Source organism: Dama dama, unplaced genomic scaffold, assembly GCF_033118175.1.
Source record: "Dama dama isolate Ldn47 unplaced genomic scaffold, ASM3311817v1 ptg000082l, whole genome shotgun sequence".
Lineage (NCBI taxonomy): Eukaryota > Metazoa > Chordata > Mammalia > Artiodactyla > Cervidae > Dama > Dama dama.
In genome coordinates, this window is record NW_026870900.1 from 2,413,388 (window position 1) to 2,481,239 (window position 67,852).

The window sequence follows — 67,852 nt, forward strand, 5'->3', positions numbered from 1 at the left end:
TGTTCCCGCCATCCGCGCAAATGTTCCAAGCCCGGGAGAAAAGCGCTTCTGGGTGGTGCTCTCTCCTGGCCCTTGGAAGACCTCCCCGGCTGCCTGCAAAGGCCGGTTTGCAAGCACTCCCGCCCGCTGTTCCCACCAGCCACGCACAATGCTCCCAAGCCCGTGAGAAAAGCATTTTGGGGTGGTGCTCACACCGGGCCCTGGAAGACGTCCCCGGCTGCCTTCAAAGGACGGTTTTCAAGCACTCCTTCCTGCTGTTCCCGCCACCCGCGCACAATGCTCCCAAGCCGGGAGAAAAGCTCTTCGGGGTGGTGCTCTCTACAGGCCCTTGGAAGACCTCCCCGGCTGCCTCCAAAGCCGGTTTCCAAGGACTCCTTCCTGCTGTTCCCGCCAGCCACGCACAATGCTCCCAAGCCCGGGAGAAAAGCATTTTGGGGTGGTGCTCACTCCGGGCCCTTGGAAGACCTCCCCGGCTGCCTCCAAAGGCCAGTTTGCAATCACTCCTGCCTGCTGTTCCCGCCAGCCGCGCACAATGCTCCCAAGCCCGGGAGAAAAGCGCTTCAGGGTGGTGCTCTCTCCTGGCACTTTCAAGACCTCCCCGGCTGCCTCCAAAGGCAGGTTTGTAAGTACTCATTCCCGCTGCTTCCGCCAGCCACGCACAATGCTCCCAAGCCCGGGAGAAAAGCATTTTGGGGTGGTGATCAGTCCGGGCCCTTGGAAGACCTCCCCGGCTGCCCCCAAAGGCCGGTTTATAAGCACTCCCACTCGCTGTTCCCGCCAGCCGCGCACAATGCTCCAAAACCCGAGAGAAAAGCGCTTCGAGGTGGTGTTCTCTCCGGGCCCTTGGAAGACCTCCACGGCTGCCTCCAAAGGCCGGTTTGCAAGCACTCCTGCCTGCTTTTCCCGCCACACGCGCACAATGCACCCAAACCCGGGAGAAAAGCGCTTCGGGGTGGTGCTCTCTCCGGGCCTTTGGAAGACCTCCCCGGCTGCCTCCAAAGGCCGGTTTGCAAGGACTCCTTCCTGCTGTTCCCGCCAGCCACGCACAATGCTCCCAATCCCGGGAGAAAAGTGCTTCGGGATGGTGCTCTCTCCGGGCCCTTGGAATACCTCCCCGGCTACCTCCAAAGGCGGGTTTGCAAGTACTCATTCTCGCTGTTCCCGCCAGCTGCGCACTATGCTCCCAAGCCCGGGAGAAAAGCGCATCGGGGTGGTGTTCTCTCCGTGCCCATGGAGGACCTCCCCGGCTGCCCCCAAAGGCCAGTTTGCAATCACTCCCACTCACTGTTCCTGCCAGCCACGCACATGCTCCAAAACACGGGAGAGATGCGCTTTGGGGTGGTGCTCTCTCCCGGCCCTTGGAAGACTTCCCCGGCTGCCTCCAAAGGCCGGTTTGCAAGAACTCCCTCCCGCTGTCCCGCCAGACGCACACAATGCTCCCAATCACGGGAGAAAAGCGCTTCGGGGTGGTGCTCTCTCACGGCCCTTTGAAGACCTCCCCGGCTGCCTCCAATGGCCGGTATGCAAGCACTCATGCCCGCTGTTCCCACCCGCCGTGTACAATGCTCCCAAGCACGGGAGAAAAGCATTTTGGGGTGGTGCTCACTCCTTGCCCTTGGAAGACCTCCGCGCCTGCCTCCAAAGGCCGGTTTGCAAGCACTCCTGCCTGCTGTTCCCGCCACCCGCGCACACTGCTCCCAAGCCCGGGAGAAAAGCGCATCGGGGTGGTGTTCTCTCCGGGCCCATGGAGGACCTCCCCGGCTGCCCCCAAAGGCCGGTTTGCAAGCATTCCCACTAGCTGTTCCCGCCAGCCATGCAAATGCTCCCAAGCCGGGGGGAAAAGCATTTTGAGGTGGTGCTCTCTCCGGGCCCTTGCCCCTGTGCCTGGGGGCCAGGCAGGGGGTCCACACTCCCAGGCCAAGTCAGAACCACATGCACACGTTTGTTCCTGCCCCCTGCACCGGCAGAGAGCTCGGGGGAGCCAGAGTCTGCCAGGCAGCTGCTGGGCTGGCTGACTGTGTGGGAAGGGGCAGAGCCGACCTAGGGGCAAGTTGGGCCTCTTGCTCTCCCTGCTGCCCTGAGGCTGCTGGGCCAAAGAGGTCTTGGGCATCCAGCCCCTTGCTGGTCCCTTCGCTCTGACGAGGCCCTCTGAGCTCCAGCATCTCGCAGTGTGGAGACAGCCCCTGCCAGCAACCTCCTCTCCAAGGAGGCCTAAACCGAGGCCTAGGCCCAGGGGAAAGGCACCAGCGGGGATGAGCCTGGGGAGGCGCCCGGGCATGTCTGGACCCAGTCCCCGCAGCCTGCCCCTTGGTGGGGCAGTACCCCCGGAGGCCAGGAAGGTCTGGGCAAGGCTGGCCAGGGGCAGGGGCCCTGCTGGGTCCTGCCCCTGGCCTGTGGGGCCTCTGAGCACGACCGGCCCTCTCCCACTGGAAGACCTCCCCGGCTGCATCCAAAGGCTGGTTTGCAAGCACTCCCGCCCACTGTTCCCACCAGGCGCGCACAATGCTCCCAAGCCCGGGAGAAAAGCGCTTCGGGGTGGTGCTCTCTCCGGGCCCTTGCCCCTGAGCCTGGGGGCCAGGCAGGGGGTCCACACTCCCAGGCCAAGGCAGAACCACAGGCACACGTCTGTTCCTGCCCCCTGCACCGGCACAGAGCTCGGGGGAGCCAGAATCTGTCAGGCAGCTGCTGGGTTGGCCGCCTGTGTGGGAAGGGGCAGAGCCGACCTAGGGGCAAGTTGGGCCTCTTGCTCTCCCTGCTGCCCTGAGGCTGCTGGGCCAAAGAGGTCTTGGGTATCCAGCCCCTTGCTGGTCCCTTCCCTCTGACGAGGCCCTCTGAGCTCCAGCACCTTGCAGTGTGGAGACAGCCCCTGCCAGCAACTTCCTCTCCAAGGAGGCCACAACCGAGGCCTAGGCCCAGGGAAAAGGCACCAGCGGGTATGAGACAGGGGAGGCGCCCGGGCATGTCTGGACCCAGTCCCCGCAGCCTGCCCCTTGGTGGGGCAGTACCCCCGGAGGCCAGGAAGGTCTGGGCAAGGCTGGCCAGGGGCAGGGGCCCTGCTGGGTCCTGCCCCTGGCCTGTGGGGCCTCTGAGCATGACCGGCCCTCTCCCGCTGGAGACCTCCCCGACTGCCTCCAAAGGCCGGTGTGCCAACACTCGCGCCCGCTGTTCCCGCCAGGCACGCACAATGCTCCCAAGCCCGGGAGAAAAGCGCTTCGGGGTGGTGCTCTCTCCGGGCCCTTGCCCCTGAGCCTGGGGGCAATGCAGGGGGAACACACTCCCAGCCAAGGCAGAACCACATGCACACTTCTGTTCCTGCCCCCTGCACCGGCAGAGAGCTCGGGGGAGCCAGAGTCTGCCAGGCAGCTGCTGGGCTGGCGGCCTGTGTGGGAAGGGGCAGAGCCGACCTAGGGGCAAGTTTGGCCTCTTGCTCTCCCTGCTGCCCTGAGGCTGCTGGGCCAAAGAGGTCTTGGGCATCCAGCCCCTTGCTGGTCCCTTCCCTCTGATGAGGCCCTCTGAGCCCCAGCACCTTGCAGTGTGGAGACAGCCCCTGCCAGCAACCTCCTCTCCAAGGAGGCCTCAACCGAGGCCTAGGCCTAGGGGAAAGGCACCAGCGGGGATGAGCCTGGGGAGGCGCCCGGCCATGTCTGGACCCAGTCCCCGCAGCCTGCCCCTTGGTGGGGCAGTACCCCCGGAGGCCAGGGAGGTCTGGGCAAGGCTGCCAGTGGCAGGGACACTGCTGGGTCCTGCCCCTGGCCTGTGGGGCGTCTGAGCACAACCGGCACTCTCCCGCTGGAAGACCTCCCCGGCTGCCTCCAAAGGCCGGTTTGCAAGCGCTCTCGCCCACCGTTCCCGCCAGGCGCGCACAATGCTCCCAAGCCCGGGAGAAAAGCACTTCGGGGTGGTGCTCTCTCCGGGCCCTTGCCCCTGAGCCTGGGGGCCAGGCAGGGGTCCAGACTCCCAGGCCAAGGCAGAACCACATGCACACGTCTGTTCCTGCCCCCTGCACCGACAGAGAGCTCGGGGGAACCAGAGTCTGCCAGGGAGCTGCTGAGCTGGCCGCCTGTGTGGGAAGGGGCAGAGCCGACCTAGGGGCAAGTTGGGCCTCTTGCTCTCCCTGCTGCCCTGAGGCTGCTGGGCCAAAGATGTCTTTGGCATCCAGCCACTTGCTGGTCCCTTCCCTCTGACGAGGCCCTCTGAGCTCCCGCACCTTGCAGTGTGGAGAAAGCCCCTGCCAGCAACCTCCTCTCCAAGGAGGCCTAAACCGAGGCCTAGGCCCAGGGGAAAGGCACCAGCGGGGAAGAGCCTGGGGAAGCGCCCGGGCATGTCTGGACCCAGTCCCCGCAGCCTGACCCTTGGTGGGGCAGTACCCCCGGAGGACAAGAAAGTCTGGGCAAGGCTGGCCAGGGGCAGGGGCCCTTCTGGGTCCTGCCCCTGGCCTGTGGGGCCTCTGAGCACAACCGGCCCTCTCCCGATTGAAGACCTCCCCGCCTGCCTCCAAAGGCCAGTTTGCAAGGACTCCTTCCTGCTGTTCCCGCCAGCCACGCACAATGCTCCCAATCCCGGGAGAAAAGTGCTTCGGGATGGTGCTCTCTCCGGACCCCTGGAAGACCTCCCCGGCTACCTCCAAAGGCCGGTTTGCAAGTACTCATTCCCGCTGTTCCCGCCAGCTGCGCACAATTCTCCCAAGCCCGGGAGAAAAGCATTTTGGGGTGGTGCTCTCTCCGGGCCCTTGGAAGACCACCCCGGCTGCCTCAAAAGGCCGGTTTGCAAGCACTCATGCCCGCTGTTCCCGCCAGCCGCGGACAATGCTCCCTAGCCCGGGAGAAAAGCATTTTGGGGTGGTGTTCACTCCGGGCCCTTGAAAGACCTGCCCGGCTGCCTCCAAAGTCCGGTTTGCAAGAACTCATGCCCGCTGTTCCCGCCAGCCGCGCACAATGCTCCCAAGACCGGGAGAAATGCGCTTCGGGGTGGTGTTCTCTCCGTGCCCATGGAGGACCTCCCCGGCTGCCCCCAAAGGCCAGTTTGCAATCACTCCCACTCACTGTTCGGGCCAGCCACGCACATGCTCCAAAACACGGGAGAGAAGCGCTTCTGGGTGGTGCTCTCTCCCGGCCCTTGGAAGACTTCCCCGGCTGCCTCCAAAGGCCGGTTTGCAAGAACTCCCTCCCGCTGTCCCGCCAGCCGCACACAATGCTCCCAATCACGGGAGAAAAGCGCTTCGGAGTGGTGCTCTCTCAGGGCCCTTTGAAGACATCCCCGGCTGCCTCCAATGGCCGGTATGCAAGCACTCATGCCCGCTGTTCCCACCAGCTGTGTACAATGCTCCCAAGCACGGGAGAAAAGCATTTTGGGGTGGTGCTCACTCCTTGCCCTTGGAAGACCTCCGCGCCTGCCTCCAAAGGCCGGTTTGCAAGCACTCCTGCCTGCTGTTCCCGCCACCCGCGCACACTGCTCCCAAGCCCGGGAGAAAAGCGCATCGGGGTGGTGTTCTCTCCGGGCCCATGGAGGACCTCCCCGGCTGCCCCAAAAGGCCGGATTGCAAGCATTCCCACTAGCTGTTCCCGCCAGGCATGCAAATGCTCCCAAGCCCATGAGAAAAGCGCTTCGGGGTGGTGCTCTCTACGGGCCCTTGCCCCTGAGCCTGGGGGCCAGGCATGGGGTCCACACTCCCAGGCGAAGGCAGAACCACATGCACACGTCTGTTCCTGCCCCTTGCACCGGTAGAGAGCTCAGGGGAGCCCGAGTCTGTCAGGCAGCTGCTGGGCGGGCCGCTTGTGTGGGAAGGGGCAGAGCCGACCTAGGGGCAAGTTGGGCCTCTTGCTCTCCCTGCTGCCCTGAGGCTGCTAGGCCAAAGAGGTCTTGGGCAACCAGCCCCTTGCTTGTCCCTTCCCTCTGACGAGGCCCTCTGAGCTCCAGCACCTTGCAGTGTGGAGACAGCCCCTGCCAGCAACCTCCTCTCCAAGGAGGCCTCAACCGAGACCTAGGCCCAGGGGAAAGGCACCAGCGGGGATGAGCCAGGGGAGGCGCGCGGGCATGTCTGGACTCAGTCCCCGCAGCCTGCCCCTTGGTGGCGCAGTACCCCTGGAGGCCAGGAAGGTCTGGGCAAGGCTGGCCAGGGGCAGGGGCCCTGCTGGGTCCTGTCCCTGACCTACGGGGCCTCTGAGCACAACCGTCCCTCTCCCACTGGAAGACCTCCCCGGCTGCCTCCAAAGGACGGTTTGCAAGCACTCCCGCCCACTGTTCCACCAGGCTCGCACAATGCTCCCAAGCCCGGGAGAAAAGCGCTTCCGTGTGGTGCTCTCTCCGGGCCCTTGCCCCTGAGCCTGGGGCCAGGCAGGGGATCCACACTCGCAGGCCAATCAGAACCACATGCACACGTCTGTCCCAGCCCCCTGCACCGGCAGAGAGCTCGGGGGAGCCAGAGTCTGTCAGGCAGCTGCTGGGCTGGCAGCCTGTGTGGGAAGGGGCAGAGCCGACCTAGGGGCAAGTTGGGCCTCTTGCTCTCCCTGCTGCCCTGAGGCTGCTGGGCCAAAGAGGTCTTGGGCATCCAGCCCCTTGCTGGTCCCTTCCCTCTGACGAGGCCCTCTGAGCTCCAGCACCTTGAAGTGTGGAGACAGCCCCTGCCAGCAACCTCCTCTCCAAGGAGGCCTCAACCGATGCCTAGGCCCAGGGGAAAGGCACCAGCGGGGATGAGCCTGGAGAGGCGCCCGGGCATGTCTGGACCCAGTCCCCGCAGCCTGCCCCTTGGGGGGGCAGTACTCCCGGAGGCCAGGAAGATCTGGAAAAGGCTGGCCAGGGGCAGGGGCTCTGCTGGGTCCTGCCCCTGGCCTGTAGGGCCTCTGAGCACAACCGGCCCTCTCCCACTGGAAGACCTCCCCGGCTGCCTCCAAAGGCCGGTTTGCCAACACTTCCGCCCGCTGTTCCCGCCAGGCACGCACAATGATCCCAAGCCCGGGAGACAAGCGCTTCGGGGTGGTGCTCTCACCGGCCCCTTGCCCCTGAGCCTGGGGGCAATGCAGGGGGAACACACTCCCAGGCCAAGGCAGAACCACATGAACAAGTCTGTTCCTGCCCCCTGCACCGGCAGAGAGCTCGGGGGAGCCAGAGTCTGTCAGGCAGCTGCTTGTCTGGCGGCCTGTGTGGGAAGGGGCAGAGCCGACCTAGGGGCAAGTTGGGCCTCTTGCTCTCCCTGCTGCCCTGAGGCTGCTGGGCCAAAGAGGTCTTGGGCATCCAGCCCCTTGCTGGTCCCTTCCCTCTGACGAGGCCCTCTGAGCTCCAGCACCTTGCAGTGTGGAGACAGCCCCTGCCAGCAACCTCCTCTCCAAGGAGGCCTCAACCGAGGCCTAGGCCCAGGGGAAAGGCACCAGCGGGGATGAGCCTGGGGAGGCGCCCGGGCATGTCTGGACCCACTCCCCGCAGCCTGCCCCTTGGTGATGCAGTACCCCCGGAGGCCAGGAAGGTCTGGGCAAGGCTGGCCAAGGGCAGGGGCCTTGCTGGATTCTGCCCCTGGCCTGTGGGGCGTCTGAGCACATCCGGCCCTCTCCACTGGAAGACCTCCCCGGCTGCCTCCAATGGCCGGTTTGCAAGCGCTCCCGCCCACTGTTCCCAGCAGGCGCGCACAATGCTCCCAAGCCCGGGAGAAAAGCGCTTCAGGGTGGTGCTCTCTCCGGGCCCTTGCCCCTGAGCCTGGGGGCAAGGCAGGGTGTCCACACTCCCAGGCCAAGGCAGAACCACATGCACACGTCTGATCTGCCCCCTGCACCGGCAGAGAGCTCGGCAGAGCCAGAATCTGTCAGGCAGCTGCTGGGCTGGCCGCCTGTGTGGGAAGGGGCAGAGCCGACCTAGGGGCAAGTTGGGCCTCTTGCTCTCCCTGCTGCCCTGAGGCTGCTGGGCCAAAGAGGTCTTGGGCATCCAGCCCCTTGCTGGTCCCTTCCCTCTTACGAGGCCCTCTGAACTCCAGCACCTTGCAGTGTGGAGACAGCCCCTGCCAGCAACCTCCTCTCCAAGGAGGCCTCAACCGAGGCCTAGGCCCAGGGGAAAGGCACCAGCGGGGATGAGCCTGGGGAGGCGCCCGGGCATGTCTGGACCCAGTCCCCGCAGCCTGCCCCTTGGTGGGGCAGTACCCCCGGAGGCCAGGAAGGACTGGGAAAGGCTGGCCAGGGGCAGGGGACCTGCTGGGTCCTGCCCCTGGCCTGTGGGGCCTCTGAGCACATCCGGCCCTCTCCCGCTGGAAGACCTCCCCGGCTGCCTCCAAAGGCCGGTTTGCCAACACTCACGCCCACTGTTCCCACCAGGTTCGCACAATGCTCCCAAGCCCGGGAGAAAAGCGCTTCGGGGTGGTGCTCTCACCGGCCCCTTGCCCCTGAGCCTGGGGGCAATGCAGGGGGAACACACTCCCAGGCCAAGGCAGAACCACATGCACACGTCTGTTCCTGCCCCCTGCACCGGCAGAGAGCTCAGGGGAGCCAGAGTCTGTCAGGCAGCTGCTGGGCTGGCCGCCTGTGTGGGAAGGGGCAGAGCCGACCTAGGGGCAAGTTGGGCCTCTTGCTCTCCCTGCTGCCCTGAGGCTGCTGGGCCAAAGAGGTCTTGGGCATCCAGCCCCTTGCTGGTCCCTTCCCTCTGACGAGGCCCTCTGAGCTCCAGCACCTTGCAGTGTGGAGACAGCCCCTGCCAGCAACCTCCTCTGCAACGAGGCCTCAACCGAGGCCTAGGCCCAGGGGAAAGGCACCAGCGGGGAATAGCCTGGGGAGGCGCCCGGGCATGTCTGGACCCAGTCCCCGCAGCCTGCCCCTTGGTGGGGCTGTACCCCCGGAGGCAGGAAGGTCTGGGCAAGGCTGGCCAGGGGCAGGGGCCCTGCTGGGTCCTGCCCCTTGCCTGTGGGGCCTCTGAGCACAACCGGCCCTCTCTCGCTGGAAGACCTCCCCGGCTGCCTCCAATGGCCGGTTTTCAACCCCTCATGCCCGCTGTTCACACCAGCCGCGCACAATGCTCCCAAGCCCGGGAGAAAAGCGTTTCGGGGTGGTGTTCTCTCTGGGCCCAAGAAAGACCTCCCGGGCTGCCCCCAAAGGCCGGTTTGCAAGCACTCCCACTCGCTGTTCCCGCCATCCGTGCAAATGCTCCAAGCCCATGAGAAAAGCACTTCGGGGTGGTGCTCTCTCCGGGCAATTTCAAGACCTCCCCGGCTGCCTGCAAAGGCCGGTTTGTAAGTACTCATTCCCGCTGCTTCCGCCAGCCACGCACAATGCTCCCAATCCTGGGAGAAAAGCATTTTGGGGTGGTGCTCTCTCCGGACCCTTGGAAGACCTCCCGGGCTGCCTCCAAAGGCCGGTTTGTAAGCACTCATGTCCGCTGTTCCGGACAGCCGCACACAATGCTCCCAAGCCCGGGAGAAAAGCATTTTGGGGTGGTGATCAGTCCGGGCCCTTGGAAGACCTCCCCGGCTGCCTCCAAAGGACAGTTTGCAAGCACTCATGCCCGCTGTTCCCGCCAGCCGTGCACAATGCTCCCAAGACCGTGAGAAAAGCGCTTCGGGGTGGTGTTCTCTCCGGGACCATGGAGGACGTCCCCGGCTGCCCCCAAAGGCCGCTTTGCAAGCACTTCCACTCGCTGTTCCCGCCAGCCACACACAATGTTCCAAAACCCCGGAGAAAAGCGCTTCGGGGTGGTGCTCTCTCCCGGCCCTTGGAAGACCTCCCCGGCTGCCTCCAAAGGCTGGTTTGCAAGCACTCAATCCCGCTGTTCCCGCCAGCCGCGCACAATGCTCCCAAGCCCGGGAGAAAAGCGCTTCGGGGTGGTGCTCTCTCCCGGCCCTTGGAAGACCTCCCCGGCTGCCTCCAAAGGCCGGTTTGCAAGCACTCCCGCCCGCTGTTCCCGCCAGCCTCGCACAATGCTCCCAAGACCGGGAGAAAAGTGCTTCGGGGTGGTGCTCTCTCCTGGCCCTTGGAAGACCTCCCCGGCTGCCCCCAAAGGCCGGTTTGCAAGCACTCCCACTCGCTGTTCCCGCCAGCCGCGCACAATGCTCCCAATCACGGGAGAAAAGCGCTTCCGGGTGGTGCTCTCTCCGGGCCCTTGGAATATCTCCCCGTCTGCCTCCAATGGCCAGTTTGCAAGCACTCATGCCCGCTGTTCCCACCAGCCGCGCACAATGCTCCCAAGCCCGGGAGAAAAGCTTTTTGGGGTGGTGCTCACACCGGGCCCTGGAAGACCTCCCCGGCTGCCTCAAAAGGCCGGTTTGCAACACTCCCGCCCGCTGTTCCCGCCAGGCACGCACAATGCTCCCAAACCCGGGAGAAAAGCACTTCGGGGTGGTGCTGTCTCCGGGCACTTGCCCCTGAGCCTATGGGCAAGGCAGGGGGAACACACTCCCAGACCAAGGCAGAACCACATGCACACGTCTGTTCCTGCCCCCTGCACCGGCAGAGAGCTCGGGGGAGCCAGAGTCTGTCAGGCAGCTGCTGGGCTGGCGGCCTGTGTGGGATGGGGCAGAGCCGACCTAGGGGCAAGTTGGGCCTCTTGCTCTCCCTGCTGCCCTGAGGCTGCTGGGCCAAAGAGGTCTTGGGCATCCAGCCCCTTGCTGGTCCCTTCCCTCTGACGAGGCCCTCTGAGCTCCAGCACCTTGCAGTGTGGAGACAGCCCCTGCCAGCAACCTCCTCTCCAAGGAGGCCTCAACCGAGCCCTAGGCCCAGGGGAAAGGCACCAGCGGGGATGAGCCTGGGAAGGCGCCCGGGCATGTCTGGACCCAGTCCCCGCAGCCTGACCCTTGGTGGGGCAGTACCCCCGGAGGCCAGGAAGGTCTGGGCAAGGCTGGCCCGGGGCAGGGGCCCTGCTGGGTCCTGCCCCTGGCCTGTGGGGACTCTGAGCACAACCGGCCCTCTCCTGCTGGAAGACCTCCCCGGCTGCCTCCAAAGGCCGGTTTGCAAGCACTCCCGCCCGCTGTTCCCGCCAGGCACGCACAATGTTCCCAAGCCCGGGAGAAAAGCGCTTCGGGGTGGTGCTCTCTCCGGGCCCTTGCCCCTGAGCCTGGGGGCCAGGCAGGGGTTCCACACTCCCAGGCCAATGCAGAACGACATGCACACGTCTGCTCCTTCCCCCTACACAGGCAGAGAGCTCGGGGAAGCCAGAGACTGCCAGGCTGCTGCTGGGCTGGCCGCCTGTGTGGGAAGGGGCAGAGCCGACCTAGGGGCAAGTTGGGCCTCTTGCTCTCCCTGCTGCCCTGAGGCTGCTGGGCCAAAGAGGTCTTGGGCATCCAGCCCCTTGCTGGTCCCTTCACTCTGACGAGGCCCTCTGATCTCCAGCACCTCGCAGTGTGGAGACAGACCCTGCCAGCAACCTCCTCTCCAAGGAGGCCTCAACCGAGGCCTAGGCCCAGGGGAAAGGCACCAGCGTGGATGAGCCTGGGGAGGCGGCCGGGAATGTCTGGACCCAGTCCCCGCAGCCTGCCCCTTGGTGGGGCAGTACCCCCGGAGGCCAGGAAGGTCTGGGCAAGGCTGGCCAGGGGCAGGGGCCCTGCTGGGTCCTGCCCCTGGCCTGTGGGGCGTCTGAGCACAACCGGCCCTCTCCCACTGGAAGACCTCCCCGGCTGCCTCCAAAGGCCGGTTTGCAAACACTCCCGCCCACCGTTCACGCCAGGAACGCACAATGCTCCCAAGCCCGGGAGAAAAGCGCTTCAGGGTGGTGCTCTCTCCGGGCCCTTGCCCCTGAGCCTGGGGGACAGGCAGGGGGAACACACTCCCAGGCCAAGGCAGAACCACATGCACACGTCTGTTCCTGCCCCCTGCACCGGCAGAGAGCTCGGGGGAGCCAGAGTCTGTCAGGCAGCTGCTGGGCTGGCGGCCTGTGTGGGAAGGGGCAGAGCCGACCTAGGGGCAAGTTGGGCCTCTTGTTCTCCCTGTTGCCCTGAGGCTGCTGGGCCAAAGAGGTCTTGCACATCCAGCGCCTTGCTGGTCCCTTCCCTCTGACGAGGCCCTCTGAGCTCCAGCACCTTGCAGTGTGGACACAGCCCCTGCCAGCAACCTCCTCTCCAAGGAGGCCTCAATCGAGGCCTAGGCCCAGGGGAAAGGCACCAGCGGGGATGAGCCTGGGGAGGCGCCCGGGCATGTCTGGACCCAGTCCCCGCAGCCTGCCCCTTGGTGGGGCAGCACCCCCGGAGGCCAGGAAGGTCTGGGCAAGGCTCGCCAGGGAGAGTGGCCCTGATGGCTTCTGCCCCTGGCCTCTGGGGCCTCTGAGCACAAGCTACCCTCTCCCACTGGAAACCTCCCCGGCTGCCTCCAAAGGCCGGTTTGCAAGCACTTCTGCCTGCTGTTCCCGCCACACGCGCACAATGCTCCCAAGCCCGGGAGAAAAGCATTTTTGTGTGGTGCTCACTCCGGGCCCTTGGAAGACCTCCCTGGCTGCCTCCAAGGCCGGTTTGCAAGCACTTCTGCCTGCTGTTCCCACCAGCCGGGCACAATGCTCCCTAGCCCGGGAGAAAAGCATTTTTGGGTGGTGCTCACTCCGGGCCCTTGGAAGACCTCCCTGGCTGCCTCCAAGGCAGGTTTGCAAGCACTTCTGCCTGCTGTTCCCGCCACACGCGCACAATGCTCCCAAGCCCGGGAGAAAAGCGTTTCGGGGTGGTGTTCTCTCTGGGCCCAAGAAAGACCTCCCGGGCTGCCCCCAAAGACCGGTTTGCAAGCACTCCCACTCGCTGTTCCCGCCATCCGTGCAAATGCTCCAAGCCCAGGAGAAAAGCGCTTCGGGGTGGTGCTCTCTCCCGGCCCTTGGAAGACCTCCCCGGCTGCCTCCAAAGGCTGGTTTTCAAGGACTCCCCCCGCTGTCCCGCCAGCCGCACACAATGCTCCCAATCACGGGAGAAAAGCGCTTCGGGGTGGTGATCTCTCCGGGCCCTTGGAAGACCTCCCCAGCTGCCTCCAAAGGCCGGTTTGCAAGGACTCCCGCCCGCTGTTCCCGCCAGCCTCGCACAATGCTTCCAAGACCGGGAGAAAAGTGCTTCGGGGTGGTGCTCTCTCCGGGCCCTTGGAAGACCTCCCCGGCTGCCTCCAAAGGCCGGTTTGCAAGCACTCCCGCCCGCTGTTCCCGCCAGCCTCGCACAATGCTTCCAAGACCGGGAGAAAAGTGCTTCGGGGTGGTGCTCTCTCCCGGCCCTTGGAAGACCTCCCCGGCTGCCTCCAAAGGCCGGTTTGCAAGCACTCAATCCCGCTGTTCCCGCCAGCCGCGCACAATGCTCCCAAGCCCGGGAGAAAAGCGCTTCGGGGTGGTGTTCTCTCCGTGCCCATGTAAGACCTCCCGGGGTGCCCCCAAAGGCCGGTGTGGAAGCACTCCCACTCGCTGTTCCCGCCATCCGCGCAAATGTTCCAAGCCCGGGAGAAAAGCGCTTCTGGGTGGTGCTCTCTCCTGGCCCTTGGAAGACCTCCCCGGCTGCCTGCAAAGGCCGGTTTGCAAGCACTCCCGCCCGCTGTTCCCACCAGCCACGCACAATGCTCCCAAGCCCGTGAGAAAAGCATTTTGGGGTGGTGCTCACACCGGGCCCTGGAAGACGTCCCCGGCTGCCTTCAAAGGACGGTTTTCAAGCACTCCTTCCTGCTGTTCCCGCCACCCGCGCACAATGCTCCCAAGCCGGGAGAAAAGCTCTTCGGGGTGGTGCTCTCTACAGGCCCTTGGAAGACCTCCCCGGCTGCCTCCAAAGCCGGTTTCCAAGGACTCCTTCCTGCTGTTCCCGCCAGCCACGCACAATGCTCCCAAGCCCGGGAGAAAAGCATTTTGGGGTGGTGCTCACTCCGGGCCCTTGGAAGACCTCCCCGGCTGCCTCCAAAGGCCAGTTTGCAATCACTCCTGCCTGCTGTTCCCGCCAGCCGCGCACAATGCTCCCAAGCCCGGGAGAAAAGCGCTTCAGGGTGGTGCTCTCTCCTGGCACTTTCAAGACCTCCCCGGCTGCCTCCAAAGGCAGGTTTGTAAGTACTCATTCCCGCTGCTTCCGCCAGCCACGCACAATGCTCCCAAGCCCGGGAGAAAAGCATTTTGGGGTGGTGATCAGTCCGGGCCCTTGGAAGACCTCCCCGGCTGCCCCCAAAGGCCGGTTTATAAGCACTCCCACTCGCTGTTCCCGCCAGCCGCGCACAATGCTCCAAAACCCGAGAGAAAAGCGCTTCGAGGTGGTGTTCTCTCCGGGCCCTTGGAAGACCTCCACGGCTGCCTCCAAAGGCCGGTTTGCAAGCACTCCTGCCTGCTTTTCCCGCCACACGCGCACAATGCACCCAAACCCGGGAGAAAAGCGCTTCGGGGTGGTGCTCTCTCCGGGCCTTTGGAAGACCTCCCCGGCTGCCTCCAAAGGCCGGTTTGCAAGGACTCCTTCCTGCTGTTCCCGCCAGCCACGCACAATGCTCCCAATCCCGGGAGAAAAGTGCTTCGGGATGGTGCTCTCTCCGGGCCCTTGGAATACCTCCCCGGCTACCTCCAAAGGCGGGTTTGCAAGTACTCATTCTCGCTGTTCCCGCCAGCTGCGCACTATGCTCCCAAGCCCGGGAGAAAAGCGAATCGGGGTGGTGTTCTCTCCGTGCCCATGGAGGACCTCCCCGGCTGCCCCCAAAGGCCAGTTTGCAATCACTCCCACTCACTGTTCCTGCCAGCCACGCACATGCTCCAAAACACGGGAGAGATGCGCTTTGGGGTGGTGCTCTCTCCCGGCCCTTGGAAGACTTCCCCGGCTGCCTCCAAAGGCCGGTTTGCAAGAACTCCCTCCCGCTGTCCCGCCAGACGCACACAATGCTCCCAATCACGGGAGAAAAGCGCTTCGGGGTGGTGCTCTCTCAGGGCCCTTTGAAGACCTCCCCGGCTGCCTCCAATGGCCGGTATGCAAGCACTCATGCCCGCTGTTCCCACCCGCCGTGTACAATGCTCCCAAGCACGGGAGAAAAGCATTTTGGGGTGGTGCTCACTCCTTGCCCTTGGAAGACCTCCGCGCCTGCCTCCAAAGGCCGGTTTGCAAGCACTCCTGCCTGCTGTTCCCGCCACCCGCGCACACTGCTCCCAAGCCCGGGAGAAAAGCGCATCGGGGTGGTGTTCTCTCCGGGCCCATGGAGGACCTCCCCGGCTGCCCCCAAAGGCCGGTTTGCAAGCATTCCCACTAGCTGTTCCCGCCAGCCATGCAAATGCTCCCAAGCCGGGGGGAAAAGCATTTTGAGGTGGTGCTCTCTCCGGGCCCTTGCCCCTGTGCCTGGGGGCCAGGCAGGGGGTCCACACTCCCAGGCCAAGTCAGAACCACATGCACACGTTTGTTCCTGCCCCCTGCACCGGCAGAGAGCTCGGGGGAGCCAGAGTCTGCCAGGCAGCTGCTGGGCTGGCTGACTGTGTGGGAAGGGGCAGAGCCGACCTAGGGGCAAGTTGGGCCTCTTGCTCTCCCTGCTGCCCTGAGGCTGCTGGGCCAAAGAGGTCTTGGGCATCCAGCCCCTTGCTGGTCCCTTCGCTCTGACGAGGCCCTCTGAGCTCCAGCATCTCGCAGTGTGGAGACAGCCCCTGCCAGCAACCTCCTCTCCAAGGAGGCCTAAACCGAGGCCTAGGCCCAGGGGAAAGGCACCAGCGGGGATGAGCCTGGGGAGGCGCCCGGGCATGTCTGGACCCAGTCCCCGCAGCCTGCCCCTTGGTGGGGCAGTACCCCCGGAGGCCAGGAAGGTCTGGGCAAGGCTGGCCAGGGGCAGGGGCCCTGCTGGGTCCTGCCCCTGGCCTGTGGGGCCTCTGAGCACGACCGGCCCTCTCCCACTGGAAGACCTCCCCGGCTGCCTCCAAAGGCTGGTTTGCAAGCACTCCCGCCCACTGTTCCCACCAGGCGCGCACAATGCTCCCAAGCCCGGGAGAAAAGCGCTTCGGGGTGGTGCTCTCTCCGGGCCCTTGCCCCTGAGCCTGGGGGCCAGGCAGGGGGTCCACACTCCCAGGCCAAGGCAGAACCACAGGCACACGTCTGTTCCTGCCCCCTGCACCGGCACAGAGCTCGGGGGAGCCAGAATCTGTCAGGCAGCTGCTGGGTTGGCCGCCTGTGTGGGAAGGGGCAGAGCCGACCTAGGGGCAATTTGGGCCTCTTGCTCTCCCTGCTGCCCTGAGGCTGCTGGGCCAAAGAGGTCTTGGGTATCCAGCCCCTTGCTGGTCCCTTCCCTCTGACGAGGCCCTCTGAGCTCCAGCACCTTGCAGTGTGGAGACAGCCCCTGCCAGCAACTTCCTCTCCAAGGAGGCCACAACCGAGGCCTAGGCCCAGGGAAAAGGCACCAGCGGGTATGAGACAGGGGAGGCGCCCGGGCATGTCTGGACCCAGTCCCCGCAGCCTGCCCCTTGGTGGGGCAGTACCCCCGGAGGCCAGGAAGGTCTGGGCAAGGCTGGCCAGGGGCAGGGGCCCTGCTGGGTCCTGCCCCTGGCCTGTGGGGCCTCTGAGCATGACCGGCCCTCTCCCGCTGGAGACCTCCCCGACTGCCTCCAAAGGCCGGTGTGCCAACACTCGCGCCCGCTGTTCCCGCCAGGCACGCACAATGCTCCCAAGCCCGGGAGAAAAGCGCTTCGGGGTGGTGCTCTCTCCGGGCCCTTGCCCCTGAGCCTGGGGGCAATGCAGGGGGAACACACTCCCAGCCAAGGCAGAACCACATGCACACTTCTGTTCCTGCCCCCTGCACCGGCAGAGAGCTCGGGGGAGCCAGAGTCTGCCAGGCAGCTGCTGGGCTGGCGGCCTGTGTGGGAAGGGGCAGAGCCGACCTAGGGGCAAGTTTGGCCTCTTGCTCTCCCTGCTGCCCTGAGGCTGCTGGGCCAAAGAGGTCTTGGGCATCCAGCCCCTTGCTGGTCCCTTCCCTCTGATGAGGCCCTCTGAGCCCCAGCACCTTGCAGTGTGGAGACAGCCCCTGCCAGCAACCTCCTCTCCAAGGAGGCCTCAACCGAGGCCTAGGCCTAGGGGAAAGGCACCAGCGGGGATGAGCCTGGGGAGGCGCCCGGCCATGTCTGGACCCAGTCCCCGCAGCCTGCCCCTTGGTGGGGCAGTACCCCCGGAGGCCAGGGAGGTTTGGGCAAGGCTGCCAGTGGCAGGGACACTGCTGGGTCCTGCCCCTGGCCTGTGGGGCGGCTGAGCACAACCGGCACTCTCCCGCTGGAAGACCTCCCCGGCTGCCTCCAAAGGCCGGTTTGCAAGCGCTCTCGCCCACCGTTCCCGCCAGGCGCGCACAATGCTCCCAAGCCCGGGAGAAAAGCACTTCGGGGTGGTGCTCTCTCCGGGCCCTTGCCCCTGAGCCTGGGGGCCAGGCAGGGGTCCAGACTCCCAGGCCAAGGCAGAACCACATGCACACGTCTGTTCCTGCCCCCTGCACCGACAGAGAGCTCGGGGGAACCAGAGTCTGCCAGGGAGCTGCTGAGCTGGCCGCCTGTGTGGGAAGGGGCAGAGCCGACCTAGGGGCAAGTTGGGCCTCTTGCTCTCCCTGCTGCCCTGAGGCTGCTGGGCCAAAGATGTCTTTGGCATCCAGCCACTTGCTGGTCCCTTCCCTCTGACGAGGCCCTCTGAGCTCCCGCACCTTGCAGTGTGGAGAAAGCCCCTGCCAGCAACCTCCTCTCCAAGGAGGCCTAAACCGAGGCCTAGGCCCAGGGGAAAGGCACCAGCGGGGATGAGCCTGGGGAAGCGCCCGGGCATGTCTGGACCCAGTCCCCGCAGCCTGACCCTTGGTGGGGCAGTACCCCCGGAGGACAAGAAAGTCTGGGCAAGGCTGGCCAGGGGCAGGGGCCCTTCTGGGTCCTGCCCCTGGCCTGTGGGGCCTCTGAGCACAACCGGCCCTCTCCCGATGGAAGACCTCCCCGCCTGCCTCCAAAGGCCAGTTTGCAAGGACTCCTTCCTGCTGTTCCCGCCAGCCACGCACAATGCTCCCAATCCCGGGAGAAAAGTGCTTCGGGATGGTGCTCTCTCCGGACCCCTGGAAGACCTCCCCGGCTACCTCCAAAGGCCGGTTTGCAAGTACTCATTCCCGCTGTTCCCGCCAGCTGCGCACAATTCTCCCAAGCCCGGGAGAAAAGCATTTTGGGGTGGTGCTCTCTCCGGGCCCTTGGAAGACCACCCCGGCTGCCTCAAAAGGCCGGTTTGCAAGCACTCATGCCCGCTGTTCCCGCCAGCCGCGGACAATGCTCCCTAGCCCGGGAGAAAAGCATTTTGGGGTGGTGTTCACTCCGGGCCCTTGAAAGACCTGCCCGGCTGCCTCCAAAGTCCGGTTTGCAAGAACTCATGCCCGCTGTTCCCGCCAGCCGCGCACAATGCTCCCAAGACCGGGAGAAATGCGCTTCGGGGTGGTGTTCTCTCCGTGCCCATGGAGGACCTCCCCGGCTGCCCCCAAAGGCCAGTTTGCAATCACTCCCACTCACTGTTCGGGCCAGCCACGCACATGCTCCAAAACACGGGAGAGAAGCGCTTCTGGGTGGTGCTCTCTCCCGGCCCTTGGAAGACTTCCCCGGCTGCCTCCAAAGGCCGGTTTGCAAGAACTCCCTCCCGCTGTCCCGCCAGCCGCACACAATGCTCCCAATCACGGGAGAAAAGCGCTTCGGAGTGGTGCTCTCTCAGGGCCCTTTGAAGACATCCCCGGCTGCCTCCAATGGCCGGTATGCAAGCACTCATGCCCGCTGTTCCCACCAGCTGTGTACAATGCTCCCAAGCACGGGAGAAAAGCATTTTGGGGTGGTGCTCACTCCTTGCCCTTGGAAGACCTCCGCGCCTGCCTCCAAAGGCCGGTTTGCAAGCACTCCTGCCTGCTGTTCCCGCCACCCGCGCACACTGCTCCCAAGCCCGGGAGAAAAGCGCATCGGGGTGGTGTTCTCTCCGGGCCCATGGAGGACCTCCCCGGCTGCCCCAAAAGGCCGGATTGCAAGCATTCCCACTAGCTGTTCCCGCCAGGCATGCAAATGCTCCCAAGCCCATGAGAAAAGCGCTTCGGGGTGGTGCTCTCTACGGGCCCTTGCCCCTGAGCCTGGGGGCCAGGCATGGGGTCCACACTCCCAGGCGAAGGCAGAACCACATGCACACGTCTGTTCCTGCCCCTTGCACCGGTAGAGAGCTCAGGGGAGCCCGAGTCTGTCAGGCAGCTGCTGGGCGGGCCGCTTGTGTGGGAAGGGGCAGAGCCGACCTAGGGGCAAGTTGGGCCTCTTGCTCTCCCTGCTGCCCTGAGGCTGCTAGGCCAAAGAGGTCTTGGGCAACCAGCCCCTTGCTTGTCCCTTCCCTCTGACGAGGCCCTCTGAGCTCCAGCACCTTGCAGTGTGGAGACAGCCCCTGCCAGCAACCTCCTCTCCAAGGAGGCCTCAACCGAGACCTAGGCCCAGGGGAAAGGCACCAGCGGGGATGAGCCAGGGGAGGCGCGCGGGCATGTCTGGACCCAGTCCCCGCAGCCTGCCCCTTGGTGGCGCAGTACCCCTGGAGGCCAGGAAGGTCTGGGCAAGGCTGGCCAGGGGCAGGGGCCCTGCTGGGTCCTGTCCCTGACCTACGGGGCCTCTGAGCACAACCGTCCCTCTCCCACTGGAAGACCTCCCCGGCTGCCTCCAAAGGACGGTTTGCAAGCACTCCCGCCCACTGTTCCACCAGGCTCGCACAATGCTCCCAAGCCCGGGAGAAAAGCGCTTCCGTGTGGTGCTCTCTCCGGGCCCTTGCCCCTGAGCCTGGGGCCAGGCAGGGGATCCACACTCGCAGGCCAATCAGAACCACATGCACACGTCTGTCCCAGCCCCCTGCACCGGCAGAGAGCTCGGGGGAGCCAGAGTCTGTCAGGCAGCTGCTGGGCTGGCAGCCTGTGTGGGAAGGGGCAGAGCCGACCTAGGGGCAAGTTGGGCCTCTTGCTCTCCCTGCTGCCCTGAGGCTGCTGGGCCAAAGAGGTCTTGGGCATCCAGCCCCTTGCTGGTCCCTTCCCTCTGACGAGGCCCTCTGAGCTCCAGCACCTTGAAGTGTGGAGACAGCCCCTGCCAGCAACCTCCTCTCCAAGGAGGCCTCAACCGATGCCTAGGCCCAGGGGAAAGGCACCAGCGGGGATGAGCCTGGAGAGGCGCCCGGGCATGTCTGGACCCAGTCCCCGCAGCCTGCCCCTTGGGGGGGCAGTACTCCCGGAGGCCAGGAAGATCTGGAAAAGGCTGGCCAGGGGCAGGGGCTCTGCTGGGTCCTGCCCCTGGCCTGTAGGGCCTCTGAGCACAACCGGCCCTCTCCCACTGGAAGACCTCCCCGGCTGCCTCCAAAGGCCGGTTTGCCAACACTTCCGCCCGCTGTTCCCGCCAGGCACGCACAATGATCCCAAGCCCGGGAGACAAGCGCTTCGGGGTGGTGCTCTGACCGGCCCCTTGCCCCTGAGCCTGGGGGCAATGCAGGGGGAACACACTCCCAGGCCAAGGCAGAACCACATGAACAAGTCTGTTCCTGCCCCCTGCACCGGCAGAGAGCTCGGGGGAGCCAGAGTCTGTCAGGCAGCTGCTTGTCTGGCGGCCTGTGTGGGAAGGGGCAGAGCCGACCTAGGGGCAAGTTGGGCCTCTTGCTCTCCCTGCTGCCCTGAGGCTGCTGGGCCAAAGAGGTCTTGGGCATCCAGCCCCTTGCTGGTCCCTTCCCTCTGACGAGGCCCTCTGAGCTCCAGCACCTTGCAGTGTGGAGACAGCCCCTGCCAGCAACCTCCTCTCCAAGGAGGCCTCAACCGAGGCCTAGGCCCAGGGGAAAGGCACCAGCGGGGATGAGCCTGGGGAGGCGCCCGGGCATGTCTGGACCCACTCCCCGCAGCCTGCCCCTTGGTGATGCAGTACCCCCGGAGGCCAGGAAGGTCTGGGCAAGGCTGGCCAAGGGCAGGGGCCTTGCTGGATTCTGCCCCTGGCCTGTGGGGCGTCTGAGCACATCCGGCCCTCTCCACTGGAAGACCTCCCCGGCTGCCTCCAATGGCCGGTTTGCAAGCGCTCCCGCCCACTGTTCCCAGCAGGCGCGCACAATGCTCCCAAGCCCGGGAGAAAAGCGCTTCAGGGTGGTGCTCTCTCCGGGCCCTTGCCCCTGAGCCTGGGGGCAAGGCAGGGTGTCCACACTCCCAGGCCAAGGCAGAACCACATGCACACGTCTGATCTGCCCCCTGCACCGGCAGAGAGCTCGGCAGAGCCAGAATCTGTCAGGCAGCTGCTGGGCTGGCCGCCTGTGTGGGAAGGGGCAGAGCCGACCTAGGGGCAAGTTGGGCCTCTTGCTCTCCCTGCTGCCCTGAGGCTGCTGGGCCAAAGAGGTCTTGGGCATCCAGCCCCTTGCTGGTCCCTTCCCTCTTACGAGGCCCTCTGAACTCCAGCACCTTGCAGTGTGGAGACAGCCCCTGCCAGCAACCTCCTCTCCAAGGAGGCCTCAACCGAGGCCTAGGCCCAGGGGAAAGGCACCAGCGGGGATGAGCCTGGGGAGGCGCCCGGGCATGTCTGGACCCAGTCCCCGCAGCCTGCCCCTTGGTGGGGCAGTACCCCCGGAGGCCAGGAAGGACTGGGAAAGGCTGGCCAGGGGCAGGGGACCTGCTGGGTCCTGCCCCTGGCCTGTGGGGCCTCTGAGCACATCCGGCCCTCTCCCGCTGGAAGACCTCCCCGGCTGCCTCCAAAGGCCGGTTTGCCAACCCTCACGCCCACTGTTCCCACCAGGTTCGCACAATGCTCCCAAGCCCGGGAGAAAAGCGCTTCGGGGTGGTGCTCTCACCGGCCCCTTGCCCCTGAGCCTGGGGGCAATGCAGGGGGAACACACTCCCAGGCCAAGGCAGAACCACATGCACACGTCTGTTCCTGCCCCCTGCACCGGCAGAGAGCTCAGGGGAGCCAGAGTCTGTCAGGCAGCTGCTGGGCTGGCCGCCTGTGTGGGAAGGGGCAGAGCCGACCTAGGGGCAAGTTGGGCCTCTTGCTCTCCCTGCTGCCCTGAGGCTGCTGGGCCAAAGAGGTCTTGGGCATCCAGCCCCTTGCTGGTCCCTTCCCTCTGACGAGGCCCTCTGAGCTCCAGCACCTTGCAGTGTGGAGACAGCCCCTGCCAGCAACCTCCTCTGCAACGAGGCCTCAACCGAGGCCTAGGCCCAGGGGAAAGGCACCAGCGGGGAATAGCCTGGGGAGGCGCCCGGGCATGTCTGGACCCAGTCCCCGCAGCCTGCCCCTTGGTGGGGCTGTACCCCCGGAGGCAGGAAGGTCTGGGCAAGGCTGGCCAGGGGCAGGGGCCCTGCTGGGTCCTGCCCCTTGCCTGTGGGGCCTCTGAGCACAACCGGCCCTCTCTCGCTGGAAGACCTCCCCGGCTGCCTCCAATGGCCGGTTTTCAACCCCTCATGCCCGCTGTTCACACCAGCCGCGCACAATGCTCCCAAGCCCGGGAGAAAAGCGTTTCTGGGTGGTGTTCTCTCTGGGCCCAAGAAAGACCTCCCGGGCTGCCCCCAAAGGCCGGTTTGCAAGCACTCCCACTCGCTGTTCCCGCCATCCGTGCAAATGCTCCAAGCCCATGAGAAAAGCACTTCGGGGTGGTGCTCTCTCCGGGCAATTTCAAGACCTCCCCGGCTGCCTGCAAAGGCCGGTTTGTAAGTACTCATTCCCGCTGCTTCCGCCAGCCACGCACAATGCTCCCAATCCTGGGAGAAAAGCATTTTGGGGTGGTGCTCTCTCCGGACCCTTGGAAGACCTCCCGGGCTGCCTCCAAAGGCCGGTTTGTAAGCACTCATGTCCGCTGTTCCGGACAGCCGCACACAATGCTCCCAAGCCCGGGAGAAAAGCATTTTGGGGTGGTGATCAGTCCGGGCCCTTGGAAGACCTCCCCGGCTGCCTCCAAAGGACAGTTTGCAAGCACTCATGCCCGCTGTTCCCGCCAGCCGTGCACAATGCTCCCAAGACCGTGAGAAAAGCGCTTCGGGGTGGTGTTCTCTCCGGGACCATGGAGGACGTCCCCGGCTGCCCCCAAAGGCCGCTTTGCAAGCACTTCCACTCGCTGTTCCCGCCAGCCACACACAATGTTCCAAAACCCCGGAGAAAAGCGCTTCGGGGTGGTGCTCTCTCCCGGCCCTTGGAAGACCTCCCCGGCTGCCTCCAAAGGCCGGTTTGCAAGCACTCAATCCCGCTGTTCCCGCCAGCCGCGCACAATGCTCCCAAGCCCGGGAGAAAAGCGCTTCGGGGTGGTGCTCTCTCCCGGCCCTTGGAAGACCTCCCCGGCTGCCTCCAAAGGCCGGTTTGCAAGCACTCCCGCCCGCTGTTCCCGCCAGCCTCGCACAATGCTCCCAAGACCGGGAGAAAAGTGCTTCGGGGTGGTGCTCTCTCCTGGCCCTTGGAAGACCTCCCCGGCTGCCCCCAAAGGCCGGTTTGCAAGCACTCCCACTCGCTGTTCCCGCCAGCCGCGCACAATGCTCCCAATCACGGGAGAAAAGCGCTTCCGGGTGGTGCTCTCTCCGGGCCCTTGGAATATCTCCCCGTCTGCCTCCAATGGCCAGTTTGCAAGCACTCATGCCCGCTGTTCCCACCAGCCGCGCACAATGCTCCCAAGCCCGGGAGAAAAGCTTTTTGGGGTGGTGCTCACACCGGGCCCTGGAAGACCTCCCCGGCTGCCTCAAAAGGCCGGTTTGCAACACTCCCGCCCGCTGTTCCCGCCAGGCACGCACAATGCTCCCAAGCCTGGGAGAAAAGCGCTTCAGGGTGGTGCTCTCTCCGGGCCCTTGCCCCTGAGCCTGGGGGCAAGGCAGGGTGTCCACAATCCCAGGCCAAGGCAGAACCACATGCACACGTCTGATCTACCCATTGCACCGGCAGAGAGCTCGGCAGAGCCAGAGTCTGTCAGGCAGCTGCTGGGCTGGCCGCCTGTGTGGGAAGGGGCAGAGCCGACCTAGGGGCAAGTTGGGCCTCTTGCTCTCCCTGCTGCCCTGAGGATGCTGGGCCAAAGAGGTCTTGGGCATCCAGCCCCTTGCTGGTCCCTTCCCTCTGACGAGGCCCTCTGAGCTCCAGCACCTTGCAGTGTGGAGACAGCCCCTGCCAGCAACCTCCTCTCCAAGGAGGCCTCAACCGAGGCCTAGGTCCAGGGGAAAGGCACCAGCGGGGATGAGCCTGGGGAGGCGCCTGGGCATGTCTGGACCCAGTCCCCGCAGCCTGCCCCTTGGTGGGGCAGTACCCCCGGAGGCCAGGAAGGACTGGGAAAGGCTGGCCAGGGGCAGGGGACCTGCTGGGTCCTGCCCCTGGCCTGTGGGGCCTCTGAGCACATCCGGCCCTCTCCCGCTGGAAGACCTCCCCGGCTGCCTCCAAAGGCCGCTTTGCAAGCACTCCCGCCCACTGTTCCCACAAAGCACGCAAAATGTTCCCAAGCCCGGGAGAAAAGCGCTTCGGGGTGGTGCTCTCTCCGGGCCCTTGCCCCTGAGCCTGGGGGCCAGGCAGGGGGAACACACTCCCAGGCCAAGGCAGAGCGACATGCACACGTCTGTTCCTGCCCCCTACACCGGCAGAGAGCTCGGGGGAGCCAGAGACTGCCAGGCTGCTGCTGGGCTGGCTGCCTGTGTGGGACGGGGCAGAGCCGACCTAGGGGCAAGTTGGGCCTCTTGCTCTCCCTGCTGCCCTGAGGCTGCTGGGTCAAAGAGGTCTTGGGCATCCAGCCCTTTGCTGGACCCTTCCCTCTGACGAGGCCCTCTGAGCTCCAGCACCTTGCAGTGTGGAGACAGCCCCTGCCAGCAACCTCCTCTCCAAGGAGGCCTAAACCGAGGCCTAGGCCCAGGGGAAAGGCACCAGCGGGGATGAGCCTGGGGAGGCGCCCGGGCATCTCTGGACCCAGTCCTTGCAGCCTGCCCCTTGGTGGGGCAGTACCCCCGGAGGCCAGGAACGTCTGGGAAAGGCTGGCCAGGCGCAGGGGACCTGCTGGGTCCTGCCCCTGGCCTGAGGGGCCTCTGAGCACATCCGGCCCTCTCCCGCTGGAAGAACTCCCCGGCTGCCTCCAAAGGCCGGTTTGCCAACACTCACGCCCACTGTTCCCACCAGGCGCGCACAATGCTCCCAAGTCCGGGAGAAAAGCGCTTCGGGGTGGTGCTCTCACCGGGCCCTTGCCCCTGAGCCTGGGGGCAATGCAGGGGGAACACACTCCCAGGCCAAGGCAGAACCACATGCACACGTCTGTTCCTGCCCCCTGTACCGGCAGAGAGCTAGGGGAGCCAGAGTCTGTCAGGCAGCTGCTGGGCTGGCCGCCTGTGTGGGAAGGGACTGAGCCGACCTAGGGGCAAGTTGGGCCTCTTGCTCTCCCTGCTGCCCTGAGGCTGCTGGGCCAAAGAGGTCTTGGGCATCCAGCCCCTTGCTGGGCCCTTCCCTCTGACGAGGCCCTCTGAGCTCCAGCACCTCGCAGTGTGGAGACAGCCCCTGCCAGCAACCTCCTCTGCAACGAGGCCTCAACCGAGGCCTAGGCCCAGGGGAAAGTCACCAGCAGGGATGAGCCTGGGGAGGCGCCCGGGCATGTCTGGACCCAGTCCCCGCAGCCTGCCCCTAGGTGGGGCTGTACCCCCGGAGGCAGGAAAGTCTGGGCAAGGCTCGCCAGGGGCAGGGGCCCTGCTGGGTCCTGCCCCTCGCCTGTGGGGCCTCTGAGCACAACTGGCCCTCTCCCACTGGAAGACCTCCCCGGCTGCCTCCAAAGGCCGGTTTGGAAGCACTCCCGCCCACTGTTCCCACCAGGGGCGCACAATGCTCCCAAGCCCGGGAGAAAAGCGCTTCGGGGTGGTGCTCTCTCCGGGCCCTTGCCCCTGAGCCTGGGGGCCAGGCAGGGGATCCACACTCCCAGGCCAAGGCAGAACCACATGCACACGTCAGTTCCTGTTCCCTCCACCGGCAGAGAGCTGGGGGGAGCCAGAGTCTGTCAGGCAGCTGCTGGGCTGGCCGCCTGTGTGGGAAGGGGCAGAGCCGACCTAGGGGCAAGTTGGGCCTCTTCCTCTACCTGCTGCCCTGAGGCTGCTGGGCCAAAGAGGTCTTGGGCATCCAGCCCCTTGCTGGTCCCTTCCCTCTGACGAGGCCCTCTGAGCTCCACCACCTTGCAGTGTGGAGACAGCCCCTGCCAGCAACCTCCTCTCCAAGGAGGCCTCAACCGAGGCCTAGGCCCAGGGTAAAGGCACCAGCGGGGATTAGCCAGGGGAGGCGCCCGGGCATGTCTGGACCCAGTCCCCGCAGCCTGCCCCTTGGTGTGGCAGTACCCCCGGAGGCCAGGAAGGTTTGGGCAAGGCTGGCCAGGGGCAGGGGACCTGCTTGGTCCTGACCCTGGCCTGTGGGGCCTCTGAACACAACCGGCCCTCTCCCACTGGCAGACCTCCCCGGCTGCCTCCAATGGCCGGTTTGCAAGCCCTCATGCCCGCTGTTCCCACCAGCTGCGCACAATGCTCCCTAGCCCGGGAGAAAAGCATTTTTGGGTGGTGCTCACTCCAGGCCCTTGGAAGACCTCCCTGGCTGCCTCCAAGGCCGGTTTGCAAGCACTTCTGCCTGCTGTTCCCGCCACACGCGCACAATGCTCCCAAGCCCGGGAGAAAAGCGTTTCGGGGTGGTGTTCTCTCTGGGCCCAAGAAAGACCTCCCGGGCTGCCCCCAAAGGCCGGTTTGCAAGCACTCCCACTCGCTGTTCCCGCCATCCGTGCAAATGCTCCAAGCCCAGGAGAAAAGCGCTTCGGGGTGGTGCTCTCTCCCGGCCCTTGGAAGACCTCCCCAGCTGCCTCCAAAGGCTGGTTTTCAAGAACTCCCCCCGCTGTCCCGCCAGCCGCACACAATGCTCCCAATCACGGGAGAAAAGCGCTTTGGGGTGGTGATCTCTCCGGGCCCTTGGAAGACCTCCCTGGCTGCCTCCAAGGCCGGTTTGCAAGCACTCATGTCCGCTGTTCCTGACAGCCGCGCACAATGCTCCCAATTCCGGGAGAAAAGTGCTTCGGGATGGTGCTCTCTCCGGGCCCTTGGAAGACCTCCCCGGCTGCCTCCAAAGGCCGGTTTGCAAGCACTCATGCCCGCTGTTCCCACCAGCCGCGCACAATGCTCCCAAGCACGGGAGAAAAGCTTTTTGGGGTGGTGCTCACACCGGGCCCTGGAAGACCTCCCCGGCTGCCTCAAAAGGCCGGTTTGCAAGCGCTCCCTCCCACTGTTCCCACCAAGCACGCAAAATGCTTCCAAGCCCGGGAGAAAAGCGCTTCGGGGTGGTGCTCTCTCCGGGCCCTTGCCCCTGAGCCTGTGGGGAAGGCATGGGGAACACATTCCCAGACCAAGGCAGAACGACATGCACACATCTGTTCCTATCCCCTGCACCGGCAGAGAGCTCGGGGGAGCCAGAGGCTGTCAGGCAGCTGCTGGGCTGACCGCCTGTGTGGGAAGGGGCAGAGCCGACCTAGGGGCAAGTTGGGCCTCTTGATCTCCCTGCTGCCCTGAGGCTGCTGGGCCAAAGAGGTCTTGGGCATCCAGCCCCTTACTGGTCCCTTCCCTCTGTCGAGGCCCTCTGAGCTCCAGCACCTTGCAGTGTGGAGACAGCCCCTGCCAGCAATCTCCTCTCCAAGGAGGTCTCAACCGAGGCCTAGGCCCAGGGGAAAGGCACCAGCGGGGATGAGCCAGGGGAGGCGCCCGGGCATGTCTGGACCCAGTCCCGGCAGTCTGCCCCTTGGTGGCTCAGTACCCCAGGAGGGCAGGAAGGTCTGGGCAAGGCTGGCCAGGGGCAGGGGCCCTGCTGTGTCCTGCCCCTGGCCTGTGGGGCCTCTGAGCACAACCGGCCCTCTCCCACTGGAAGACGTCCCCGGCTGCCTCCAAAGGCCGGTTTGCAAGCACTCCCGCCCACTCTTCCCGCCAGGCGCGCACAATGCTCCCAAGCCCGGGAGAAAAGCGCTTCGGGGTGGTGCTCTCTCCGGGCCCTTGCCCCTGAGCCTGGGGGCCAGGCAGGGGTCCACACTCCCAGGCCAAGGCAGAACCACATGCACACGTCTGTTCCTATCCCCTGCACCGGCAGAGAGCTCGGGGGAACCAGAGTCTGCCAGGGAGCTGCTGGGCTGGCCGCCTGTGTGGGAAGGGGCAGAGCCAACCTAGGGGCAAGTTGGGCCTCTTGCTCTCCCTGCTGCCCTGAGGCTGCTGGGCCAAAGAGGTCTTGGACATCCAGCCACTTGCTGGTCCCTTCCCTCTGACGAGGCCCTCTGAGCTCCCGCACCTTGCAGTGTGGAGAAAGCCCCTGCCAGCAACCTCCTCTCCAAGGAGGCCTAAACCGAGGCCTAGGCCCAGGGGAAAGGCACCAGCGGGGATGAGCCTGGGGAGGCGCCCGGGCATGTCTGGACCCAGTCCCCGCAGCCTGCCCCTTGGTGGGGCTGTACCCCCGGAGGCAGGAAGGTCTGGGCAAGCCTGGCCAGGGGCAGGGGCCCTGCTGGGTCCTGCCCCTGGCCTGTGGGGCCTCTGAGCACAACCGGCCCTCTCCCACTGGAAGACCTCCCCGGCTGCCTCCAAAGGCCGGTTTGCAAGCACTCCCGCACACTGTTCCCACCAGGCGCGCACAATGCTCCCAAGCCCGGGAGAAAAGCGCTTCGGAGTGGTGCTCTCACCGGGCCCTTGCCCCTGAGCCTGAGGGCAATGCAGGGGGAACACACTCCCAGGCCAAGGCAGAACCACATGCACACGTCTGTTCCTGCCCCCTGCACCGGCAGAGAGCTCGGGGGAGCCAGAGACTGCCAGGCTGCTGCTGGGTTGGCTGCCTGTGTGGGAAGGGGCAGAGCCGACCTAGGGGCAAGTTGGGCCTCTTGCTCTCCCTGCTGCCCTGAGGCTGCTGGGCCAAAGAGGTCTTGGGCATCCAGCCCCTTGCTGGTCCCTTCCCTCTGACGAGGCCCTCTGAGCTCCAGCACCTTGCAGTGTGGAGCCAGCCCCTGCCAGCAACCACCTCTCCAAGGAGGCCTCAACCGAGGCCTAGGCCCAGGGGAAAGGCACCAGCGGGGATGAGCCAGGGGAGGCGCCCGGGCATGTCTGGACCCAGTCCCCGCAGCCTGCCCCTTGGTGGGGCTGTAACCCCGGAGGCAGGACGGTCTGTGCAAGGCTGGCCAGGGGCAGGGACACTGCTGGGTCCTGCCCCTGGCCTGTGGGGCCTCTGAGCACAACCGGCCCTCTCCCACTGGAAGACCTCCCCGGCTGCCTGCAAAGGCCGGTTTGCAATCACTCCCGCCTACTGTTCCCACCAGGCGCGCACAATGCTCCCAAGCCCGGGAGAAAAGCGCTTCGGGGTGGTGCTCTCTCCGGGCCCTTGCCCCTGAGCCTGGGGGCCTGGCAGGGGGTCCACACTCCCAGACCAAGGCAGAACCACATGCACACGTCTGTTCCTGCCCCCTGAACCGGCAGAGAGCTCGCAGGAGCAAGAGTCTGTCAGGTAGCTGCTGGGCTGGCCGCCTATGTGGGAAGGGGAAGAGCTGACCTAGGGGCAAGTTGGGCCTCTTGCTCTCCCTGCTGCCCTGAGGCTGCTGGGCCAAAGAGGTCTTGGGCATCCAGCCCCTTGCTGGTCCCTTCCATCTGACGAGGCCCTCTGAGCTCCAGCACCTTGCAGTGTGGAGACAGCCCCTGCCAGCAACCTCCTCTCCAAGGAGGCCTCAACCGAGGCCTAGTCCCAGGGAAAGGCACCAGCGGGGATGAACCTGGGGAGGCGCCCAGGAATGTCTGGACCCAGTCCCCGCAGCCTGCCCCTTGGTGGGGCAGTACCCCCGGAGGCCAGGAAGGTCTGGGCAAGGCTGGCCAGGGGCAGGGGCCCTGCTGGGTCCTGCCCCTGGCCTGTGGGGCCTCTGAGAATGACCGGCCCTCTCCCGCTGGAGACCTCCCCGACTGCCTCCAAAGGCCGGTTTGCCAACACTCGCGCCCGCTGTTCCCGCCAGGCACGCACAGTGCTCCCAAGCCCGGGAAAAAAGCGCTTCGGGGTGGTGCTCTCTCCGGGCCCTTGCCCCTGAGCCTGGGGGCAATGCAGGGGGAACACACTCCCAGGCCAAGGCAGAACCACATGCACACGTCTGTTCCTGCCCCCTGCACAGGCAGAGAGCTTAGGGGAGCCAGAGTCTGTCAGGCAGATGCTGGGCTGGCCGCCTGTGTGGGAAGGGGCAGAGCCGACCTAGGGGCAAGTTGGGCCTCTTGCTCTCCCTGCTGCCCTGAGGCTGCTGGGCCAAAGAGGTCTTGGGCATCCAGCCCCTTGCTGGTCCCTTCCCTCTGACGAGGCCCTCTGAGCTCCAGCACCTTGCAGTGTGAAGACAGCCCCTGCCAGCAACCTCCTCTCCAAGGAGGCCTCAACCGAGGCCTAGGCCCAGGGGAAAGGCACCAGCGGGGATGAGCCTGGGGAGGCGCCCGGGCATGTCTGGAACCAGTTCCCGCAGCCTGCCCCTTGGTGGGGCAGACCCCCGGAGGCCAGGAAGGTCTGGGCAAGGCTGGCCAGGGGCAGGGGCCCTGCTGGGTCCTGCCCCTGTCCTGTGGGGCCTCTGAGCACATCCGGCCCTCTCCCGCTGGAAGACCTCCCCGGCTGCCTCCAAAGGCCGGTTTGCCAACACTCCTGCCCACTGTTCCCACCAGGCTCGCACAATGCTCCCAGGCCCGGGAGAAAAGCGCTTCGGGGTGGTGCTCTAACCGGGCCCTTGCCCCTGAGCCTGGGGGCAATGCAGGGGGAACACACTCCCAGGCCAAAGCAGAACCACATGCACACGTCTGTTCCTGCCCCCTGCACCGGCAGAGAGCTCGGGGGAGCCAGAGTCTGTCAGGCCGCTGCTGGGTTGGCTGCCTGTGTGGGAAGGGGCAGAGCCGACCTAGGGGCAAGTTGGGCCTCTTGCTCTCCCTGCTGCCCTGAGGCTGCTGGGCCAAAGAGGTCTTGGGCATCCAGCCCCTTGCTGGTCCCTTCCCTCTGACGAGGCCCTCTGAGTTCCAGCACCTCGCAGTGTGGAGACAGCCCCTGCCAGCAACCTCCTCTCCAAGGAGGCCTCAACCGAGGCCTAGGCCCAGGGGAAAGGTACCAGCGGGGATGAGCCTGGGGATGCGCCCGGGCATGTCTGGACCCAGTCCCGGCAGTCTGCCCCTTGGTGGCGCAGTACCCCCGGAGGCCAGGAAGGTCTGGGCAAGGCTGCCAGGGGCAGGGACACTGCTGGGTCCTGCCCCTGGCCTGTGGGGCCTCTGAGCACAACCGGCACTCTCCCGCTGGAAGACCTCCCCGGCTGCCTCCAAAGGCCGGTTTGCAAGCACTCCCACCCGCTGTTCCCGCCAGGCACGCACAATGCTCCCAAGCCCGGGAGAAAAGCGCTTCGGGGTGTTGCTCTCTCCCGGCCCTTGCCCCTGAGCCTGGGGGCCAGGCATGGGGTCCACACTCCCAGGCCAAGGCAGAACCACATGCACACGTCTGTTCCTGCCCCTTGCACCAGCAGAGAGCTCGGGGGAGCCAGAGTCTGTCAGGCAGCTGCTGGGCTGGCCGCTTGTGTTGGAAGGGGCAGAGCCGACCTAGGGGCAAGTTGCGCCTCTTGCTCTCCCTGCTGCCCTGAGGCTGCTGGGCCAAAGAGGTATTGGTCATCCAGCCCCTTGCTGGTCCCTTCCCTCTGACGAGGCCCTCTGAGCTCCAGCACCTTGCAGTGTGGAGACAGCCCCTGCCAGCAACCTCCTCTCCAAGGAGGCCTCAACCGAGGCCTAGGCCCAGGGGAAAGGCATCAGCGGGGATGAGCCTGGGGAGGCGCGCGGGCATGTCTGGACCCAGTCCCCGCAGCCTGCCCCTTTTTGGGGCAGTACCCCCGGAGGCCAGGAAGATCTGGGCAAGGCTGGCCAGGGGCAGGGGCCCTGCTGGGTCCTGCCCCTGGCCTGTGGGGCCTCTGAGCACAACCGGCCCTCTCCCACTGGAAGACCTCCTCAGCTGCCTCCAAAGGCCGGTTTGCAAGCACTCCCGCCCACTGTTCCCACCAAGCACGCAAAATGCTCCCAAGCCCGGGAGAAAAGCGCTTCGGGGTGGTGCTCTCTCCCGGCCCTTGCCCCTGAGCCTGGGGGCCAGGCATGGGGTCCACACTCCCAGGCAAAGGCAGAACCACATGCACACGTCTGTTCCTGCCCCCTGCACAGGCAGAGAGCTCGGGGGAGCCAGAGTCTGTCAGGCAGCTGCTGTGTTGGCCGCCTGTGTGGGAAGGGGCAGAGCCGCCCTAGGGGCAAGTTGGGCCTCTTGCTCTCCCTGCTGCCCTGAGGCTGCTGGGCCAAAGAGGTCTTGGGCATCCAGCCCCTTGCTGGTCCCTTCCCTCTGACGAGGCCCTCTGAGCCCCAGCACCTTGCAGTGTGGAGACAGCCCCTGCCAGCAACCTCCTCTGCAACGAGGCCTCAACCGAGGCCTAGGCCCAGGGGAAAGGCACCAGCGGGGATGAGCCTGGGGAGGCGCCCGGGCATATCTGGACCCAGTCCCCGCAGCCTGCCCCTTGGTGGGGCTGTACCCCCGGAGGCAGGAAGGTCTGGGCAAGGCTGGCCAGGGGCAGGGGCCCTGCTGGGTCCTGCCCCTGGCCTGTGGGGCCTCTGAGCACAACCGGCCCTCTCCCACTGGAAGACCTCCCCGGCTGCCTCCAAAGGCCGGTTTGCAAGCACTCCCGCCCACTGTTCCCACCAGGCGCGCACAATGCTCCCAAGCCCGGGAGAAAAGCGTTTCGGGGTGGTGCTCTCTCCGGGCCCTTGCCCCTGAGCCTGGGGGCCAGGCAGGTGATCCACACTCCCAGGCCAAGGCAGAACCACATGCACACGTCTGTTCCTGCCCCTTGCACCAGCAGAGAGCTCGGGGGAGCCAGAGTCTGTCAGGCAGCTGCTGGGCTGGCCGCTTGTGTGGGAAGGGGCAGAGCCGACCTAGGGGCAAGTTGCGCCTCTTGCTCTCCCTGCTGCCCTGAGGCTGCTGGGCCAAAGAGGTCTTGGGCATCCAGCCCCTTGCTGGTCCCTTCCCTCTGACGAGGCCCTCTGAGCTCCAGCACCTTGCAGTGTGGAGACCGCCCCTGCCAGCAACCTCCTCTCCAAGGAGGCCTCAACCGAGGCCTAGGCCCATGGGAAAGGCACCAGCCCGGATGAGCCTGGGGAGGCGCGCGGGCATGTCTGGACCCAGTCCCCGCAGCCTGCCCCTTGGTGGGGCAGTACCCCCGGAGGCCAGGAAGATCTGGGCAAGGCTGGCCAGGGGCAGGTGCCCTGCTGGGTCCTGCCCCTGGCCTGTGGGGCCTCTGAGCACAACCGGCCCTCTCCCACTGGAAGACCTCCCCGGCTGCCTCCAAAGGCCGGTTTGCAAACACTCCCGCCCTCTGTTCACGCCAGGCACGCACAATGCTCCCAAGCCCGGGAGAAAAGCGCTTCGGGGTGGTGCTCTCTCCGGGCCCTTGCCCCTGAGCCTGGGGGACAGGCAGGGGGAACACAATCCCAGGCCAAGGCAGAACCACATGCACACGTCTGTTCCTGCCCCGAGCACCGGCAGAGAGCTCGGGGGAACCAGAGTCTGTCAGGCACCTGCTGGGCTGGCCGCCTGTGTGGGAAGGGGCAGAGCCGACCTAGGGGCAAGTTGGGCCTCTTGCTCTCCCTGCTGCCCTGAGGCTGCTGGGCCAAAGAGGTCTTGGGCATCCAGCCCCTTGCTGGTCCCTTCCCTCTGACGAGGCCCTCTGAGCTCCAGCACCTTGCAGTGTGGAGACAGCCCCTGCCAGCAACCACCTCTCCAAGGAGGCCTCAACCGAGGCCTAGGCCCAGGGGAAAGGCACCAGCGGGGATGAGCCTGGGGAGGCGCCCGTGCATGTCTGGAACCAGTTCCCGCAGCCTGCCCCTTGGTGGGGCAGTACCCCCGGAGGCCAGGAAGGTCTGGGCAAGGCTGGCCAGGGGCAGGGGACCTGCTGGGTCCTGCCCCTGGCCTGTGGGGCCTCTGAGCACATCCGGCCCTCTCCCGCTGGAAGACCTCCCCGGCTGCCTCCAAAGGCCGGTTTGCCAACACTCCTGCCCACTGTTCCCACCAGGCTCGCACAATGCTCCCAAGCCCGGGAGAAAAGTGCTTCGGGGTGGTGCTCTCACCGGGCCCTTGCCCCTGAGCCTGAGGGCAATGCAGGGGGAACACACTCCCAGGCCAAGGCAGAACCACATGCACACGTCTGTTCCTGCCCCCTGCACCGGCAGAGAGCTCGTGGGAGCCAGAGTCTGTCAGGCAGCTGCTGGGTTGGCTGCCTGTGTGGGAACGGGCAGAGCCGACCTAGGGGCAAGTTGGGCCTCTTGCTCTCCCTGCTGCCCTGAGGCTGCTGGGCCAAAGAGGTCTTGGGCATCCAGCCCCTTGCTGGTCCCTTCCCTCTGACGAGGCCCTCTGAGCTCCAGCACCTTGCAGTGTGGAGACAGCCCCTGCCAGCAACCTCCTCTCCAAGGAGGCCTCAACCGAGGCCTAGGCCCAGGGGAAAGGCACCAGCGGGGATGAGCCAGGGGAGGCGCCCGGGCATGTCTGGACCCAGTCCCCGCAGCCTGCTCCTTGGTGGGGCTGTAACCCCGGAGGCAGGACGGTCTGTGCAAGGCTGGCCAGGGGCAGGGGCCCTCCTGGGTCCTGCCCCTGGCCTGTGGGGCCTCTGAGCACAACCGGCCCTCTCCCACTGGAAGACCTCCCCGGCTGCCTGCAAAGGCCGGTTTGCAAGCACTCCCGCCTACTGTTCCCACCAGGGGCGCACAATGCTCCCAAGCCCGGGAGAAAAGCGCTTCGGGGTGGTGCTCTCTCCGGGCCCTTGCCCCTGAGCCTGGGGGCCAGGCAGGGGGTCCACACTCCCAGACCAAGGCAGAACCACATGCACACGTCTGTTCCTGCCCCCTGCACAGGCAGAGAGCTCGGGGGAGCCAGAGTCTGTCAGGCAGCTGCTGGGCTGGCCGCCTGTGTGGGAAGGGGCAGAGCCGACCTAGGGGCAAGTTGGGCCTCTTGCTCTCCCTGCTGCCCTGAGGCTGCTGGGCCAAAGAGGTCTTGGGCATCCAGCCCCTTGCTGGTCCCTTCCCTCTGACGAGGCCCTCTGAGCTCCAGCACCTTGCAGTGTGGAGACAGCCCCTGCCAGCAACCTCTCTCCAAGGAGGCCTCAACCGAGGCCTAGGCCCAGGGGAAAGGCACCAGCGGGGATGAGCCAGGGGAGGCGCTCGGCCATGTCTGGACCCAGTCCCCGCAGCCTGCCCCTTGGTGGGGCAGTACCCCCGGAGGCGAGGAAGATCTGGGCAAGGCTGGCCAGGGGCAGGGGCCCTGCTGTGTCCTGCCCCTGGCCTGTGGGGCCTCTGAGCACAACCGGCCCTCTCTCGTTGGAAGACCTCCCCGGCTGCCTCCAATGGCCGGTTTGCAAGCCCTCATGCCCGCTGTTCCCACCAGCCGCGCACAATGCTCCCTAGCCCGGGAGAAAAGCATTTTTGGGTGGTGCTCACTCCGGGCCCTTGGAAGACCTCACTGGCTGCCTCCAAGGCCGGTTTGCAAGCACTTCTGCCTGCTTCTCCCGCCACACGCGCACAATGCTCCCAAGCCCGGGAGAAAAGCGTTTCGGGGTGGTGTTCTCTCTGGGCCCAAGAAAGACCTCCCGGGCTGTCCACAAAGGCCGGTTTGCAAGCACTCCCACTCGCTGTTCCCGCCATCCGTGCAAATGCTCCAAGCCCAGGAGAAAAGCGCTTCGGGGTGGTGCTCTCTCCCGGCCCTTGGAAGACCTCCCCGGCTGCCTCCAAAGGCTGGTTTTCAAGAACTCCCTCCCGCTGTCCCGCCAGCCGCACACAATGCTCCCAATCACGGGAGAAAAGCGCTTCGGGGTGGTGCTCTCTCCGGGCCCTTGGAAGACTTCTCTGGCTGCCTCCAAAGGCCGGTTTGCAAGAATTCCCTCCCGCTGTTCCACCAGCCGCACACAATGCTCCAAAACCCGAGAGAAAAGCGCTTCGGGGTGGTGCTCTCTCCCGGCCCTTGGAAGACCTCCCCGGCTGCCTCCAAAGGCCGGTTTGCAAGCACTCCTACCTGCTGTTCCCGCCACACGCGCACAATGCACCCAAGCCCGGGAGAAAAGCGCTTCGGGGTGGTGCTCTATCCGGGCCCTTGGAAGACCTCCCGGCTACCTCCAAAGGCGGGTTTGCAAGTACTCATTCCCGCTGTTCCCGCCAGCTGCGCACAATGCTCCCAAGCCCGGGAGAAAAGCATTTTGGGGTGGTGCTCTCTCCGGGCCCTTGGAAGACCACCCCGGCTGCCTCAAAAGGCCGGTTTGCAAGCACTCAGGCCCGCTGTTCCCGCCAGCCGCGTACAATGCTCCCTAGCCCGGGAGAAAAGCATTTTGGGGTGGTGCTCACTCCGGGCCCTTGAAAGACCTGCCCGGCTGCCTCCAAAGTCCGGTTTGCAAGAACTCATGCCCGCTGTTCCCGCCAGCCGCGCACAATGCTCCCAAGACCGGGAGAAATGCGCTTCGGGGTGGTGTTCTCTCCGTGCCCGTGGAGGACCTCCCCGGCTGCCCCCAAAGGCCGGTTTGCAATCACTCCCACTCACTGTTCCGGCCAGCCACGCACATGCTCCAAAACACGGGAGAGAAGCGCTTTGGGGTGGTGCTCTCTCCCGGCCCTTGGAAGACTTCCCCGGCTGCCTCCAAAGGCCGGTTTGCAAGAACTCCCTCCCGCTGTCCCGCCAGCCGCACACAATGCTCCCAATCACGGGAGAAAAGCGCTTCGGGGTGGTGCTCTCTCAGGGCCCGTTGAAGACCTCCCCGGCTGCCTCCAATGGCCGGTATGCAAGCACTCATGCCCGCTGTTCCCACCAGCCGTGTACAATGCTCCCAAGCACGGGAGAAAAGCATTTTGGGGTGGTGCTCACTCCTTGCCCTTGGAAGACCTCGGCGCCTGCCTCCAAAGGCCAGTTTGCAAGCACTCCTGCCTGCTGTTCCCGCCACCCGCGCACACTGCTCCCAAGCCCGGGAGAAAAGCGCATCGGGGTGGTGTTCTCTCCGGGCCCATGGAGGACCTCCCCAGCTGCCCCCAAAGGCCGGTTTGCAAGCATTCCCACTAGCTGTTCCCGCCAGCCATGCAAATGCTCCCAAGCCGGGGGGAAAAGCATTTTGGGGTGGTGCTCTCTCCGGGCCATTGCCCCTGTGCCTGGGGGCCAGGCAGGGGGTCCACACTCCCAGGCCAAGTCAGAACCACATGCACACGTTTGTTCCTGCCCCCTGCACCGGCAGAGAGCTCGGGGGAGCCAGAGTCTGCCAGGCAGCTGCTGGGCTGGCTGCCTGTGTGGGAAGGGGCAGAGCCAACCTAGGGGCAAGTTGTGGCCTCTTGCTCTCCCTGCTGCCCTGAGGTTGCTGGGCCAAAGAGGTCTTGAGCATCCAGCCCCTTGCTGGTCCCTTCCCTCTGACGAGGCCCTCTGAGCTCCAGCATCTCGCAGTGTGGAGACAGCCCCTGCCAGCAACCTCCTCTCCAAGGAGGCCTCAACCGAGGCCTAGGCCGAGGGGAAAGGCACCAGCGGGAATGAGCCTGGGGAGGCGCCCGGGCATGTCTGGACCCAGGCCCCGCAGCCTGCCCCTTGGTGGGGCAGTACCCCCGGAGGCCAGGAAGGTCTGGGCAAAGCTGGCCAGGGACAGGGGCCCTGCTGTGTACTGTCCCTGGCCTGTGGGGCCTCTGAGCACAACCGGCCCTCTCCGGCTGGAATACTTCCCCAGCTGCCTCCAAAGGCCGGTTTGCCAACACTCCGCCCTCTGTTCCCACCAGGAACGCACAATGCTCCCAAGCCCGGGAGAAAAGCACTTCGGGGTGGTGCTCTCTCCGGGCCCTTGCCCCTGAGCCTGGGGCCAGGCAGCTGATCCACACTCCCAGGCCAAGGCAGAACCACATGCACACGTCTGTTCCTGCCCCCTGCACCGGCAGAGAGCTCGCGGGAGCCAGAGTCTGTCAGGCAGCTGCTGGGCTGGCCGCCTGTGTGGGAAGGGGCAGAGCTGACGTAGGGGCAAGTTGGGCCTCTTGCTCTCCCTGCTGCCCTGAGGCTGCTGGGCCAAAGAGGTCTTGGGCATCCAGCCCCTTGCTGGTCCCTTCCATCTGACGAGGCCCTCTGAGCTCCAGCACCTTGCAGTGTGGAGACAGCCCCTGCCAGCAACCTCCTCTCCAAGGAGGCCTCAACCGAGGCCTACTCCCAGGGAAAGGCACCAGCGGGGATGAACCTGGGGAGGCGCCCGGGAATGTCTGGACCCGGTCTCCGCAGCCTGCCCCTTGGTGGGGCAGTACCCACGGAGGCCAGGAAGGTCTGGGCAAGGCTGGCCAGGGGCAGGGGCCCTGCTGGGTCCTGCCCCTGGCCTGTGGGGCCTCTGAGCATGACCGGCCCTCTCCCGCTGGAGACCTCCCCGACTGCCTCCAAAGGCCGGTTTGCCAACACTCGCGCCCGCTGTTCCCGCCAGGCACGCACAATGCTCCCAAGCCCGGGAAAAAAGCGCTTCGGGGTGGTGCTCTCTCCGGGCCCTTGCCCCTGAGCCTGGGGGCAATGCAGGGGGAACACACTCCCAGGCTAAGGCAGAACGACATGCACACGTCTGTTCCTGCCCCCTACACCGGCAGAGAGCTCGGGGGAGCCAGAGTCTGCCAGGCAGCTGCTGGGCTGGCGGCCTGTGTGGGAAGGGGCAGAGCCGACCTAGGGGCAAGTTGGGCCTCTTGCTCTCCCTGCTGCCCTGAGGCTGCTGGGCCAAAGAGGTCTTGGGCATCCAGCCCCTTGCTGGTCCCTTCCCTCTGACGAGGCCCTCTGAGCTCCGGCACCTTGCAGTGTGGAGACAGCCCCTGCCAGCAACCTCCTCTCCAAGGAGGCCTCAACCGAGGCCTAGGCCTAGGGGAAAGGCATCAGCGGGGATGAGCCTGGGGAGGCGCCCGGCCATGTCTGGACCCAGTCCCCCCAACCTGCCCTTTGGTGGCGCAGTACCCCCGGAGGCCAGGAAGGTCTGGGCAAGGCTGCCAGGGGCAGGGACACTGCTGGGTCCTGCCCCTGGCCTGTGGGGCGTCTGAGCACAACCGGCACTCTCCCGCTGGAAGACCTCCCCGTCTGCCTCCAAAGGACGGTTTGCAAGCACTCCCACCCGCTGTTCCCGCCAGGCACGCACAATGCTCCCAAGCCCGGGAGAAAAGCGCTTCGGGGTGGTGCTCTCTCCGGGCTCTTGCCCCTGAGCCTGGGGGCCAGGCAGGGGGAACACACTCCCAGGCCAAGGCAGAACGACATTCACACGTCTGTTCCTGCCCCCTACACCGGCAGAGAGCTCGGGGGAGCCAGAGACTGCCAGGCTGTTGCTGGGCTGGCTGCCTGTGTGGGTCGGGGCAAGCCGACCTAGGGGCAAGTTGGCCCTCTTGCTCTCCCTGCTGCCCTGAGGCTGCTGGGCCAAAGACATCTTGGGCATCCAGCCCCTTGCTGGTCCCTTCCCTCTGACGAGGCCCTCTGAGCTCCGGCACCTTGCAGTGTGGAGACAGCCCCTGCCAGCAACCTCCTCTCCAAGGAGGCCTCAACCGAGGCCTAGGCCCAGGGAAAGGCACCAGCGGGGATGAACCTGGGGAGGCGCCCGGGAATGTCTGGACCCAGTCCCCGCAGCCTGCCCCTTGGTGGGGCAGTACCCCCGGAGGCCAGGAAGGTCTGGGCAAGGCTGGCCAGGGGCAGGGGCCCTGCTGGGTCCTGCCCCTGGCCTGTGGGGCCTCTGAGCATGACCGGCCCTCTCCCGCTGGAGACCTGCCCGACTGCCTCCAAAGGCCGGTTTGCCAACACTCGCGCCCGCTGTTCCCGCCAGGCACGCACAATGCTCCCAAGCCCGGGAAAAAAGCGCTTCGGGGTGGTGCTCTCTCCGGGCCCTTGCCCCTGAGCCTGGGGGCAATGCAGGGGGAACACACTCCCAGGCTAAGGCAGAACGACATGCACACGTCTGTTCCTGCCCCCTGCACCGGCAGAGAGCTCGGGGGAGCCAGTGTCTGCCAGGCAGCTGCTGGGCTGGCGGCCTGTGTGGGAAGGGGCAGAGCCGACCTAGGGGCAAGTTGGGCCTCTTGCTCTCCCTGCTGCCCTGAGGCTGCTGGGCCAAAGAGGTCTTGGGCATCCAGCCCCTTGCTGGTCCCTTCCCTCTGACGAGGCCCTCTGAGCTCCAGCACCTTGCAGTGTGGAGACAGCCCCTGCCAGCAACCACCTCTCCAAGGAGGCCTCAACCGAGGCCTAGGCCCAGGGGAAAGGCACCAGCGGGGATGAGCCAGGGGAGGCGCCCGGGCATGTCTGGACCCAGTCCCCGCAGCCTGCCCCTTGGTGGGGCTGTAACCCCGGAGGCAGGACGGTCTGGGCAAGGCTGGCCAGGGGCAGGGGCCCTGCTGGGTCCTGCCCCTGGCCTGTGGGGCCTCTGAGCACAACCGGCCCTCTCCCACAGGAAGACCTCCCCGGCTGCCTCCAAAGGCCGGTTTGCAAGCACTCCCGCCCACTGTTCCCACCAGGCGCGCACAATGCTCCCAAGCCCGGGAGAAAAGCGCTTCGGGGTGGTGCTCTCTCCGGGCACCTTCAAGACCTCCCCGCCTGCCTCCAAAGGCAGGTTTGTAAGTACTCTTTCCCGCTGCTTCCGCCAGCCACGCACAATGCTCCCAAGCCCGGGAGAAAACCATTTTGGGGTAGTGATCAGTCCGGGCCCTTGGAAGACCTCCCCGGCTGCCCCCAAAGGCCGGTTTGGAAGCACTCACACTCGCTGTTCCCGCCATCCGCGCAAATGTTCCAAGCCCGGGAGAAAAGCGCTTCGGGGTGGTGCTCTCTCCTGGCCCTTGGAAGACCTCCCCGGCTGCCTCCAAAGGCCGGTTTGCAAGCACTCCCGCCCGCTGTTCCCGCCAGCCGCGCACAATGCTCCCAATCACGGGAGAAAAGCGCTTCCGTGTGGTGCTCTCTACAGGCCCTTGGAAGACCTCCCCGGCTGCCTCCAAAGGCCGGTTTGCAAGGACTCCTTCCTGCTGTTCCCGCCAGCCACGCACAATGCTCCCAAGCACGAGAGAAAAGTGCTTCGGGGTGGTGCTCTCTCCGGGCCCTTGGAAGACGTCCCCGGCTGCCTCCAAAGGCCGGTTTGCAAGCACTCATGCCCGTTGTTCCCACCAGCCGCGCACAATGCTCCCAAGCCCGGGAGAAAAGCATTTTGGGGTGGTGCTCACTCCGGGCCCTTGGAAGACCTGCCCGGCTGCCTCCAAAGTCCGGTTTGCAAGAACTCATGCCCGCTGTTCCCGCCAGCCGCGCACAATGCTCCCAAGACCGGGAGAAATGCGCTTCGGGGTGGTGTTCTCTCCGTGCCCATGGAGGACCTCCCCGGCTGCCCCCAAAGGCCGGTTTGCAATCACTCCCACTCACTGTTCCGGCCAGCCACGCACATGCTCCAAAACAAGGGAGAGAAGCGCTTCGGGGTGGTGCTCTCTCAGGGCCCTTTGAAGACATCCCCGGCTGCCTCCAATGGCCGGTATGCAAGCACTCATGCCCGCTGTTCCCACCAGCCGTGTACAATGCTCCCAAGCACGGGAGAAAAGCATTTTGGGGTGGTGCTCACTCCTTGCCCTTGGAAGACCTCCGCGCCTGCCTCCAAAGGCCGGTTTGCAAGCACTCCTGCCTGCTGTTCCCGCCACCCCGCGCACACTGCTCCCAAGCCCGGGAAAAAAGCGCATCGGGGTGGTGTTCTCTCCGGGCCCATGGAGGACCTCCCCGGCTGCCCCCAAAGGCCGGTTTGCAAGCATTCCCACTAGCTGTTCCCGCCAGCCATGCAAATGCTCCCAAGCCGGGGGGAAAATCATTTTGGGGTGGTGCTCTCTCCGGGCCCTTGCCCCTGTGCCTGGGGGCCAGGCAGGGGGTCCACACTCCTAGGCCAAGTCAGAATCACATGCACACGTTTGTTCCTGCCCCCTGCACCGGCAGAGAGCTCGGGGGAGCCAGAGTCTGCCAGGCAGCTGCTGGGCTGGCTGCCTGTGTGGGAAGGGGCACAGCCGTCCTTGGGGCAAGTTGGGCCTCTTGCTCTCCCTGCTGCCCTGAGGTTGCTGGGCCAAAGAGGTCTTGAGCATCCAGCCCCTTGCTGGTCCCTTCCCTCTGACGAGGCCCTCTGAGCTCCAGCATCTCGCAGTGTGGAGACAGCCCCTGCCAGCAACCTCCTCTCCAAGGAGGCCTCAACCGAGGCCTAGGCCCAGGGGAAAGGCACCAGCGGGAATGAGCCTGGGGAGGCGCCCGGGCTTTACTAGACCCAGTCCCCGCAGCCTGCCCCTTGGTGGGGCAGTACCCCCGGAGGCCAGGAAGGTCTGGGCAAGGCTGGCCAGGGGCAGGGGCCCTGCTGGGTCCTGCCCCTGGCCTGTAGGGCCTCTGAGCACAACCGGCCCTCTCCCACTGGAAGAACTCCCCGGCTGCCTCCAAAGTCCTGTTTGCAAACACTCCCGCCCGCTGTTCACGCCAGGCTCGCACAATGCTCCCAAGCCCGGGAGAAAAGCGCTTTGGAGTGATGCTCTCTGCGGGCCCTTGCCCCTGAGCCTGGGGGCAAGGCAGGGGGAACACACTCCCAGGCCAAGGCAGAACCTCATGCCCACGTCTCTTCCTGTCCCCTGTACCGGCAGAGAGCTTGGGGGAGCCAGAGTCTTTCAGGCAGCTGCTGGGTTGGCCGCCTGTGTGGGAAGGGGCAGAGCCGCCCTAGGGGCAAGTTGGGCCTCTTGCTCTCCCTGCTGCCCTGAGGCTGCTGGGCCAAAGACGTCTTCGGCATCCAGCCCCTTGCTGGTCCCTTCCCTCTGACGAGGCCGTCTGAACTCCAGCACCTTGCAGTGTGGAGACAGCCCCTGCCAGCAACCTCCTCTCCAAGGAGGTCTCAACCGAGGCCTAGGCCTAGGGGAAAGGCACCAGCGGGGATGAGCCTGGGGAGGCGCCCGGCCATGTCTGGACCCAGTCCCCCCAACCTGCCCTTTGGTGGCGCAGTACCCCCGGAGGCCAGGAAGGTCTGGGCAAGGCTGCCAGGGGCAGGGACACTGCTGGGTCCAGCCCCTGGCCTGTGGGGCGTCTGAGCACAACCGGCACTCTCCCGCTGGAAGACCTCCCCGTCTGCCTCCAAAGGACGGTTTGCAAGCACTCCCACCCGCTGTTCCCGCCATGCACGCACAATGCTCCCAAGCCCGGGAGAAAAGCGCTTCGGGGTGGTGCTCTCTCCGGGCCCTTGCCCCTGAGCCTGGGGGCCAGGCAGGGGGAACACACTCCCAGGCCAAGTCAGAACGACATGCACACGTCTTTTCCTGCCCCCTACACCGGCAGAGAGCTCGGGGGAGCCAGAGACTGCCAGGCAGCTGCTGGGCTGGCTGCCTGTGTGGGACGGGGCAAGCCGACCTAGGGGCAAGTTGGGCCTCTTGCTCTCCCTGCTGCCCTGAGGCTGCTGGGTCAAAGAGGTCTTGGGCATCCAGCCCTTTGCTGGTCCCTTCCCTCTGACGAGGCCCTCTGAGCTCCAGCACCTTGCAGTGTGGAGACAGCCCCTGCCAGCAACCTCCTCTCCAAGGAGGCCTCAACCGAGGCCTAGTCCCAGGGAAAGGCACAAGCGGGGATGAACCTGGGGAGGCGCCCGGGAATGTCTGGACCCAGTCCCCGCAGCCTGCCCTTTGGTGGGGCAGTACCCCCGGAGGCCAGGAAGGTCTGGGCAAGGCTGGCCAGGGGCAGGGGCCCTGCTGGGTCCTGCCCCTGGCCTGTGGGGCCTCTGAGCACAACCGGCCCTCTCCCACTGGAAGACCTCCCCGGCTGCCTCCAAAGGCCGGTTTGCAAGCGCTCCCGCCCACTGTTCCCAGCAGGCGCGCACAATGCTCCCAAGCCCGGGAGAAAAGCGCTTCGGGGTGGTGCTCTCACCGGGCCCTTGCCCCTGAGCCTGGGGGCAATGCAGGGGGAACACACTCCCAGGCCAAAGCAGAACCACATGCACACGTCTGTTCCTGCCCCCTGCACCGGCAGAGAGCTCGGGGGAGCCAGAGTCTGTCAGGCAGCTGCTGGGTTGGCTGCCTGTGTGGGAAGGGGCAGAGCCGACCTAGGGGCAAGTTGGGCCTCTTGCTCTCCCTGCTGCCCTGAGGCTGATGGGCCAAAGAGGTCTTGGGCATCCAGCCCCTTGCTGGTCCCTTCCCTCTGACGAGGCCCTCTGAGTTCCAGCACCTCGCAGTGTGGAGACAGCCCCTGCCAGCAACCTCCTCTCCAAGGAGGCCTCAACCGAGGCCTAGGCCCAGGGGAAAGGCACCAGCGGGGATGAGCCTGGGGATGCGCCCGGGCATGTCTGGACCCAGTCCCGGCAGTCTGCCCCTTGGTGGCGCAGTACCCCCGAGGCCAGGAAGGTCTGGGCAAGGCTGCCAGGGGCAGGGACACTGCTGGGTCCTGCCCCTGGCCTGTGGGGCCTCTGAGCACAACCGGCACTCTCCCGCTGGAAGACCTCCCCGGCTGCCTCCAAAGGCCGGTTTGCAAGCACTCCCACCCGCTGTTCCCGCCAGGCACGCACAATGCTCCCAAGCCCGGGAGAAAAGCGCTTCGGGGTGGTGCTCTCTCCCGGCCCTTGCCCCTGAGCCTGGGGGCCAGGCATGGGGTCCACACTCCCAGGCCAAGGCAGAACCACATGCACACGTCTGTTCCTGCCCCTTGCACCAGCAGAGAGCTCGGGGGAGCCAGAGTCTGTCAGGCAGCTGCTGGGCTGGCCGCTTGTGTTGGAAGGGGCAGAGCCGACCTAGGGGCAAGTTGCGCCTCTTGCTCTCCCTGCTGCCCTGAGGCTGCTGGGCCAAAGAGGTCTTGGTCATCCAGCCCCTTGCTGGTCCCTTCCCTCTGACGAGGCCCTCTGAGCTCCAGCACCTTGCAGTGTGGAGACAGCCCCTGCCAGCAACCTCCTCTCCAAGGAGGCCTCAACCGAGGCCTAGGCCCAGGGGAAAGGCACCAGCGGGGATGAGCCTGGGGAGGCGCGCGGGCATGTCTGGACCCAGTCCCCGCAGCCTGCCCCTTGGTGGGGCAGTACCCCGGAGGCCAGGAAGATCTGGGCAAGGCTGGCCAGGGGCAGGGGCCCTGCTGGGTCCTGCCCCTGGCCTGTGGGGCCTCTGAGCACAACCGGCCCTCTCCCACTGGAAGACCTCCTCAGCTGCCTCCAAAGGCCGGTTTGCAAGCACTCCCGCCCACTGTTCCCACCAAGCACGCAAAATGCTCCCAAGCCCGGGAGAAAAGCGCTTCGGGGTGGTGCTCTCTCCCGGCCCTTGCCCCTGAGCCTGGGGGCCAGGCATGGGGTCCACACTCCCAGGCCAAGGCAGAACCACATGCACACGTCTGTTCCTGCCCCCTGCACAGTCAGAGAGCTCGGGGGAGCCAGAGTCTGTCAGGCAGCTGCTGTGTTGGCCGCCTGTGTGGGAAGGGGCAGAGCCGCCCTAGGGGCAAGTTGGGCCTCTTGCTCTCCCTGCTGCCCTGAGGCTACTGGGCCAAAGACGTCTTGGGCATCCAGCCCCTTACTGGTCCCTTCCCTCTGACGAGGCCCTCTGAGCTCCAGCACCTTGCAGTGTGGAGACAGCCCCTGCCAGCAACCTCCTCTCCAAGGAGGCCTCAACCGAGGCCTAGGCCCAGGGGAAAGGCACCAGCGGGGATGAGCCAGGGGAGGCGCCCGAGCATGTCTGGACCCAGTCCCCGCAGCCTGCCCCTTGGTGGGGCTGTACCCCCGGAGGCCAGGAAGGTCTGGGCAAGGCTGGCCAGGGTCAGGGGCCCTGCTGGGTCCTGGCCCTGGCCTGTGGGGCCTCTGAGCACAACCGGCCCTCTCCCACTGGAAGACCTCCCCGGCTGCCTCCAAAGGCCGGTTTGCAAGCGCTCCCGCCCACTGATCCCAGCAGGCGCGCACAGTTCTCCCACGCCCGGGAGAAAAGCACTTCGGGGTGGTGCTCTCACCGGGCCCTTGCCCCTGAGCCTGGGGGCAATGCAGGGGGAACACACTCCCAGGCCAAGGCAGAATCACATGCACACGTCTGTTCCTGCCCCCTGCACTGGCAGAGAGCGCAGGGGAGCCAGAGTCTGTCAGGCAGCTGCTGGGCTGGCCGCCTGTGTGGGTGGGGCAGAGCCGCCCTAGGGGCAAGTTGGGCCTCTTGCTCTCCCTGCTGCCCTGAGGCTGCTGGGCCAAAGAGGTCTTGGGCATCCAGCCCCTTGCTGGTCCCTTCCCTCTGACGAGGCCCTCTGAGCCCCAGCACCTTGCAGTGTGGAGACAGCCCCTGCCAGCAACCTCCTCTGCAACGAGGCCTCAACCGAGGCCTAGGCCCAGGGGAAAGGCACCAGCGGGGATGAGCCTGGGGAGGCGCCCGGGCATATCTGGACCCAGTCCCCGCAGCCTGCCCCTTGGTGGGGCTGTACACCCGGAGGCAGGAAGGTCTGGGCAAGGCTGGCCAGGGGCAGGGGCCCTGCTGGGTCCTGCCCCTGGCCTGTGGGGCCTCTGAGCACAACCGGCCCTCTCCCACTGGAAGACCTCCCCGGCTGCCTCCAAAGGCCGGTTTGCAAGCACTCCCGCCCACTGTTCCCACCAGGCGCGCACAATGCTCCCAAGCCCGGGAGAAAAGCGTTTCGGGGTGGTGCTCTCTCCGGGCCCTTGCCCCTGAGCCTGGGGGCCAGGCAGGTGATCCACACTCCCAGGCCAAGGCAGAACCACATGCACACGTCTGTTCCTGCCCCCTGCACCAGCAGAGAGCTCGGGGGAGCCAGAGTCTGCCAGGCAGCTGCTGGGCTGTCTGCCTGTGTGGGAAGGGGCAGAGCCGACCTAGGGGCAAGTTGGGCCTCTTGCTCTCCCTGCTGCCCTGAGGCTGCTGGGCCAAAGAGGTCTTGGGCATCCAGCCCCTTGCTGGTCCCTTCCCTCTGAGGAGGGCCTCTGAGCTCCAGCACCTTGCAGTGTGGAGACAGCCCCTGGCAGCAACCTCCTCTCCAAGGAGGCCTCAACCGAGGCCTAGGCCCAGGGGAAAGGCACCAGCGGGGATGAGCCTGGGGAGGCGCCCGGGCATGTCTGGACCCAGTCCCCGCAGCCTGCCCCTTGGTGGGGCAGTACGCCCGGAGGCCAGGAAGATCTGGGCAAGGCTGCCCAGGGGCAGGGGCCCCGCTGGGTCCTGCCCCTGGCCTGTGGGGCCTCTGAGCACAACCGGCCCTCTCCCACTGGAAGACCTCCCCGGCTGCCTCCAAAGGCCGGTTTGCAAACACTCCCGCCCTCTGTTCACGCCAGGCACGCACAATGCTCCCAAGCCCGGGAGAAAAGCGCTTCGGGGTGGTGCTCTCTCCGGGCCCTTGCCCCAGAGCCTGGGGGACAGGCAGGGGGAACACAATCCCAGGCCAAGGCAGAACCACATGCACACGTCTGTTCCTGCCCCTAGCACCGGCAGAGAGCTCGGGGGAGCCAGAGTCTGTCAGGCAGATACTGGGCTGGCTGCCTGTGTGGGAAGGGGCAGAGCCGACCTAGGGGCAAGTTGGGCCTCTTGCTCTCCCTGCTGCTCTGAGGCTGCTGGGCCAAAGAGGTCTTGGGCATCCAGCCCCTTGCTGGTCCCTTCCCTCTGACGAGGCCCTCTGAGCTCCAGCACCTTGCAGTGTGGAGACAGCCCCTGCCAGCAACCTCCTCTCCAAGGAGGCCTCAACCGAGGCCTAGGCCCAGGGGAAAGGCACCAGCGGGGATGAGCCTGGGGAGGCGCCCGGGCATGTCTGGAACCAGTTCCCGCAGCCTGCCCCTTGGTGGGGCAGGACCCCCGGAGGCCAGGAAGGTCTGGGCAAGGCTGGCCAGGGGCAGGGGACCTGCTGGGTCCTGCCCCTGGCCTGTGGGGCCTCTGAGCACATCCGGACCTCTCCCGCTGGAAGACCTCCCCGGCTGCCTCCAAAGGCCGGTTGGCCAACACTCCTGCCCACTGTTCCCACCAGGCTCGCACAATGCTCCCAAGCCCGGGAGAAAAGCGCTTCGGGGTGGTGCTCTCACCGGGCCCTTGCCCCTGAGCCTGAGGGCAATGCAGGGGGAACACACTCCCAGGCCAAGGCAGAACCACATGCACACGTCTGTTCCTGCCCCCTGCACCGGCAGAGAGCTCGTGGGAGCCAGAGTCTGTCAGGCAGCTGCTGGGTTGGCTGCCTGTGTGGGAAGGGGCAGAGCCGACCTAGGGGCAAGTTGGGCCTCTTGCTCTCCCTGCTGCCCTGAGGCTGCTGGGCCAAAGAGGTCTTGGGCATCCAGCCCCTTGCTGGTCCCTTCCCTCTGACGAGGCCCTCTGAGCTCCAGCACCTTGCAGTGTGGAGCCAGCCCCTGCCAGCAACCACCTCTCCAAGGAGGCCTCAACCGAGGCCTAGGCCCAGGGGAAAGGCACCAGCGGGGATGAGCCAGGGGAGGCGCCCGGGCATGTCTGGACCCAGTCCCCGCAGCCTGCCCCTTGGTGGGGCTGTAACCCCGGAGGCAGGACGGTCTGTGCAAGGCTGGCCAGGGGCAGGGACACTGCTGGGTCCTGCCCCTGGCCTGTGGGGCCTCTGAGCACAACCGGCCCTCTCCCACTGGAAGACCTCCCCGGCTGCCTGCAAAGGCCGGTTTGCAATCACTCCCGCCTACTGTTCCCACCAGGCGCGCACAATGCTCCCAAGCCCGGGAGAAAAGCGCTTCGGGGTGGTGCTCTCTCCGGGCCCTTGCCCCTGAGCCTGGGGGCCTGGCAGGGGGTCCACACTCCCAGACCAAGGCAGAACCACATGCACACGTCTGTTCCTGCCCCCTGCACCGGCAGAGAGCTCGCAGGAGCAAGAGTCTGTCAGGTAGCTGCTGGGCTGGCCGCCTATGTGGGAAGGGGAAGAGCTGACCTAGGGGCAAGTTGGGCCTCTTGCTCTCCCTGCTGCCCTGAGGCTGCTGGGCCAAAGAGGTCTTGGGCATCCAGCCCCTTGCTGGTCCCTTCCATCTGACGAGGCCCTCTGAGCTCCAGCACCTTGCAGTGTGGAGACAGCCCCTGCCAGCAACCTCCTCTCCAAGGAGGCCTCAACCGAGGCCTAGTCCCAGGGAAAGGCACCAGCGGGGATGAACCTGGGGAGGCGCCCGGGAATGTCTGGACCCAGTCCCCGCAGCCTGCCCCTTGGTGGGGCAGTACCCCCGGAGGCCAGGAAGATCTGGGCAAGGCTGGCCAGGGGCAGGGGCCCTGCTGGGTCCTGCCCCTGTCCTGTGGGGCCTCTGAGCACATCCGGCCCTCTCCCGCTGGAAGACCTCCCCGGCTGCCTCCAAAGGCCGGTTTGCCAACACTCCTGCCCACTGTTCCCACCAGGCTCGCACAATGCTCCCAAGCCCGGGAGAAAAGCGCTTCGGGGTGGTGCTCTAACCGGGCCCTTGCCCCTGAGCCTGGGGGCAATGCAGGGGGAACACACTCCCAGGCCAAAGCAGAACCACATGCACACGTCTGTTCCTGCCCCCTGCACCGGCAGAGAGCTCGGGGGAGCCAGAGTCTGTCAGGCCGCTGCTGGGTTGGCTGCCTGTGTGGGAAGGGGCAGAGCCGACCTAGGGGCAAGTTGGGCCTCTTGCTCTCCCTGCTGCCCTGAGGCTGCTGGGCCAAAGAGGTCTTGGGCATCCAGCCCCTTGCTGGTCCCTTCCCTCTGACGAGGCCCTCTGAGTTCCAGCACCTCGCAGTGTGGAGACAGCCCCTGCCAGCAACCTCCTCTCCAAGGAGGCCTCAACCGAGGCCTAGGCCCAGGGGAAAGGTACCAGCGGGGATGAGCCTGGGGATGCGCCCGGGCATGTCTGGACCCAGTCCCGGCAGTCTGCCCCTTGGTGGCGCAGTACCCCCGGAGGCCAGGAAGGTCTGGGCAAGGCTGCCAGGGGCAGGGACACTGCTGGGTCCTGCCCCTGGCCTGTGGGGCCTCTGAGCACAACCGGCACTCTCCCGCTGGAAGACCTCCCCGGCTGCCTCCAAAGGCCGGTTTGCAAGCACTCCCACCCGCTGTTCCCGCCAGGCACGCACAATGCTCCCAAGCCCGGGAGAAAAGCGCTTCGGGGTGGTGCTCTCTCCCGGCCCTTGCCCCTGAGCCTGGGGGCCAGGCATGGGGTCCACACTCCCAGGCCAAGGCAGAACCACATGCACACGTCTGTTCCTGCCCCTTGCACCAGCAGAGAGCTCGGGGGAGCCAGAGTCTGTCAGGCAGCTGCTGGGCTGGCCGCTTGTGTTGGAAGGGGCAGAGCCGAACTAGGGGCAAGTTGCGCCTCTTGCTCTCCCTGCTGCCCTGAGGCTGCTGGGCCAAAGAGGTCTTGGTCATCCAGCCCCTTGCTGGTCCCTTCCCTCTGACGAGGCCCTCTGAGCACCAGCTCCTTGCAGTGTGGAGACAGCCCCTGCCAGCAACCTCCTCTCCAAGGAGGCCTCAACCGAGGCCTAGGCCCAGGGGAAAGGCACCAGCGGGGATGAGCCTGGGGAGGCGCGCGGGCATGTCTGGACCCAGTCCCCGCAGCCTGCCCCTTTTTGGGGCAGTACCCCCGGAGGCCAGGAAGATCTGGGCAAGGCTGGCCAGGGGCAGGGGCCCTGCTGGGTCCTGCCCCTGGCCTGTGGGGCCTCTGAGCACAACCGGCCCTCTCCCACTGGAAGACCTCCTCAGCTGCCTCCAAAGGCCGGTTTGCAAGCACTCCCGCCCACTGTTCCCACCAAGCACGCAAAATGCTCCCAAGCCCGGGAGAAAAGCGCTTCGGGGTGGTGCTCTCTCCCGGCCCTTGCCCCTGAGCCTGGGGGCCAGGCATGGGGTCCACACTCCCAGGCCAAGGCAGAACCACATGCACACGTCTGTTCCTGCCCCCTGCACAGGCAGAGAGCTCGGGGGAGCCAGAGTCTGTCAGGCAGCTGCTGTGTTGGCCGCCTGTGTGGGAAGGGGCAGAGCCGCCCTAGGGGCAAGTTGGGCCTCTTGCTCTCCCTGCTGCCCTGAGGCTGCTGGGCCAAAGAGGTCTTGGGCATCCAGCCCCTTGCTGGTCCCTTCCCTCTGACGAGGCCCTCTGAGCCCCAGCACCTTGCAGTGTGGAGACAGCCCCTGCCAGCAACCTCCTCTGCAACGAGGCCTCAACCGAGGCCTAGGCCCAGGGGAAAGGCACCAGCGGGGATGAGCCTGGGGAGGCGCCCGGGCATATCTGGACCCAGTCCCCGCAGCCTGCCCCTTGGTGGGGCTGTACCCCCGGAGGCAGGAAGGTCTGGGCAAGGCTGGCCAGGGGCAGGGGCCCTGCTGGGTCCTGCCCCTGGCCTGTGGGGCCTCTGAGCACAACCGGCCCTCTCCCACTGGAAGACCTCCCCGGCTGCCTCCAAAGGCCGGTTTGCAAGCACTCCCGCCCACTGTTCCCACCAGGCGCGCACAATGCTCCCAAGCCCGGGAGAAAAGCGCTTCGGGGTGGTGCTCTCTCCGGGCACCTTCAAGACCTCCCCGCCTGCCTCCAAAGGCAGGTTTGTAAGTACTCTTTCCCGCTGCTTCCGCCAGCCACGCACAATGCTCCCAAGCCCGGGAGAAAACCATTTTGGGGTAGTGATCAGTCCGGACCCTTGGAAGACCTCCCCGGCTGCCCCCAAAGGCCGGTTTGGAAGCACTCACACTCGCTGTTCCCGCCATCCGCGCAAATGTTCCAAGCCCGGGAGAAAAGCGCTTCGGGGTGGTGCTCTCTCCTGGCCCTTGGAAGACCTCCCCGGCTGCCTCCAAAGGCCGGTTTGCAAGGACTCCTTCCTGCTGTTCCCGCCAGCCACGCACAATGCTCCCAAGCACGAGAGAAAAGTGCTTCGGGGTGGTGCTCTCTCCGGGCCCTTGGAAGACGTCCCCGGCTGCCTCCAAAGGCCGGTTTGCAAGCACTCATGCCCGTTGTTCCCACCAGCCGCGCACAATGCTCCCAAGCCCGGGAGAAAAGCATTTTGGGGTGGTGGTCACTCCGGGCCCTTGGAAGACCTGCCCGGCTGCCTCCAAAGTCCGGTTTGCAAGAACTCATGCCCGCTGTTCCCGCCAGCCGCGCACAATGCTCCCAAGACCGGGAGAAATGCGCTTCGGGGTGGTGTTCTCTCCGTGCCCATGGAGGACCTCCCCGGCTGCCCCCAAAGGCCGGTTTGCAATCACTCCCACTCACTGTTCCGGCCAGCCACGCACATGCTCCAAAACACGGGAGAGAAGCGCTTCGGGGTGGTGCTCTCTCAGGGCCCTTTGAAGACATCCCCGGCTGCCTCCAATGGCCGGTATGCAAGCACTCATGCCCGCTGTTCCCACCAGCCGTGTACAATGCTCCCAAGCACGGGAGAAAAGCATTTTGGGGTGGTGCTCACTCCTTGCCCTTGGAAGACCTCCGCGCCTGCCTCCAAAGGCCGGTTTGCAAGCACTCCTGCCTGCTGTTCCCGCCACCCGCGCACACTGCTCCCAAGCCCGGGAAAAAAGCGCATCGGGGTGGTGTTCTCTCCGGGCCCATGGAGGACCTCCCCGGCTGCCCCCAAAGGCCGGTTTGCAAGCATTCCCACTAGCTGTTCCCGCCAGCCATGCAAATGCTCCCAAGCCGGGGGGAAAATCATTTTGGGGTGGTGCTCTCTCCGGGCCCTTGCCCCTGTGCCTGGGGGCCAGGCAGGGGGTCCACACTCCTAGGCCAAGTCAGAATCACATGCACACGTCTGTTCCTGCCCCTTGCACCAGCAGAGAGCTCGGGGGAGCCAGAGTCTGTCAGGCAGCTGCTGGGCTGGCCGCTTGTGTTGGAAGGGGCAGAGCCGACCTAGGGGCAAGTTGCGCCTCTTGCTCTCCCTGCTGCCCTGAGGCTGCAGGGCCAAAGAGGTCTTGGTCATCCAGCCCCTTGCTGGTCCCTTCCCTCTGACGAGGCCCTCTGAGCTCCAGCACCTTGCAGTGTGGAGACAGCCCCTGCCAGCAACCTCCTCTCCAAGGAGGCCTCAACCGAGGCCTAGGCCCAGGGGAAAGGCACCAGCGGGGATGAGCCTGGGGAGGCGCGCGGGCATGTCTGGACCCAGTCCCCGCAGCCTGCCCCTTGGTGGGGCAGTACCCCGGAGGCCAGGAAGATCTGGGCAAGGCTGGCCAGGGGCAGGGGCCCTGCTGGGTCCTGCCCCTGGCCTGTGGGGCCTCTGAGCACAACCGGCCCTCTTCCACTGGAAGACCTCCTCAGCTGCCTCCAAAGGCCGGTTTGCAAGCACTCCCGCCCACTGTTCCCACCAAGCACGCAAAATGCTCCCAAGCACGGGAGAAAAGCGCTTCGGGGTGGTGCTCTCTCCCGGCCCTTGCCCCTGAGCCTGGGGGCCAGGCATGGGGTCCACACTCCCAGGCCAAGGCAGAACCACATGCACACGTCTGTTCCTGCCCCCTGCACAGGCAGAGAGCTCGGGGGAGCCAGAGTCTGTCAGGCAGCTGCTGGGCTGGCCGCCTGTGTGGGAAGGGGCAGAGCTGACCTAGGGGCAAGTTGGGCCTCTTGCTCTCGCTGCTGCCCTGAGGCTGCTGGGCCAAAGAGGTCTTGGGCATCCAGCCCCTTGCTGGTCCCTTCCATCTGACGAGGCCCTCTGAGCTCCAGCACCTTGCAGTGTGGAGACAGCCCCTGCCAGCAACCTCCTCTCCAAGGAGGCCTCAACCGAGGCCTAGTCCCAGGGAAAGGCACCAGCGGGGATGAACCTGGGGAGGCGCCCGGGAATGTCTGGACCCAGTCCCCGCAGCCTGCCCTTTGGTGGGGCAGTACCCCCGGAGGCCAGGAAGGTCTGGGCAAGGCTGGCCAGGGGCAGGGGCCCTGCTGGGTCCTGCCCCTGGCCTGTGGGGCCTCTGAGCACAACCGGCCCTCTCCCACTGGAAGACCTCCCCGGCTGCCTCCAAAGGCCGGTTTGCAAGCGCTCCCGCCCACTGTTCCCAGCAGGCGCGCACAATGCTCCCAAGCCCGGGAGAAAAGCGCTTCGGGGTGGTGCTCTCACCGGGCCCTTGCCCCTGAGCCTGGGGGCAATGCAGGGGGAACACACTCCCAGGCCAAAGCAGAACCACATGCACACGTCTGTTCCTGCCCCCTGCACCGGCAGAGAGCTCGGGGGAGCCAGAGTCTGTCAGGCAGCTGCTGGGTTGGCTGCCTGTGTGGAAAGGGGCAGAGCCGACCTAGGGGCAAGTTGGGCCTCTTGCTCTCCCTGCTGCCCTGAGGCTGATGGGCCAAAGAGGTCTTGGGCATCCAGCCACTTGCTGGTCCCTTCCCTCTGACGAGGCCCTCTGAGTTCCAGCACCTCGCAGTGTGGAGACAGCCCCTGCCAGCAACCTCCTCTCCAAGGAGGCCTCAACCGAGGCCTAGGCCCAGGGGAAAGGCACCAGCGGGGATGAGCCTGGGGATGCGCCCGGTCATGTCTGGACCCAGTCCCGGCAGTCTGCCCCTTGGTGGCGCAGTACCCCCGAGGCCAGGAAGGTCTGGGCAAGGCTGCCAGGGGCAGGGACACTGCTGGGTCCTGCCCCTGGCCTGTGGGGCCTCTGAGCACAACCGGCACTCTCCCGCTGGAAGGCCTCCCCGGCTGCCTCCAAAGGCCGGTTTGCAAGCACTCCCACCCGCTGTTCCCGCCAGGCACGCACAATGCTCCCAAGCCCGGGAGAAAAGCGCTTCGGGGTGGTGCTCTCTCCCGGCCCTTGCCCCTGAGCCTGGGGGCCAGGCATGGGGTCCACACTCCCAGGCCAAGGCAGAACCACATGCACACGTCTGTTCCTGCCCCTTGCACCAGCAGAGAGCTTGGGGGAGCCAGAGTCTGTCAGGCAGCTGCTGGGCTGGCCGCTTCTGTTGGAAGGGGCAGAGCCGACCTAGGGGCAAGTTGCGCCTCTTGCTCTCCCTGCTGCCCTGAGGCTGCTGGGCCAAAGAGGTCTTGGTCATCCAGCCCCTTGCTGGTCCCTTCCCTCTGACGAGGCCCTCTGAGCTCCAGCACCTTGCAGTGTGGAGACAGCCCCTGCCAGCAACCTCCTCTCCAAGGAGGCCTCAACCGAGGCCTAGGCCCAGGGGAAAGGCACCAGCGGGGATGAGCCTGGGGAGGCGCGCGGGCATGTCTGGACCCAGTCCCCGCAGCCTGCCCCTTGGTGGGGCAGTACCCCGGAGGCCAGGAAGATCTGGGCAAGGCTGGCCAGGGGCAGGGGCCCTGCTGGGTCCTGCCCCTGGCCTGTGGGGCCTCTGAGCACAACCGGCCCTCTCCCACTGGAAGACCTCCTCAGCTGCCTCCAAAGGCCGGGGTGCAAGCACTCCCGCCCACTGTTCCCACCAAGCACGCAAAATGCTCCCAAGCCCGGGAGAAAAGCGCTTCGGGGTGGTGCTCTCTCCCGGCCCTTGCCCCTGAGCCTGGGGGCCAGGCATGGGGTCCACACTCCCAGGCCAAGGCAGAACCACATGCACACGTCTGTTCCTGCCCCCTGCACAGGCAGAGAGCTCGGGGGAGCCAGAGTCTGTCAGGCAGCTGCTGGGCTGGCCGCCTGTGTGGGAAGGGGCAGAGCTGACCTAGGGGCAAGTTGGGCCTCTTGCTCTCGCTGCTGCCCTGAGGCTGCTGGGCCAAAGAGGTCTTGGGCATCCAGCCCCTTGCTGGTCCCTTCCATCTGACGAGGCCCTCTGAGCTCCAGCACCTTGCAGTGTGGAGACAGCCCCTGCCAGCAACCTCCTCTCCAAGGAGGCCTCAACCGAGGCCTAGTCCCAGGGAAAGGCACCAGCGGGGATGAACCTGGGGAGGCGCCCGGGAATGTCTGGACCCAGTCCCCGCAGCCTGCCCCTTGGTGGGGCAGTACCCCCGGAGGCCAGGAAGGTCTGGGCAAGGCTGGCCAGGGGCAGGGGCCCTGCTGGGTCCTGCCCCTGGCCTGTGGGGCCTCTGAGCATGACCGGCCCTCTCCCGCTGGAGACCTGCCCGACTGCCTCCAAAGGCCGGTTTGCCAACACTCGCGCCCGCTGTTCCCGCCAGGCACGCACAATGCTCCCAAGCCCGGGAAAAAAGTGCTTCGGGGTGGTGCTCTCTCCGGGCCCTTGCCCCTGAGCCTGGGGGCAATGCAGGGGGAACACACTCCCAGGCTAAGGCAGAACGACATGCACACGTCTGTTCCTGCCCCCTACACCGGCAGAGAGCTCGGGGGAGCCAGTGTCTGCCAGGCAGCTGCTGGGCTGGCGGCCTGTGTGGGAAGGGGCAGAGCCGACCTAGGGGCAAGTTGGGCCTCTTGCTCTCCCTGCTGCCCTGAGGCTGCTGGGCCAAAGAGGTCTTGGGCATCCAGCCCCTTGCTGGTCCCTTCCCTCTGACGAGGCCCTCTGAGCTCCAGCACCTTGCAGTGTGGAGACAGCCCCTGCCAGCAACCACCTCTCCAAGGAGGCCTCAACCGAGGCCTAGGCCCAGGGGTAAGGCACCAGCGGGGATGAGCCAGGGGAGGCGCCCGGGCATGTCTGGACCCAGTCCCCGCAGCCTGCCCCTTGGTGGGGCTGTAACCCCGGAGGCAGGACGGTCTGGGCAAGGCTGGCCAGGGGCAGGGGCCCTGCTGGGTCCTGCCCCTGGCCTGTGGGGCCTCTGAGCACAACCGGCCCTCTCCCACAGGAAGACCTCCCCGGCTGCCTCCAAAGGCCGGTTTGCAAGCACTCCCGCCCACTGTTCCCACCAGGCGCGCACAATGCTCCCAAGCCCGGGAGAAAAGCGCTTCGGGGTGGTGCTCTCTCCGGGCACCTTCAAGACCTCCCCGCCTGCCTCCAAAGGCAGGTTTGTAAGTACTCTTTCCCGCTGCTTCCGCCAGCCACGCACAATGCTCCCAAGCCCGGGAGAAAACCATTTTGGGGTAGTGATCAGTCCGGGCCCTTGGAAGACCTCCCCGGCTGCCCCCAAAGGCCGGTTTGGAAGCACTCACACTCGCTGTTCCCGCCATCCGCGCAAATGTTCCAAGCCCGGGAGAAAAGCGCTTCGGGGTGGTGCTCTCTCCTGGCCCTTGGAAGACCTCCCCGGCTGCCTCCAAAGGCCGGTTTGCAAGCACTCCCGCCCGCTGTTCCCGCCAGCCGCGCACAATGCTCCCAATCACAGGAGAAAAGCGCTTCCGTGTGGTGCTCTCTACAGGCCCTTGGAAGACCTCCCCGGCTGCCTCCAAAGGCCGGTTTGCAAGGACTCCTTCCTGCTGTTCCCGCCAGCCACGCACAATGCTCCCAAGCACGAGAGAAAAGTGCTTCGGGGTGGTGCTCTCTCCGGGCCCTTGGAAGACGTCCCCGGCTGCCTCCAAAGGCCGGTTTGCAAGCACTCATGCCCGTTGTTCCCACCAGCCGCGCACAATGCTCCCAAGCCCGGGAGAAAAGCATTTTCGGGTGGTGCTCACTCCGGGCCCTTGGAAGACCTGCCCGGCTGCCTCCAAAGTCCGGTTTGCAAGAACTCATGCCCGCTGTTCCCGCCAGCCGCGCACAATGCTCCCAAGACCGGGAGAAATGCGCTTCGGGGTGGTGTTCTCTCCGTGCCCATGGAGGACCTCCCCGGCTGCCCCCAAAGGCCGGTTTGCAATCACTCCCACTCACTGTTCCGGCCAGCCACGCACATGCTCCAAAACACGGGAGAGAAGCGCTTCGGGGTGGTGCTCTCTCAGGGCCCTTTGAAGACATCCCCGGCTGCCTCCAATGGCCGGTATGCAAGCACTCATGCCCGCTGTTCCCACCAGCCGTGTACAATGCTCCCAAGCACGGGAGAAAAGCATTTTGGGGTGGTGCTCACTCCTTGCCCTTGGAAGACCTCGGCGCCTGCCTCCAAAGGCCGGTTTGCAAGCACTCCTGCCTGCTGTTCCCGCCACCCGCGCACACTGCTCCCAAGCCCGGGAAAAAAGCGCATCGGGGTGGTGTTCTCTCCGGGCCCATGGAGGACCTCCCCGGCTGCCCCCAAAGGCCGGTTTGCAAGCATTCCCACTAGCTGTTCCCGCCAGCCATGCAAATGCTCCCAAGCCGGGGGGAAAATCATTTTGGGGTGGTGCTCTCTCCGGGCCCTTGCCCCTGTGCCTGGGGGCCAGGCAGGGGGTCCACACTCCTAGGCCAAGTCAGAATCACATGCACACGTTTGTTCCTGCCCCCTGCACCGGCAGAGAGCTCGGGGGAGCCAGAGTCTGCCAGGCAGCTGCTGGGCTGGCTGCCTGTGTGGGAAGGGGCACAGCCGTCCTTGGGGCAAGTTGGGCCTCTTGCTCTCCCTGCTGCCCTGAGGTTGCTGGGCCAAAGAGGTCTTGAGCATCCAGCCCCTTGCTGGTCCCTTCCCTCTGACGAGGCCCTCTGAGCTCCAGCATCTCGCAGTGTGGAGACAGCCCCTGCCAGCAACCTCCTCTCCAAGGAGGCCTCAACCGAGGCCTAGGCCCAGGGGAAAGGCACCAGCGGGAATGAGCCTGGGGAGGCGCCCGGGCTTTACTGGACCCAGTCCCCGCAGCCTGCCCCTTGGTGGGGCAGTACCCCCGGAGGCCAGGAAGGTCTGGGCAAGGCTGGCCAGGGGCAGGGGCCCTGCTGGGTCCTGCCCCTGGCCTGTAGGGCCTCTGAGCACAACCGGCCCTCTCCCACTGGAAGAACTCCCCGGCTGCCTCCAAAGTCCTGTTTGCAAACACTCCCGCCCGCTGTTCACGCCAGGCTCGCACAATGCTCCCAAGCCCGGGAGAAAAGCGCTTTGGATTGATGCTCTCTGCGGGCCCTTGCCCCTGAGCCTGGGGGCAAGGCAGGGGGAACACACTCCCAGGCCAAGGCAGAACCTCATGCCCACGTCTCTTCCTGTCCCCTGTACCGGCAGAGAGCTTGGGGGAGCCAGAGTCTTTCAGGCAGCTGCTGGGTTGGCCGCCTGTGTGGGAAGGGGCAGAGCCGCCCTAGGGGCAAGTTGGGCCTCTTGCTCTCCCTGCTGCCCTGAGGCTGCTGGGCCAAAGACGTCTTCGGCATCCAGCCCCTTGCTGGTCCCTTCCCTCTGACGAGGCCGTCTGAACTCCAGCACCTTGCAGTGTGGAGACAGCCCCTGCCAGCAACCTCCTCTCCAAGGAGGTCTCAACCGAGGCCTAGGCCTAGGGGAAAGGCACCAGCGGGGATGAGCCTGGGGAGGCGCCCGGCCATGTCTGGACCCAGTCCCCCCAACCTGCCCTTTGGTGGCGCAGTACCCCCGGAGGCCAGGAAGGTCTGGGCAAGGCTGCCAGGGGCAGGGACACTGCTGGGTCCAGCTCCTGGCCTGTGGGGCGTCTGAGCACAACCGGCACTCTCCCGCTGGAAGACCTCCCCGTCTGCCTCCAAAGGACGGTTTGCAAGCACTCCCACCCGCTGTTCCCGCCATGCACGCACAATGCTCCCAAGCCCGGGAGAAAAGCGCTTCGGGGTGGTGCTCTCTCCGGGCCCTTGCCCCTGAGCCTGGGGGCCAGGCAGGGGGAACACACTCCCAGGCCAAGTCAGAACGACATGCACACGTCTTTTCCTGCCCCCTACACCGGCAGAGAGCTCGGGGGAGCCAGAGACTGCCAGGCAGCTGCTGGGCTGGCTGCCTGTGTGGGACGGGGCAAGCCGACCTAGGGGCAAGTTGGGCCTCTTGCTCTCCCTGCTGCCCTGAGGCTGCTGGGTCAAAGAGGTCTTGGGCATCCAGCCCTTTGCTGGTCCCTTCCCTCTGACGAGGCCCTCTGAGCTCCAGCACCTTGCAGTGTGGAGACAGCCCCTGCCAGCAACCTCCTCTCCAAGGAGGCCTCAACCGAGGCCTAGTCCCAGGGAAAGGCACAAGCGGGGATGAACCTGGGGAGGCGCCCGGGAATGTCTGGACCCAGTCCCCGCAGCCTGCCCTTTGGTGGGGCAGTACCCCCGGAGGCCAGGAAGGTCTGGGCAAGGCTGGCCAGGGGCAGGGGCCCTGCTGGGTCCTGCCCCTGGCCTGTGGGGCCTCTGAGCACAACCGGCCCTCTCCCACTGGAAGACCTCCCCGGCTGCCTCCAAAGGCCGGTTTGCAAGCGCTCCCGCCCACTGTTCCCAGCAGGCGCGCACAATGCTCCCAAGCCCGGGAGAAAAGCGCTTCGGGGTGGTGCTCTCACCGGGCCCTTGCCCCTGAGCCTGGGGGCAATGCAGGGGGAACACACTCCCAGGCCAAAGCAGAACCACATGCACACGTCTGTTCCTGCCCCCTGCACCGGCAGAGAGCTCTGGGGAGCCAGAGTCTGTCAGGCAGCTGCTGGGCTGGCCGCCTGTGTGGGAAGGGGCAGAGCCGACCTAGGGGCAAGTTGGGCCTCTTGCTCTCCCTGCTGCCCTGAGGCTGATGGGCCAAAGAGGTCTTGGGCATCCAGCCCCTTACTGGTCCCTTCCCTCTGACGAGGCCCTCTGAGTTCCAGCACCTCGCAGTGTGGAGACAGCCCCTGCCAGCAACCTCCTCTCCAAGGAGGCCTCAACCGAGGCCTAGGCCCAGGGGAAAGGCACCAGCGGGGATGAGCCTGGGGAGGCGCCCGGCCATGTCTGGACCCAGTCCCCCCAACCTGCCCTTTGGTGGCGCAGTACCCCCGGAGGCCAGGAAGGTCTGGGCAAGGCTGCCAGGGGCAGGGACACTGCTGGGTCCTGCCCCTGGCCTGTGGGACGTCTGAGCACAACCGGCACTCTCCCGCTGGAAGACCTCCCCGTATGCCTCCAAAGGACGGTTTGCAAGCACTCCCACCCGCTGTTCCCGCCAGGCACGCACAATGCTCCCAAGCCCGGGAGAAAAGCGCTTCGGGGTGGTGCTCTCTCCGGGCCCTTGCCCCTGAGCCTGGGGGCCAGGCAGGGGGAACACACTCCCAGGCCAAGTCAGAACGACATGCACACGTCTGTTCCTGCCCCCTACACCGGCAGAGAGCTCGGGGGAGCCAGAGACTGCCAGGCTGCTGCTGGGCTGGCTGCCTGTGTGGGACGGGGCAAGCCGACCTAGGGGCAAGTTGGGCCTCTTGCTCTCCCTGCTGCCCTGAGGCTGCTGGGTCAAAGAGGTCTTGGGCATCCAGCCCTTTGCTGGTCCCTTCCCTCTGACGAGGCCCTCTGAGCTCCAGCACCTTGCAGTGTGGAGACAGCCCCTGCCAGCAACCTCCTCTCCAAGGAGGCCTCAACCGAGGCCTAGTCCCTGGGAAAGGCACAAGCGGGGATGAACCTGGGGCGGCGCCCGGGAATGTCTGGACCCAGTCCCCGCAGCCTGCCCCTTGGTGGGGCAGTACCCCCGGAGGCCAGGAAGGTCTGGGCAAGGCTGGCCAGGGGCAGGGGCCCTGCTGGGTCCTGCCCCTGGCCTGTGGGGCCTCTGAGCACAACCGGCCCTCTCCCACTGGAAGACCTCCCCGGCTGCCTCCAAAGGCCGGTTTGCAAGCGCTCCCGCCCACTGTTCCCAGCAGGTGCGCACAATGCTCCCAAGCCCGGGAGAAAAGCGCTTCGGGGTGGTGCTCTCACCGGGCCCTTTCCCCTGATCCTGGGGGCAATGCAGGGGCAACAAACTCCCAGGCCAAGGCAGAAACACATGCACACGTCTGTTCCTGCCCCCTGCACCGGCAGAGAGCTAGGGGAGCCAGAGTCTGTCAGGCAGCTGCTGGGCTGGCCGCCTGTGTGGGAAGGGGCAGAGCCGACCTAGGGGCAAGTTGGGCCTCTTGCTCTCCCTGCTGTCCTGAGGCTGCTGGGCCAAAGAGGTCTTGGGCATCCAGCCCCTTGCTGGTCCCTTCCCTCTGACGAGGCCCTCTGAGCTCCAGCACCTTGCAGTGTGGAGACAGCCCCTGCCAGCAACCTCCTCTCCAAGAGGCCTCAACCGAGGCCTAGGCCCAGGGGAAAGGCACCAGGGGGGATGAGCCTGGGGAGGCGCCCGGGCATGTCTGGACCCAGTCCCCGCAGCCTGCTCCTTGGTGGGGCAGTACCCCCGGAGGCCAGGAAGGTCTGGGCAAGGCTGGCCAGGGGCAGGCGCCCTGCTGGGTCCTGCCCCTGGCCTCTGGGGCCTCTGAGCACAACCGGCCCTCTCCCACTGGAAGACCTCCCCGGCTGCCTCCAAAGGCCGGTTTGCAAGCACTCCCGCCCGCTCTTCCCGCCAGGCACGCACAATGCTCCCAAGACCGGGAGAAAAGCACTTCGGGGTGTTGCTCTCTCCGGGCACTTGCCCCTGAGCCTGGGGGACAGGCAGTGGGTCCACACTCCCAGGCCAAGGCAGAACCACATGCACACGTCTGTTCCTGCCCCCTGCACCGGCAGAGAGCTCGCGGGAGCCAGAGTCTGTCAGGCAGCTGCTGGGCTGGCCGCCTGTGTGGGAAGGGGCAGAGCTGACCTAGGGGCAAGTTGGGCCTCTTGCTCTCCCTGCTGCCCTGAGGCTGCTGGGCCAAAGAGGTCTTGGGCATCCAGCCCCTTGCTGGTCCCTTCCATCTGACGAGGCCCTCTGAGCTCCAGCACCTCGCAGTGTGGAGACCGCCCCTGCCAGCAACCTCCTCTCCAAGAAGGCCTCAACCGAGGCCTAGTCCCAGGGAAAGGCACAAGCGGGGTTGAACCTGGGGAGGCGCCCGGGAATGTCTGGACCCAGTCCCCGCAGCCTGCCCCTTGGTGGGGCAGTACCCCCGGAGGTCAGGAAGGTCTGGGCAAGGCTGGCCAGGGGCAGGGGCCCTGCTGGGTCCTGCCCCTGGCCTGTGGGGCCTCTGAGCACAACCGGCCCTCTCCCACTGGAAGACCTCCCCGGCTGCCTCCAAAGGCCGGTTTGCAAGCGCTCCCGCCCACTGTTCCCAGCAGGCGGGCACAATGCTCCCAAGCCCGGGAGAAAAGCGCTTCGGGGTGGTGCTCTCACTGGGCCCTTGCCCCTGAGCCTGGGGGCAATGCAGGGGGAACACACTCCCAGGCTAAGGCAGAACCACATGCACACGTCTGATCTGCCCCCTGCACCGGCAGAGAGCTCAGGGGAGCCAGAGTGTGTCAGGCAGCTGCTGGGCTGGCCGCCTGTGTGGGAAGGGGCAGAGCCGACCTAGGGGCAAGTTGGGCCTCTTGCTCTCCCTGCTGCCCTGAGGCTGCTGGGACAAAGAGGTCTTGGGCATCCAGCCCCTTGCTGGTCCCTTCCCGCTGACGAGGCCCTCTGAGCTCCAGCACCTTGCAGTGTGGAGACAGCCCCTGCCAGCAACCTCCTCTCCAAGGAGGCCTTAACCGAGGCCTAGGACCAGGGGAAAGGCACCAGCGGGGATGAGACTGGGGAGGCAACCGGGCCTGTCTGGACCCAGTCCCCGCAGCCTGCCCCTTGGTGGGGCAGTACCCCCGGAGGCCAGGAAAGTCTGAGCAAGGCTGGCCAGGGGCAGGGGCCATGCTTGGTCCTGCCCCTGTCCTGTGGGGCCTCTGAGAACAACCGGCCGTCTCCCACTGGAAGACCTCCCCGGCTGCCTCCAAAGGCCGGTTTGCAAGCACTCTCGCCCGCTGTTCCCGCCAAGGACGCACAATGCACCCAAGCCCAGGAGAAAACCGCTTCGGGGTGGTGCTCTCTCCGGGCCCTTGCCCCTGAGCCTGGGGGACAGGCAGGGGGAACACAATCCCAGGCCAAGGCAGAACCACATGCACACGTCTGTTCCTGCCCCGAGCACCGGCAGAGAGCTCGGGGGAGCCAGAGTCTGTCAGGCAGATGCTGGGCTGGCCGCCTGTGTGGGAAGGGGCAGAGCCGACCTAGGGGCAAGTTGGGCCTCTTGCTCTCCCTGCTGCCCTGAGGCTGCTGGGACAAAGAGGTCTTGGGCATCCAGCCCCTTGCTGGTCCCTTCCCTCTGACGAGGCCCTCTGAGCTCCAGCACCTTGCAGTGTGGAGACAGCCCCTGCCAGCAACCTCCTCTCCAAGGAGGCCTCAACCGAGGCCTAGGCCCAGGGGAAAGGCACCAGCGGGGATGAGCCTGGGGAGGCGCCCGGGCATGACTGGAACCAGTTCCCGCAGCCTGCCCCTTGGTGGGGCAGGACCCCCGGAGGCCAGGAAGGTCTGGGCAAGGCTGGCCAGGGGCAGGGGACCTGCTGGGTCCTGCCCCTGGCCTGTGGGGCCTCTGAGCACATCCGGCCCTCTCCCGCTGGAAGACCTCCCCGGCTGCCTCCAAAGGCCGGTTTGCAAGCGCTCCCGCCCACTGTTCCCAGCAGGTGCGCACAATGCTCCCAAGCCCGGGAGAAAAGCGCTTCGGGGTGGTGCTCTCACCGGGCCCTTGCCCCTGAGCCTGGGGGCAATGCAGGGGGAACACACTCCCAGGCCAAAGCAGAACCACATGCACACGTCTGTTCCTGCCCCCTGCACCGGCAGAGAGCTCGGGGGAGCCAGAGTCTGTCAGGTAGCTGCTGGGTTGGCTGCCTGTGTGGGAAGGGGCAGAGCCAACCTAGGGGCAAGTCGGGCCTCTTGCTCTCCCTGCTGCCCTGAGGCTGCTGGGCCAAAGAGGTCTTGGGCATCCAGCCCCTTGCTGGTCCCTTCCCTCTGACGAGGCCCTCTGAGTTCCAGCACCTCGCAGTGTGGAGACAGCCCCTGCCAGCAACCTCCTCTCCAAGGAGGCCTCAACCGAGGCCTAGGCCCAGGGGAAAGGCACCAGCGGGGATGAGCCTGGGGATGCGCCCGGGCATGTCTGGACCCAGTCCCGGCAGTCTGCCCCTTGGTGGCGCAGTACCCCCGGAGGCCAGGAAGGTCTGGGCAAGGCTGCCAGGGGCAGGGACACTGCTGGGTCCTGCCCCTGGCCTGTGGGGCCTCTGAGCACAACCGGCACTCTCCCGCTGGAAGACCTCCCCGGCTGCCTCCAAAGGCCGGTTTGCAAGCACTCCCACCCGCTGTTCCCGCCAGGCACGCACAATGCTCCCAAGCCCGGGAGAAAAGCGCTTCGGGGTGGTGCTCTCTCCCGGCCCTTGCCCCTGAGCCTGGGGGCCAGGAATGGGGTCCACACTCCCAGGCCAAGGCAGAACCACATGCACACATCTGTTCCTGCCCCTTGCACCAGCAGAGAGCTCGGGGGAGCCAGAGACTGCCAGGCTGCTGCTGGGCTGGCTGCCTGTGTGGGACGGGGCAAGCCGACCTAGGGGCAAGTTGGGCCTCTTGCTCTCCCTGCTGCCCTGAGGCTGCTGGGTCAAAGAGGTCTTGGGCATCCAGCCCTTTGCTGGTCCCTTCCCTCTGACGAGGCCCTCTGAGCTCCAGCACCTTGCAGTGTGGAGACAGCCCCTGCCAGCAACCTCCTCTCCAAGGAGGCCTCAACCGAGGCCTAGTCCCTGGGAAAGGCACAAGCGGGGATGAACCTGGGGCGGCGCCCGGGAATGTCTGGACCCAGTCCCCGCAGCCTGCCCCTTGGTGGGGCAGTACCCCCGGAGGCCAGGAAGGTCTGGGCAAGGCTGGCCAGGGGCAGGGGCCCTGCTGGGTCCTGCCCCTGGCCTGTGGGGCCTCTGAGCACAACCGGCCCTCTCCCACTGGAAGACCTCCCCGGCTGCCTCCAAAGGCCGGTTTGCAAGCGCTCCCGCCCACTGTTCCCAGCAGGTGCGCACAATGCTCCCAAGCCCGGGAGAAAAGCGCTTCGGGGTGGTGCTCTCACCGGGCCCTTTCCCCTGATCCTGGGGGCAATGCAGGGGCAACAAACTCCCAGGGCAAGGCAGAAACACATGCACACGTCTGTTCCTGCCCCCTGAACCGGCAGAGAGCTAGGGGAGCCAGAGTCTGTCAGGCAGCTGCTGGGCTGGCCGCCTGTGTGGGAAGGGGCAGAGCCGACCTAGGGGCAAGTTGGGCCTCTTGCTCTCCCTGCTGTCCTGAGGCTGCTGGGCCAAAGAGGTCTTGGGCATCCAGCCCCTTGCTGGTCCCTTCCCTCTGACGAGGCCCTCTGAGCTCCAGCACCTTGCAGTGTGGAGACAGCCCCTGCCAGCAACCTCCTCTCCAAGAGGCCTCAACCGAGGCCTAGGCCCAGGGGAAAGGCACCAGCGGGGATGAGCCTGGGGAGGCGCCCGGGCATGTCTGGACCCAGTCCCCGCAGCCTGCTCCTTGGTGGGGCAGTACCCCCGGAGGCCAGGAAGGTCTGGGCAAGGCTGGCCAGGGGCAGGCGCCCTGCTGGGTCCTGCCCCTGGCCTCTGGGGCCTCTGAGCACAACCGGCCCTCTCCCACTGAAAGACCTCCCCGGCTGCCTCCAAAGGCCGGTTTGCAAGCACTCCCGCCCGCTCTTCCCGCCAGGCACGCACAATGCTCCCAAGCCCGGGAGAAAAGTGCTTCGGGGTGTTGCGCTCTCCGGGCACTTGCCCCTGAGCCTGGGGGACAGGCAGTGGGTCCACACTCCCAGGCCAAGGCAGAACCACATGCACACGTCTGTTCCTGCCCCCTGCACCGGCAGAGAGCTCGCGGGAGCCAGAGTCTGTCAGGCAGCTGCTGGGCTGGCCGCCTGTGTGGGAAGGGGCAGAGCTGACCTAGGGGCAAGTTGGGCCTCTTGCTCTCCCTGCTGCCCTGAGGCTGCTGGGCCAAAGAGGTCTTGGGCATCCAGCCCCTTGCTGGTCCCTTCCATCTGACGAGGCCCTCTGAGCTCCAGCACCTCGCAGTGTGGAGACCGCCCCTGCCAGCAACCTCCTCTCCAAGGAGGCCTCAACCGAGGCCTAGTCCCAGGGAAAGGCACAAGCGGGGTTGAACCTGGGGAGGCGCCCGGGAATGTCTGGACCCAGTCCCCGCAGCCTGCCCCTTGGTGGGGCAGTACCCCCGGAGGCCAGGAAGGTCTGGGCAAGGCTGGCCAGGGGCAGGGGCCCTGCTGGGTCCTGCCCCTGGCCTGTGGGGCCTCTGAGCACAACCGGCCCTCTCCCACTGGAAGACCTCCCCGGCTGCCTCCAAAGGCCGGTTTGCAAGCGCTCCCGCCCACTGTTCCCAGCAGGCGGGCACAATGCTCCCAAGCCCGGGAGAAAAGCGCTTCGGGGTGGTGCTCTCACTGGGCCCTTGCCCCTGAGCCTGGGGGCAATGCAGGGGGAACACACTCCCAGGCCAAGGCAGAACCACATGCACACGTCTGTTCCTGCCCCTACACCGGCAGAGAGCTCAGGGGAGCCAGAGTCTGTCAGGCAGCTGCAGGGCTGGCCGCCTGTGTGGGAAGGGGCAGAGCCGACCTAGGGGCAAGTTGGGCCTCTTGCTCTCCCTGCCGCCCTGAGGCTGCTGGGCCAAAGAGGTCTTGGGCATCCAGCCCCATGCTGGTCCCTTCCCTCTAACGAGGCCCTCTGAGCTCCAGCACCTTGCAGTGTGGAGACAGCCCCTGCCAGCAATCTCCTCTCCAAGGAGGCCTCAACCGAGGCCTAGGCCCAGGGGAAAGGCACCAGCGGGGATGAGCCTGGGGAGGCGCCCGGGCATGTCTGGACCCAGTCCCCGCAGCCTGCCCCTTGGTGGGGCTGTACCCCCGGAGGCAGGAAGGTCTGGGCAAGGCTGGCCAGGGGCAGGGGCCCTGCAGGGTCCTGCCCCTGGCCTGTGGGGCCTCTGAGCATGACCGGCCTTCTCCCGCTGGAGACCTCCCCGACTGCCTCCAAAGGCCGGTTTGCCAACACTCGCGACCGCTGTTCCCGCCAGGCACGCACAATGCTCCCAAGCCCGGGAGAAAAGCGCTTCGGGGTGGTGCTCTCTCCGGGCCCTTGCCCCTGAGCCTGGGGGCCAGGCAGGGGGAACACACTCCCAGGCCAAGTCAGAACGACATGCACACGTCTGTTCCTGCCCCCTACACCGGCAGAGAGCTCGGGGGAGCCAGAGACTGCCAGGCTGCTGCTGGGCTGGCTGCCTGTGTGGGACGGGGCAAGCCGACCTAGGGGCAAGTTGGGCCTCTTGCTCTCCCTGCTGCCCTGAGGGTGCTGGGTCAAAGAGGTCTTGGGCATCCAGCCCCTTGCTGGTCCCTTCCCTCTGACGAGGCCCTCTGAGCTCCAGCACCTTGCAGTGTGGAGACAGCCCCTGCCAGCAACCTCCTCTCCAAGGAGGCCTCAACCGAGGCCTAGGCCCAGGGGAAAGGCACCAGCGGGGATGAGCCTGGGGAGGCGCCCGGGCATGACTGGAACCAGTCCCCGCAGCCTGCCCCTTGGTGGGGCAGTGCCCCCGGAGGCCAGGAAGATCTGGGCAAGGCTGGCCAGGGGCAGGGGCCCTGCTGGGTCCTGCCCCTGGCCTGTGGGTCCTCTGAG